Genomic DNA, 72,089 nt, shown 5'->3' with positions numbered 1-72,089 from the left:
AACAAGAAGTTACAATCAATGGCCGATCAAAAACTATCGCCCTAAGGGCATATAAATGGCCGATGGAGTGCTGACATCATCCTTAGAACCAACACGGTACAAGTTATTTTTCGGCACACTAGCTTTGCCGAAAACAGGAGGGGGCATGTGTTGACACTAAAAAATGGCATGATTGCAAAGAGTGACTTGAGGCTATAGCAAGATGAGGTCAAGTTTATGAGTGTCACCATTTGATGGCTCTCTTCAAGATGATCAAAATAAATATGAAGATAGGATCAAAACAGAGCTCAGGTGCAAAAGATATGACAATTTCGGAGATACTCGTGTTGACATCAGAATATAAAATGGCATGAAACCTAATTAAGATGGCCTCAGATGTAAAAATTTACTACATGAAAGTTCTTAGTCACTTCGAGACGGACGACTTTGATATAAAGATCGTCTTAATCCAAAATTGTATGCAAAAGTTACAGTCAAAACTGTGCGCTGTAGCACTCCATGGCCGGATCATCCGGGTCGGGGTCCTGATCATCCGGCCGGGGACCGAAAAATTGACCCCAAAAACAGAAGCTAAAAGTTGAAGCCGGGTGATCTGGGCCAAGACCCGGATGATCTGGGTAAAGGCGGGATAATCCGGGCAATCGTCCAGACGTTCGGACAAGTTTTTCTGCTGCAGACTTTAGAAAATGACCCGAAATACCATCAATATGGCCTCAGATCAAAGAGTGTTCAACATGAAAGTTGTGCATCTTGTCGAGGCGGTTGATTTTGATATTAAAAATCGTCCAAATCCGAGGTTTTATGTGGATTCTAGAGCCAAAACAGTAAGCTGCTGTAAGAAAGCTCGGCTAGACCGGATCATCCGGATCTAGAGCCGGATATCCGGGTCGGAGGTCGTGAGAAGTCCGAATTTGGCTAGATTTTAATGATTTCGACGACAAGGCAAGTCCTTTTCTTGTACGGGAAGTCCATCCATCTTAGATAGAAGATGACGGCCAATTGAACAACAACACACAATCGCAGAACCCATCTACTTTTTATCCTTGTTTTACATCCCTCCCTTGTTCTTTCTCTCTCGTTCTTCGTTCGTTCTTCGTGTTAAAGGGAAGCTATCCTCGAGGCTCTAGGGGCGGGCGAACCGACCTAGGGCAGCCATTGCCGCCGCGCGTCCAGACGGGGTCCCTCCCGGGCGCGTGGGGTTTCGGGTGCTCAAAAGCGCCCGCCGGATTGCTTACGTACCATGCTTCCGGATGGGTTTGCTTTGGCGTGAGCTGCGTTGCGTCACCCTCGGTGTTGGAGGTACACGGCGACGTGTTCGTTTGCGAACAACATGTTAAATCATATGTGCGTCCTTGACTGGATGTTTAGGTCCCATGCAAGAAATGAGAATTAATTTCAAATATCTGGGCCTCGTGGCTCAGCCGGAAACACTGAGAAACTTGATTTTTAAATTCATATAAATCCAATACTCACCTGAAAATCATGAAGCTTGGCATGGTTTCATGACATGGTGCCAACATGTTGTGGTAAAAAAATTGTCCAGTTTGGGACAAGTGTTGGTATAAGTGAAGCCATAGCTTCTCTCAAGAAGGCTCGTGCTTCCGAGAGGAAACCTGTCACCTCTGTGTGTGAAACAACACACGCTGCCTCTCCCCGCCTTGAATTTTTTATAGAGGCAACATAGACCAATTGGAGATAAATTTTGGAATTATTCAGAGTTTGTTTTGCCTTTTTTATACATTATTTGAGTTTCTAGACATTTAATGTGCATAATTCAAATTTGAGCTACATGCACATGCTCAAGTGTGCCAAAATGGGTTGAAAAATCATATATGTGTCCGTGGGTGAATGTTTAGATCCCATGCAAAAAATGAGAATGAATTTCAAGCATCTAGGCATCATGGCTAGGCCGGATACATTAAGAAATTTGGTTTTTAAATTTCTATAAATCCAAAACTCGCCTAAAAATCATGAAACTCAGGATGTTGCCTTCACATGGCACCAACATACTATGGTAAAAAATTGTCCGATTGCGAAGGCGCGCACATTAACAACCAACAAAGTCATTTTGGAACAAAAGTTGCCACGTTACAATCAGAAACACAAGTATTATTGACACCGTGGGCGTTCTACGAACCTATACGTGCCGCCACGCGTCCCCTTTTTTATTGGATAGGAGGCGCTGTGAGGGGTAGCTATTTGAGTATGGGAGGCATGAGAGCAGGCCCCTACGCATGCTTATCGGAAGGCTAACCCTTTGACCTCCATCCGTCAGTCTGTCACCCACCTCTCTCCCAACTTCTCTATTAATGCCGCCTGAGCCCCTATTTTATGGTATGGCTATATCTCACTCGACTGAGATTAAAGAGAGAAAAAAAGAAAATCCAAAAAGAAAGTTTTGCATGGATCTTGATGTAAGATCTGACGGACATATATAGCATTGACTGGGACTTAGCAAGACTGTTATAAATATAATGTTGATGGCAATGGATATTAATCATCTTGCATATTTAGGAAGATAATTAAAAATGCCATATGCAGCAACGCCCGAAATACAAAAGGGAAAAAGAAGAAGGAAGACATGGACAACAATCTTGGTCGATGCTCTCTACTTTCGTGATCTGTTGCTACAGGGTGCAGAGTTCCTCCAACACCTTTCTTCATCACCTCCATGACTAGTTTTCGCGGTGAGCGGTGATGATCTCTTTCATGTCCTCAATACGTTGCTTGGCAGCATCCATGGATTCCTCCACCAGCCTTTCACGCTCGCTGCGGAGCATGGCATTCTTGTCCATAAGTTTCTTGACAATGATGCCCGTCTTCTTCAACAAGGCAATGGTCTCCTCGTGTTGCTTTGCCCTTCCGGCGATCTTCGCCCTCCGTAGGTCGCGCTTGGTGCAGAGCTTCGCCTTGTCCTCGCTTAGCCCCCCTGATGATGCTGGTAGCATTATAAACGAGGCATTCATCTCCTCCTGCAGCTTCGCCCAGCCGGAGACCCGACCCATCAGGTTATCGAGCATAGCCCGCATGCACTGGTAAGAGTCCTCGCCTGCCTGCGAGAGATCTTCCCAGGCCATCGCGACGCGGGAGGACCACTTTGCTATATCTGCGGCACGGCGGGACATCTGTGCTGCATCTGTGGAGCGGCTGGACCAGTCTGCTCCTTCAACGGCGCGGCAGGACCTCTGTGCTGCTTCGGCATCACGACGGGACCCCTGTGCTGCCACAGTGGCGCGGTGGGACATGTCGGTTGCTTTCGCGGTGAGGAGGAACATCTCTCGTGCTTCTGCTTCCATGCTCGCCTCTCCTTGGTAATTTCTCGACCCAGAACTCATGTGGGCCATGGCAGACACAAGGAACGATGATGAAAGACTTTTTTTTATGATGAATTGAGGAGGAATGCACAGTCATCTTGGAGTAGATAGTATTTATAATCAGATAATACGCTGCTAAGTGGGAAACCGTTTAGGTTTTGATTGGTGTGAACATGTTTTGCAAGTAAATATAGCATGGTAATTTGGAATGTGATGGGAAGCAAGCTCAAATTATTAACGGTTCTCATTTTGGCGGCACGATTCCCAGATGGCGTAATGTGGGCACGCCTTCTTGGATGCTTACATGGCATTTGCACCATAGGATACACCGCCATCGGCGATGTCAGGACACGACTTATTCCATGAACCATGCATGCTCTTTATTACCATCGAGCACACTTCTTTTAATTAGAATGTGTGCCCGTCTAGCGCACACAGCTTGATCTGTCTGACCGTTTCTTTTTGTTGTGGCTAATCTCAAATAGTTCATCTGTGTGAACTGTATGCTGTGTATCGCACACACCTTGATCTGGCTGACCCTTTCTGTTGTTTTTGCTCATCGCAAACAGTTCATCTGAGTGAACTGTATGCCCTCCATCGCACACACCTTGATCTGGCTAACCAATTCTATTGTGTTGCCTAATCACAAACAGTTCATCCGAGTGAACTGTATGCCATATATCGCACACACACCTTCAGCTAGGCTGCCCGTTTCTGTTGTTATGCTCATAAAAAACAGTTCATTCTAGTGAACTATATGCCACGCATTGCACACGCGACTATAATCTGAATCGTGTTTGATGTCTCCGCTATCGCAAACGTTTTGTAACTTTTTTGACGGGTTTATTACATTATCGTTTATGATTAATGCATTGCACACTGTTTCAATGAAGGGTCTCTGATTATAGTGTCATGCTAGCAACATCCTACAATAGTGTTTTTTCTAGGTCAAATGGCATCATATAGGACAAGATGGGCCCAGGAGGCCTGCCAAGGGCGCCACAAGCTCGGGGGGCGCCTAGGGGGGTAGGGCACGCCACCCAAGCTTGTGGCTGCCTGGTGGGTCCCCCTTTGGTATTTCTTTCGCTGATAATTTTAATATATTCCAAAATAATTCTCTTTCAATTTTTGGCTCATTTGGAGTTGTTTAGAAAAAGTGCCTCCGCTATATCCCTTTCCGGTCTAGAATTCCAGCTGCCGGCAATCTCCCTCTTCATGTGAAACTTGCAAAATAACGGCGAACAAGCATAAGAATTGTATTATAAAGCAAAATAGCAGTCCATAATGCAATAATGTCACTATGAAAACATGAAGCAAAATGGACGTATCACTTCCTTGGAGTTTTAAGTAATCTATTTTCTTCATGCTCTAAAAGGTTAGCATTGATAATAACACGATATATCTTCTTTTCACCAGGATAAGCATATTTCAATGTGTCAGGTAATTTCTTAAGTTCAAACACAGGATCACCATTAGGTGGAGGAGGACCTCCAAGGGTTTCAACTGGCAAATTATGTTTAAGGATAGGTACTTGATCAAAGAATATCTTATCTATTTCACTTCTTTCATTCATATGCATATCATTTTCATGGTCTAGTAAATATTGTTTTAAAGGATTAGTAGGAGGTAAGGGAATAGATGATGGAAATATGCCCTCAAGGCAATAATAAAGTTGTTATTATTATATTTCCTTATTTATGATAATGTTTATTATTCATGCTAGAATTGTATTGATCGGAAACTTAAATATATGTGTGGATACATACACAAATACCGTGTCCCTGGTGAGCCTCTACTAGACTAGCTCGTTGATCAAAGATGGTTAAGGTTTCCTAACCATGGACATGTGTTGTCACTTGATAACGGGATCACATCATTAGGAGAATGATGTGATGGACAAGACCCATCCGTTAGCTTAGCATATGATCGTTCAGTTTATTGTACAACTTTCTTAAATCTCAAATACATGTTCCTTCGACCATGAGATCATGCAACGCTCGGATACCGGAGGAATACCTTGTGTGCTATCAAATGTCACAACGCAACTGGGTGATCATAAAGATGCTCTACAGGTATCTCCGAAGGTGTCTGTTGAGTTGGCATGAATCGAGATTGCGATTTGTCACTCCATGTATCAGAGAGGTATCTCTGGGCCCTCTCGATAATACAACATCACAAGAAGCTTGCAAGCAAAATGACCAAGGAGTTAGTTATGAGATGGTTACGGAACGAGTAAATAGACTTGCCGGTAATGAGATTGAACTAAGTATGAAGATACCGACGTTCGAATATCAGGCAAGTAACATACCAACAAACAAAGGGAATTACATATGTTGTCATAAGGTTCGACCGATAAAGATCTTCGTGGAATATGTAGGAACCAATATGGGCATCTAGGTCCCGCTATTGGTTATTGAGCGGAGAATCGTCTCGGTCAGGTCCACATCATTCTCAAACCCATAGGGTCCGCACGCTTAACATTCGTTGATGGTATAGTGTAATATGAGTTATGTGATTTGGTGACCGAATGTTGTTCGGAGTCTCGGATGAGATCACACACATGACGAGGAGCTCCGGAATGGTCTGGAGATAAATATTGATATATAGGGCAATACTATTTGGTCACCGGAAAGGTTTCCGGATGTACCGGGTATCGGGTCACCAGAAGGGGTTCCTGGAGACCTACGGGGATTATATGGGCCTAATGGGCCAAGTGGAGGCACACACTAACCCACAAGGGGCTGGCGCGCCCTCTCCGTGGCCGTCGGCCCTAGGGAAGGAAAGGGGGGAGGGCTAGCCCCTCCTGCCTTCCCCTCCTCATGGGAGAAAGGAAAGGGGGGCACCCCTCCAGCCTTTTCGCGTGCGCCTAAGAAGGCAAGTGGGGCAGCGGCTAGGGCAGGGGCTAAGGGTGGCCGCCGCCCCCCTTGGGGGAACCCTAGGAAACCTCCCCTCTGCTACTTCTTGAGCTTGCGCTGGTTTTCCCTTGAAGAGGAAAGGGTGATGTAGCAAATTAGAGACAAGTATTTCCCTCATTTAAGAACCAAGGTATCAATCCAGTAGGAGAAACACCCAAGTCCCCAATATGCACCTACACAAACAACCGAACACTTGCACCCAACGCGAAAAAGGGGTTGTCAATCCCTTCAGGTCACTTGCAAAGGTGAGATCTGATAGAGATAGATATAAAAGATTACTAAAACGTAAAAGTAAATAAATTACAACAAGGTATTTTTGGTATATAGATCTAAAAATACATGAAGGGAAATAGACCCAGGGGGCCATAGGTTTCACTAGAGGCTTCTCTCTTGAAGGCAAATAATACGGGGGGTGAACAAATTACTGTCAAGCAATTGATAGAAAAGCGCAAAGTTATGACGATATCCAAGGCAATGATTATGAATATAGGCATCATGTCCGTGTCAAGTATACTGACTCATGCCTGCATCTACTACTATTACTCCACACATCAACCGCTATCCAGCATGCATCTAGAGTATTATGTTCGTAAGAACGGCGTAACGCCTTAAGCAACATGACATGATGTAGAGGGATAAACTCAAGCAATAATGAAAACCCCATATTTTTACCCTTGATGGCAACAATACAAATACGTGGCTCGCTACCCCTACTTTGTCACTGGGTGAGGACACCGCAAGATTGAACCCAAAAGTAAGCACCTCTCCCATTGCAAGAAAAACCAATCTAGTTGGCCAAACCAAACCGATAATTCGAACAGAAATACAAAAATATCAAATCATGCATATAAGAATTCAGAGAAGATTCAAATAATATTCATAGATAAGCTGATTATAAATCCACAATTCATCGATCTCGACAAACACACTACAAAAGAAGATTACATTGGATAGATCTCCAAGTACATCGAGGAGAACATTGCATTGAGAATTAAAGAGAGAGAAGAAGCCATCTAGCTACTAGCTATGGACCCATAGGTCTGTGGTAAACTACTCATGCTTCATCATAGGGGCAATAGACTTGATGTAGATGTCCTCCGTGATCGAGTCCCCCTCCGGTAGGATGCCGGAAAAGGCCCCAAGATGGGATTTCATGGGAACAAAAGGTTATGGCAGCGGAGACATATTTTGGTGGACGTTTCTGGTCGTTTGGGAATACTATTTGGGAATTTGTAGGCAAAGAATTAGGGTTAGAAGACCTCCGAGGGGCCCACAAGATAGGGGTGCCCCCTAGGGCGTGCCCTGGTGGCTTGTGGCCTCCTCGGGACTCCTCTAACTTCTCCTCCTTGGGACTCCTCTAGTCCACTCAAATTCAAACAAGATTCACACAATCGATCTAAGCTACTATTAATAAAAAATCTCACGAACGATTTCTAACTACTTGGAAGCACTCTAATAGTAATATTGTGTTCGACTAGAAGTTTTGATCGGTGGAAGACTCCATTGGCTCATAATCCTCATCAGCAGCATCATCATCATTGTCTTCATCCTCATCACTGTCTTCATCTTCATCACTGTCTGTGTCATCTAGTATGATGTAGTCGTCCTCATGAATATGCACTTCATGTTCTGGTTTCACCTCGGGTACTCCTAGCGTCCTCTTCAGGTCTTCATTCTGCTCCAGTAGCACAACAATTTCCTATTCATATCCATCGCGGGTTGCCTTGAGTTCCTCCTCTAGCTCGATATTCCTGGTCATCACCTTCTTGGTCTTCTTCATGATAGCTGATGTCTACCACACAACCTTCTTCTTGTAGACGTTGTTGGGCCTGCAAGTGCACATGTTTGTAGGACAGTAGCAAATTTCCCTCAAGTGGATGACCTAAGGTTTATCAATCCGTGGGAGGCGTAGGATGAAGATGGTCTCTCTCAAACAACCATGCAACCAAATAACAAAGAGTCTCTTATGTCCCCAACACACCCAATACAATGGTAAATTGTATAGGTGCACTAGTTTGGCGAAGAGATGGTGATACAAGTGCAATATGGATAGTAGATAAAGGTATTTGTAATCTGAAATTATAAAAACAGCAAGGTAACTAACGATAAAAGTGAGCGTAAACGGTATTGCAATGGTAGGAAACAAGGCCTAAGGTTCATACTTTCACTAGTGCAAGTTCTCTTAACAATAATAACATAGATAGATCATATAACAATCCCTCAACATGCAACAAAGAGTCACTCCAAAGCCACTAATAGCGGAGAACAAACGAAGAGATTATGGTAGGGTACAAAACCACCTCAAAGTTATCCTTTCTGTTCTATCTATTCAAGAGTTCGTAGTAAAATAACATGAAGCTATTCTTTCCGCTCAATCTATCATAGAGTTCATACTAGAATAACACCTTAAGACACAAATCAACCAAAACCCTAATGTCACCTAGATACTCCATTGTCACCTCAAGTATCCGTGGGCATGATTATACAATATGCATCACACAATCTCAGATTCATCTATTCAACCAACAGAAAGTACTTCAAAGAGTGCCCCGAAGTTTCTACCAGAGAGTCAAGATGAAAACGTGTCCCAACCCCTATGCATAGGTTCATGGGCGGAACCCGAAAGTTGGTCACCAAAACTTACATCAAGTGGCACATGATATCCCATTGTCACCACAGATAAGCACGGCAAGACATACATCAAGTGTTCTCAAATCATTAAAGACTCAATCCAATAAGATAACTTCAAGAGGAAAACTCAATCCATTACAAGAGAGTAGAGGGGGGAGAAACATCATAAGATCCAACTATAATAGCAAAGCTCGCGATACATCAAGATCATGACATAGAGAGAACACGAGAGAGAGAGAGAGATCAAACACATAGCTACTGGTACATACCCTCAACCCCGAGGGTGAACTACTCCCTCCTCATCATGGAGAGCGCCGGGATGATGAAGATGGCCACCGGTGAGGGATCCCCCCTCCGGCAGGGTGCCGGAACAGGCTCCCGAGAGGTTTTTGGTGGCTACAGAGGCTTGCAGCGGCGGAACTCCCGATCTATCTTCTGTTTTGATGTTTTTAGGGTACGTAGGCTTATATAGGCAAAAAGAAGTCGGTCGGGGGAGCCTTGAGGGGCCCACGAGAGGGTAGGGCGCGCCTAGGGGGGATGGGCGCGCCCCCTATCTCGTGCCTTCCTCGATGCTCTTCTGACGTGAACTCCAAGTCTCCCGGATCATATTCTTCCTAAAAATCACGCTCCCGAAGGTTTCATTCCGCTTGGACTCCGTTTGATATTCCTTTTCTTCGAAATACTGAAACAAGCAATAAAATAGCAATATGGGCTGGGCCTCCGGTTAGTAGGTTAGTCCCAAAAGTAATATAAAAGTGTATAATAAAGCCCGTAATCATTCAAAATAGATAATAAAATAGCATGAATGCTTCATAAATTATAGATACGTTAGAGACGTATCAGCATCCCCAAGCTTAATTCCTACTCGTCCTCGAGTAGGTAAATGATAAAAGAAAGAATTTATGAAGTGTGAATGCTAGCAGGTGCACAAGTTTGCTCAATGATAATTTCAATCACCTTTCTAGCATGATTATAAGTCATAACAGTAGTTCATCTCATAAAACTTCTCACGAACAAGTAACAAGCAATTCTCATGTTAAAGCATAGACCATAAACTTTCTTAAAAACTAGCAGACTTCATTCTTAGTCATCAAACAATTGCAATTCATCTTATGCCAAAGGATAAAATGAAAAAGGGAAAGGTGAAGATCACCTTGACTCTTGCATAAAGTAAAAGACATAAGGTAAATGATAGGCCCTTCGCAGAGGGAAGCAAAGGTTGTCATGCGCTTTTAGGGTTGGATACACAAAATCTTAATGCGAAAGAACGTCACTTTATATTGCCCCTTGTATATGGACCTTTATTATGCAGTCCGTCACTTTTATTGCTTCCATAACAAGATCGTACAAAGCTTATTTTCTCCGCACTAATAAGTCATGCATATTTAAAGAGCAATTTTTATTGCTTGCACCGATGACAACTTACTTGAAGGATCTTACTCAATCCATAGGTAGGTATGGTGGACTCTCACGGAAAAACTGGGTTTAAGGATATTTGGAAGCACAAGTAATATCTCTACTTGGTGCAAGGAATTTGGCTAGCATGAGGGGGAAAGGCAAACTCAACATGTTTGAATGATCCATGACAATATACTTTAACTGAGATGTGAGAAAACATAACCCATTACGTTGTCTTCCTTGTCCAACATCAACTCTTTAACATGTCATACTTAATGAGTGCTCACAATTATAAAAGATGTCTAGGATAGTATATTTATATGTGAAATCTCTCTTCCTTCAACATTCTTTCATGAATTGTTCAAATGACTAATACAATGCTTGCTAACGTTCAATAAATTTACAACCTCTACTTCTTAGATGTGAAGTCATTACTCCCTGGGATAAGCAAATGATACATATATAATTTCAGATTTGTGACATTCAACTCATTCAACCATTTACTCATAGGATATAAGTGAAGCACACGAGTAAATGACAAACTACTCCAAAAAGATATAAGTGAAGATCAATGAGTAGTTAAATACTTATGTAACTATGTGAAGACTCCCTATCATTTAAGAATTTCAGATCTTGGTATTTTATTCAAACAGCAAGCAAAGCAAAATAAAATGACATTGCAAGGATAGCACAACTCATGTGAAGAAGCAAAAACTTAGGCTCAACCGATACTAACCGATAGTTGTTGAAGAAGAAAGGTGGGATGCCTAACGGGGCATCCTCAAGCTTAGATGCTTGATCTTGAAATATTATCTTGGGGTGCCTTGGGCATCCCCAAGCTTGAGCTTTTACGTCTCCTTAATTCCTCTCATATTATGGTTTCTCTTTTTATCAAAAGCTTCATCCACACCAAACTCAACAAGAACTCGTGAGATAGGTTAGTATAAACCAATGCAAAACCTTATCATTTTCTACTGTAACAAATCACTAAAATTATTATTCAACATTGCATACTAAATGACTCTGCATATTTAATACTCCTATTCTCAAATAGAATCATTAAACAAGCAAACATATGCAAACAATGCAACCATAACAGCAATCGGCCAAAACAGTACAGTCTGTAAAGAATGCAAGAGTATCAATACTTCCCTGACTCCAAACATTATGAGAAAAATACTACGCTGTATAAGATTTATCAGATCTCAATATGCAAAAAGTTTCAACATTATACCATTCTCTTACTTTTCTAGGGAATTTTTGCAACAGCGGTAAACTTTCTGTTTTCAGACAGCAACATGTATACTAGCAAAATAAGCATGGTAAAGGCTATCCTTGACATTTTTATTGAAAATATAGAAGCAAGAAATTATTCTAAATAACAGCAAGAAAATACTAACAAAAGGAAATGACGCTCCAAGCAAAACACATATCATGTGGCGAATAAAAATATAGCTCCAAGTAAGGTTACCGATGAACGAAGACGAAAGAGGGGATGCCTTCCGGGGCATCCCCAAGCTTAGGCTCTTGGTTGTCCTTGAATATTACCTTGGGTTGCCTTGGGAATCCCCAAGCTTAGGCTCTTTACACTCCTTATTCCATAGTCCATCGAATCTTTACCCAAAACTTGAAAACTTCAACCACACAAAACTCAACACAAAACTCGTAAGCTCCATTAGTATAAGAAAATAAAACCACCACTTAGGTACTGTAATGAACTCATTATAAATTCATATTGGTGTAATATCTACTGTATTCTAACTTCTCTATGGTTCATACCCTCCGATACTACTCATAGATTCATCAAAATAAGCAAACAACACAATGAAAACAGAATCTGTCAAAAACAGAACAGTCTATAGTAATCTGCATCAAACACATACTTCTGGAACTCAAAAAATTCTGAAATAAATTGGTGGACCTGAGGAATTTGTCTATTAATCATCTGCAAGAATAATCAAACTAAAACCACTCTCCAGTAAAACATGGCAGCTAATCTCGTGAGTGCAAAAGTTTCTGTTTTCTACAGCAAGATCACATAAACTTCACCCAAGTCTTCCCAAAGGTTCTACTTGGCACAAACACTAATTAAAACATGAAACCACATCTAACCAGAGGCTAGATGAATTATTTATTACTAAACAGTAACAAAAAGCAAGGAACAAAAATAAATTGGGTTGCCTCCCAACAAGCGCTATCGTTTAAAGCCCCTAGCTAGGCATGATGAAATGATGCTCACATAAAAGATAAGAATTGAAACATAAAGAGAGCATCATGAAGAATATGACTAGCACATTTAAGTCTAAACCACTTCCTATGCATAGGTATTTTGTGAGCAAACAACTTATGGGAACAATAATCAACTAGCATAGGAAGGTAAAACAAGCATAGCTTTAAAAAATTTAACACATAGAGAGGAAACTTGATATTATTGCAATTCCTACAAGCATATGTTCCTCCCTCATAATAATTTTCAGTAGCATCATGAATGAATTCAACAATATAACCAGCACCTAAAGCATTATTTTCATGATCCACAAGCATAGAAAATTTACTACTCTCCACATAAGCAAATTTCTTCTCATGAATAGTAGTGGGAGCAAACTCAACAAAATAATTATCATGTGAGGCATGATCCAATTGAAAACTAGAATAATGATAACAAGTTTCATGGTTATCTTTATTACTAATAGCATACAACTCATCACAATAATCATCATAGACAGCAACTTTGTTCTCATAATCAATTGGAACCTCTTCCGAAATAGTGGAATCGTCACTAAATAAAGTTGACACTCTTCCAAATCCAGTTTCATGTTCATCACAATAAGATTCAACATCCTCCAAAATAGTGGGATCACTACTTCCTAAAGTTGACACTCTTCCAAACCCACTTTCACCAATATAATCATCATAAATAGGAGGTATGCTTTCATCATAATAAATTTGCTCATCAAAACTTGGGGGACAAAAAATATCATCTTCATCAAACATATCATCCCCAAGCTTGTGGCTTTGCATATCATTAGCATCATGGATATTCAAGGAATTCATAATAACAACATTTCAATCATGATCATCATATATTCTAGTACCAAACATTTTATATACTTCTTCTTCTAGAACTTGAGCACAATTTTCCTATCCATCATACTCACAAAAGATATTAAAAAGATGAAGCGTATGAGGCAAACTCAAATCCATTTTTTGTAGTTTTTCTTTTATAAACTAAACTAGTGATAAAACAAGAAACAAAAAGATTCGATTGCAAGATCTAAAGATATACCTTCAAGCACTCACCAACCCGGCAACGGTGCCAAAAAAGAGCTTGATGTCTACTACACAAACTTCTTCTTGTAGACGTTGTTGGGCCTGCAAGTGCACATGTTTGTAGGACAGTAGCAAATTTCCCTGAAGTGGATGACCTAAGGTTTATCAATCCATGGGAGGCGTAGGATGAAGATGGTCTCTCTCAAACAACCCTGCAACCAAATAACAAAGAGTCTCTTGTGTCCCCAACACACCCAATACAATGGTAAATTGTATAGGTCCACTAGTTCGGCGAAGAGATGGTGATACAAGTGCAATATGGATAGTAGATAAAGGTATTTGTAATCTGAAATTATAAAAACAGCAAGGTAACTAACGATAAAAGTGAGCGTAAACGGTATTGCAATGGTAGGAAACAAGGCCTAAGGTTCATACTTTGACTAGTGCAAGTTCTCTCAACATTGTCACCACAGATAAGCACGACAAGACATACATCAAGTGTTCTCAAATCATTAAAGACTCAATCCGATAAGATAACTTCAAGAGGAAAACTCAATCCATTACAAGAGAGTAGTGGGGGGAGAAACATCATAAGATCCAACTATAATAGCAAAGCTCGCGATACATCAAGATCGTGCCATAGAGAGAACACGAGAGGGAGAGAGAGAGAGAGATCAAACACATAGCTACTGGTACATACCCTCAACCCCGAGGGTGAACTACTCCCTCCTCGTCATGGAGAGCGCCGGGATGATGAAGATGGCCACCGGTGAGGGATCCCCCCTCCGGCAGGGTGCCGGAACGGGCTCCCGAGAGGTTTTTGGTGGCTACATAGGCTTGCGGCGGGGGAACTCCTGATCTATCTTCTGTTTCGATGCTTTTAGGGTACGTAGGCCTATATAGGCGAAAGAAGTCGGTCAGGGTAGCCTCGAGGGGCCCACGAGAGGGTAGGGCGCGCCCAGGTGGGTGGGCACGCCCCCTATCTCATGCCTTCCTCGATGCTCTTCTGACGTGAACTCCAAGTCTCCCGGATCATATTCTTCCTAAAAATCACGCTCCCGAAGGTTTCATTCCGTTTGGACTCTGTTTGATATTCCTTTTCGTCGAAATACTGAAACATGCAATAAAACAACAATATGGGCTGGGCCTCCGGTTAGTAGGTTAGTCCCAAAAGTAATATAAAAGTGTATAATAAAGCCCATAATCATTCAAAACAGATAATAAAATAGCATGAATGCTTCATAAATTATAGATACGTTGGAGACGTATCAATAGCGCACATCTGATTCTCATATCGACGAATGTGTTGATCCATCTCCTGTATGTATGATGCAATTGATCCATCCTTCCTGTTACGAATCATCTCCCATTGCTCATCCCGGTGTCCACATATCTGGTAGACGGTGTCTTCAAGATCTTTGTTGTACACCTCGCAAATGCATCCAAAGGTGATGTGAGCTGCCATGCTCTTTGCTAAGCTCCAAGTTGGTGCATCCAAGGTAAACTCGATGTGCTCGGTAGTTGGTACAAAAGTCCTTCCAGGAACACAAACTTTGATCCTCCATCGCTCCTCTTCTGGTAAAATTGAAGTGAAAGTCCCGGTGAAGCTTGGTAGGCCAATGTTCAGGTATTTCGTGACTTCCTTCAAGTGTCGTCCGAAGGGGGTGTCATCGTCAGGCTGAGTGAATTTTCTCATGTGGTTCGACATCTATAGCGTAGAAATAGAGGAGGATTAGAAATGAATAGAGAAGAGTATCCTATGGCTTTTTCTAGTGGTCGCATCCTACAGTCAGCGTGTGCTCTGATACCATCTTGTAGCGACCCGATCCTAATGGATCAAAGTCTCTGTGCTTAAGTGTCATCCCTCGATCGGTATGCTGACACACATAGTACTCGAGGATTTATAACAGAGTTCAATCACACACTTATTACATTGAGGTCCTCATAAAGAGTATTTATTGCATAAATATGGCTGAAGGCCAACTAAAAAAATAACTATGGAAGCTTCGAAGATAAATGAGTCCAACTCCACGGCAAAACTGAGTGCATGACAACGACCTAGCACACCTTATTCTTCGTTGAAAAACTCTGCAACATGAGACGTTGCAGCCGTGCAGGTCAGCACATGGAATATGCTGGCAAAGTCACACTATAGAGCAATGAATGGAAAAGACTACATCTATATCATATTTGGTTGGTGGAGGCTCTAAGTTTAATTTTTGTATAAAGCTAGTTTTTCCCTACAACAAAGGAATAAATTTATTTACTACCAAGCTTATGCCATTATTGAGAAGGTTCCTCCAACTCAGTCCCAAAATTACCAAGTATAAAATAATAAACCCAATACATTAATTAAAGAGTGATGAGATCAACAAATAATTCACTTCTAGATACTCAAATTGTCCATAACCGGGGACATGACTAATCATGATTAGTTTGTACACTCTACAGAGGTTTGCGCACTTTTCCCCACAAGACTCGACCGCATCCATGATCAGAAGATCGAGAGATAACCTTTCTGAAGTATTCCCTCTAAACCCTAGGTAGACCGGTACACCTACTTTCCCACTACATCAACTAGTCTACCACGGAAAGAGGTCACACAAGTTACTCAACTATGCCAGAGCCCATAATGGCTTGTGGCTGGACATGGAAGTTTTTAGGCATGGAATATCATGTGATCCCTTCGAGCCTGGGTGGTGGACCTAGGGTAATCACACGGGTACTCCGGGATTCCCTTGGGCAAGCACTGGTTTCTCCAGGTACCCCAGACAATCCACCCAGATGTGTATTAAAGTTGCCACCTTAATTTTCCCTTCGTTGTTATTACTCCCGCAACTTTCATGATTCTCACATACCAATCCCCGTCTACGAGCATGGCTAAGAAATTTATGAGCATAACGTATATTTCTAGGGTGATAAAAGGTAATAGGTTCCTACCTCATGAACTACCTAGCAAAACCACATGTTCCCAATCCTACTCATGCAATCATTGGGGGTGAAACTAATGCATTGTAAAACTGGGTATAAAAGAGTATGATCAAAGTGTAACTTTCCTTGCTGATGATCGGTAAACCCTATAGATTCGTAGTATCAAGCTTTGCACTCCGTAAAACCTATCGTAGACAAACAATAGCATACATAATAACTCAAGCAGAAGATGCAAAGAAAATCGAAGAAAAAGATTCGAAAAGCTCAAAAATAATCAAATAACTCTTTTAAATAGAAAACAATTTTAAACAGTACCATAATTATGTGGATTAGATCTTAAAAGAAAGGTTAAGTCAATAGCTTCGATTTGCAAAAAGAATCAACTAAAACGGAGCTACGAAACTCAAGTTACGATCAAAAGAAGTTCAAATTCAAATCTGCTTGAATTCAAATTTTAAGACTTTCACAAATATATTTGAGTTGGTTTACTCGATAAATGAGATTGCTCTGAAGATTTTGGCATTGGTTTCAACGAATTTGGACAAACGAATAGAAAGTTGTGCTAGTTTGAAAAATAGGGGCTAAACTGTAAAAACAAATACTAGCGGATAGGTCCCTGGCAGAAAAGAAAAGAAAAAGAAATAAAACTAACGAACGAACATTCGCTACAGAAACTTAAAGAACGAAAAACTTTCGCTACAAAACTAAAACAGCGAACATCCACTACTTAGTGGATACCGTTTAAAAAAGAAAAAAAAACTAGATCTGATCCTAACCGTCGGATGAGGATCCGACGGATGAGATGGGCTGGGCGTTACGGCGGCGGCGGTCGTCGTCGGCGAGGCGGACGGCGGCGGCGGACGGCTTCGGTGGCTCTGGCAGCAGCGGTGTCTCGAGACGGCGGCGGCGGCGGCGGCTGCAACGAGTGCGGTGACGGCTTCGAGCGGGACAGCGTCGGCAGAGCGGTGGTGGAGTGAGGCGGCGGCTGCATTGGGATGCGGCGGTGGCGGCGGCTTTCGACGACGGCTGCTGCTTGGGAGGGCAGAAGAGGTCGAGGTGGCGGCTTATAAAGGCGCGGGGCAGGGCGGTGGCTTGGAGAAGGGGGCGAGGCGGAGCGGGAGTTCGGCTCGACCACGGCAGCGACGGCGGCTGCGGAGTCCGTCTCTAGGATGGGGATGGCGCGGAGCGGGCTGGGCAGCGGCTGGCCTGGCCCAGTTCAGCTGTTTTTTTTAACATTTTTTAAAGAAAGAAAAAGTACGAAAACTATAATAAATATATACCTAAAAATAAAAGAAAAATTCACATATTTATATGGCCTCATATATGACCTTGTGAACATTTTTCCAGCCTAAAAATGCAAGTTTTAAAAATACATTTTTAGTACTAACAAACTCCGCAATAAAATAAATAATCCTGCAAATAAAATCAAATAAAATATTCAAAAATTCAAAATTCAATTTCCAATATTTCTTTGCTATTTGTGAAGAAGCCCTTTTATCTTCTCTCTTTATTTTATTTTTTTGAAATAATTGGAAAAGAATTTTGAATAAAACAATTTGATCCAATATTTCCAAATTTTGAAAAATTCAAAAATGGATTTTTGGGAAACCTCCAACTCTCTCAATTGGTCCTTGAGTTGCTTAATTTTCTAGGATCAAAATTCAACTAAAACAAATGAGAGCAAAATGCATAAATCATGGATGCATATGAATGATCTAGAAATAACATCCAAATTGAAAATTGGGATGTTACAAACCTACCCCCCTTAAGATGAATCTCGCCCTCGAGATTCGGGTTGGCTAGCAAATAGGTGTGGGTGGTCCTTTCGGAGGTCTTCTTCTCGTTCGCATGTGGCTTCCTCCTCGGTATGGTGACTCCACTGAACATTGCAAAACTTGATGACTTTGCTGCAGGTAACTCGGTTGGCAAACTCGAGAATCTTGATGGGTTTCTCCTCATATGTCAGGTCACTCTCCAATTGAATTGCTTCCAGAGGCACTGTATCTCTCAGAGGAATGTCATCCATCTCTGCATGGCACTTCTTCAACTGGGAAACCTGAAACACATCATGAACTCCTGACAAACCTTTGAGTAATTCCAACTTGTAGGCAACTTCACCCACATGTTCCAAGACTCTGTATGGTCCCACAAATCGTGGTGCTAACTTGCTTTGACTCCAAATCATTTAACTCCTCGAAATGGCGACAAACAAAGATATGCTCTGTCTCCGAGTTCATAGGTTACCTCCTTGCGTTTAGTATCTGCATAACTCTTCTGCCTAGACTGGGCTATCTTGAGTCTATCACAGATCAACTTGACCTTCTCAAAATCTTTAATTAAATCCAGTCCGAACAACTTACGGTCTCAAACTTCATCCCACATCAATGGTGTCCTACACCTCCTTCCGTATAAAGCTTCGAAAGGGGCCATCTTCAAGCTAGCTTGATAACTTTTGTTATATGAAAACTCTGCGGAAGGTAAATTGTCATCCCAACTAGATCCATAATCTAGCGCACAAGCTCTCAACATGCCCTCCAGAATCTGGTTGACTCTCTCGGTCTGCCCATCTGTCTGCGGATGAAAGGTTGTACTAAACTCTAGCCTGGTACCCAAAGTTTCATATAACTGATTCCAAAACTTCAAAGTGAACTGTGTTCCTCTATCTGATACGATGGTCCTCGGAACTCCATGCAGTACGATCCTGGCCATGTATATCTTGGCCAACCTAGCGCTCGTATAAGTGGTTTTCACAGGGATGAAGTGGGCCACCTTGGTCAAGCGATCAACTACAACCCAGATGGAGTCATAACCTGAACGAGTCCTGGATAATCCGGTGATGAAATCCATGCCAAGTTTATCCCATTTGCATTTAGGTATCGGCAAAGGCTGAAGTAATCCTGCTGGTTTCTGATGTTCTGCCTTAACTCTCTAACATACGTCGCATACGGCTACTTACTTGGCAATATCCTTCTTCATACCTGTCCACCAGAAACTCTCCTTCAAGTCCAGATACATCTTGGTGTTTCCAGGGTGAATTGAGTAAGGCGAATAATGAGCCTCCTAAAGAATTAACTTCCTGATCTCGGGTTCATCAAGCACATAGATGCGATCCTCAAACCATAATGTTTCGTGCTCATCCTCATGAAAACCTTTAGCCTTTCCTTTACTCGTCCTTTCTTTTATCTCTGCAATCTCCTTGTCCGTCTTCTGGGCTTCTCGGATCTTTCCCAGGAAAGTGGACTGAATTTCCAGTGCCACAACAAAACCTCTCGGAAATATCTCCAAGCGAAGTTCTCAGAGATCATCGGCTAACTCCTGAGGTAATCCTTTGGTTATGAGAGTATCAACATGACTCTTGCGGCTCAAAGCCTCTGCCACAACATTGGCCTTTCCTGGGTGATAATGCAATCTCATGTCATAATGTTTTATGAGCTCCAACCATCTCCTCTGCCTGAGGTTCAACTCCTTCTGCGTGAAGATGTATTTCAAACTCTTATGATCCGTGTAAACATCGCAATGATTTCCGATAAGAAAGTTCCTCCAGGTCTTGAGCGCATGTACTACAGCTGCTAACTCCAAATCATGGGTGGCATAATTCAACTCATGAGGTCGAAGCTGATGTGAGGCATATGAAACAACTCTTCCTTCTTGCATAAGAACGCCTCCAAGTCCCTGGCAAGAAGCGTCGCAATATACTTGGAAATCCTTGCGTATGTCCGGGAGAATTAGCACTGGGTTGTAACCAAACGTTTCTTCGACTCCTAAAAACTGGCCTCACAATCCTCGGTCCAATTAAACTTGGTGTCCTTCTTCAATAATTACATCATGGGCTTCGCGATCTTGGAGAAATTCTCAATAAATCTCCGATAATAACGTGCGAGTCCAAGGAAACTGCGTATCTCTCCAACTGAGGTGGGTGCCATCCATTCAGTGACGGCTTCAACCTTGGTAGGGTCTACTGCTATACCTTCTCCTAATATAACATGTCCGAGAAATCCGACTTCCTTCAACCAAAACTCACATTTGCTGAACTTGGCATATAACTGATGTTCCCTGAGCTTCTCGAGAACCAAGCACAAATGTTCCTTGTGTTCTTCTTCATTCTTAAAATAGCCCAATATATCATCAATGAACACCACGACGAACTTGTCCAAGAACTCCATGAATACCTTGTTCATCATACACATAAAATAGGCAGGGGCATTAGTCAACCCAAATGGCATAACCATATACTCATAAAGCCCATACCTTGTGGTAAAAGCCGTCTTAGGTATATCCTGCTCTCAGATCTTCAGCTGGTGATATCTTGACCGAAGATCGATCTTGGAGAAAACTTTAGCTCCCTGCAACTGGTCAAACAAATCGTTGATCATCAGCAGAGGGTATTTGTTCTTGATCGTCACCTCATTCAATGCACAATAGTCAACAACCATCCTCAAGGATCCACCCTTCTTCTCAACTAGAAGTAGTGGGGCTCCCCAAGGTGATGAACTTGGTCGAATATAACCTTTCTCCAATAATTCCTTAATCTGCTTCTTAATTTCCTCCAAATCATTGGCGGGCATCTGATACGGTCTCTTGGATATTAGTCCAGTGCCTGGCAACAATTTGATCAGAAACTCTATGTCTCGGTCTGGTGGCATCCCTGGTAATTCCTCCAGCAATACATTGGGATAATCCTTCAAAACTGGTACTTCCTCCTGAACAACTCCTGAATTGGAATTCACTTGGGTCCTCCTTGGTGCATGCCTAGACACATACTTGATCTATTTTCCCTCTGGAGTTGTGAGAAGAATTCATTTACTGGCACAATCGATGTTTCCCTCGTACTTGGATAGCCAATCCATGCCTAGGATCACATCCAATCCTTGTGACTCCAGGATAATGAGGTCTGTGGGGAAAACGTGTCTACCTATGGTCAATGTCAATTGATAACATCCCCGACTAGCCATATACTCTGCTCCTAGGGAACTCACTAACATAGGTGACTTAAGGGCTACGGTTGGCAACTTAAGCTTGCCCAGAAATCCCCTTGATATGAATGAATGCGATGCACCAGTGTCAAAAGAACAAGGGTTGTTAATGCATTTATCAAAAGACTTACCAACAACTGCGTTGGGCTGCTCGTCAATTTCCTCCTCATTGACGTGATTCACCTAACCTCTGGTGAAGGGGTTGGGCTTATTTCTAGAGCTTCCATTGCCATTACCATTCTTTGCCTTAGGACATTCAGTGGCGTAGTGCCCGGTCTCCCCGCACTTGAAACATGTAATGTGACTCGGATCTTTCTTTGCAGGTGTCGCGGGGTTGGAACGGCTCTGACTATTGCTTCCTCCATTACCATTACCATTCTTAGGGCTACTATGGTTGTGTGAACTTCCTCCATTGTGCAAATGGCCCCCATGGTTATGTCCTTTGTGGGTATGATGAGTGTGTCCTCCTGAGTATGGGGAATAGTGGGGCTTCTGCTGAGCTCCAGAGTTGTACTTCCCCTATCCATACTCCCGCTTGCGGCTCTCTATCTGCTGCTGCTTGCCTTCAATCATGAGGGCCTTGTCTACCAGATCCTGGTAGTTGTTGAAAGTTGCCACCATCAAATGCATACTCAGCTCATCATTGAGTCCCTCAAGAAATTTCTCCTACTTTGCGGCATCTGTGGCCACATCATCTAGGGCATAGCGAGCTAACTTGCTGAACTCATCCACATACTGCCCCACCATACGATTTACCTGGCGTAGGTTGCGGAACTCACGCTTCTTCAAACTCATGGCTCCAGCTGAGAGATGTGCAGTGCGGAAGGTGTCGGTGTCAAAACCGGCGGATCTCGGGTAGGGGGTCCCGAACTATGCGTCTAGGCGGATGGTAACAGGAGATGAGGGACACGATGTTTTTACCCAGGTTCGGGCCCTCTTGATGGAGGTAAAACCCTACGTCCTGCTTGATTAATATTGATGATGTGGGTTACAAGAGTAGATCTACCACGAGATCAAGGAGGCTAAACCCTAGAAGCTAGCCTATGGTATGATTGTTGTTCGTCCTATGGACTAAAGCCATCCGGTTTATATAGACACCGGAGAGGGCTAGGGTTACACAGAGTCGGTTACAATGGTAGGAGATCTACATATCCGTATCGCCAAGCTTGCCTTCCACGCCAAGGAAAGTCCCATCCAGACACGGGACGAAGTCTTCAATCTTGTATCTTCATAGTCTTGGAGTCCGGCAGATGATGATAGTTCGGCTATCCGGACACCCCCTAGTCCGGGACTCCCTCAGTAGCCCCTGAACCAGGCTTCAATCACAACGAGTCTGGCGCGCATGTTGTCTTCGGCATTGCAAGGCGGGTTCCTCCTCCGAATAATTTATAGAAGATTGTGAACACCAGGATAGTGTCCGGCTCTGCAAAATAAATTCCACATACAACCGTAGAGAGAATAATATTACACAAGTTCAATCTGCTGACGTATTTTGTGGCGTAACGTCACACCACTACCAAGCCTTCAAATTGTTTTTATTGTTCCATCTCAGCGCGTTTAGCGAGGCGGTTTCCTTGGCACGTCTTGTCGAAGCAGAGATTGTGTTCCCCTTATTCCGGGATTCCCATCAATATGGACGTGGGTAACCCAACCGCGCCATTGATTGCGGCGCTTGGGAGATAAGAGAGTTTTATCAGGCTGGTGGGGACGCATGTTTCCGTCCGCCCATATAAGGGGATAAAGATCCAATCCTTTTACCTGCGCCTTCTTCCTCCTTGGCTTATCCATCTCCGCGAACTCGAGCTCCAGCGCCCAAGCCCGCACATCTCACCTCAACCTTCTCCAACTATGTCCGGAGCGGGAGGCAAGTGGATGGCCTCCTCCGTCATGGAGGGGCAGATCCAGAAGCTGCGCGACGCCGGATACTTGTCCAGCGACATCGTGCATCGGCTCCCCGACGAGGGAGAGCTCATCCCCACCCCCAGGCCCCATGAGAGGGTAGTATTCCTTCCCCATTTCCTCCGCGGACTGGGCTTCCCACTTCATCCCTTTGTCCGGGGGCTCATGTTCTACTATGGCCTAGATTTCCATGATCTGGCCCCGAATTTTATCTCAACATCTCGACGTTTATCATCGTGTGCGAGGCCTTCCTCTGCATCCAGCCCCACTTCGGCTTGTGGCTCAAGACCTTCAGTGTCAAGCCGAAGGTTGTGAAGGGCAGCCAAGCGGAGTGCGGAGGCGCCATGGTGGGCAGGATGTCCCATGTTACGTGGCTGGAGGGCACCTTTGTGGAAACCATCAAGGGGTGGCAATCGGGGTGGTTCTACATCACCGAGCCGCGTGATCCCGAATAGGCAGCGGCCCCCAAATTCAGATCCGGCATCCCCACACGGCTCACCTCCTGGAAAGAGAGCGGCCGGATTTGGGGCGATCCGGAGGAGCTGACCGGACTCCAAGCTTGCGTCCAAAAGCTGGTGGACAAGAAGCTCAAGCTTGTCAACGTAGTCCAGGTCATGCTCATCCGCCAGATTCTCCCGTGCCAACGACGGGGCTTCAACATGTGGGAGTTCGATCCGGCGCAGCACCAGACTTTGAGTGGGCTCTTCGACACTACGTACGAATATGTCTAGAAGGTGCTGTTCAAGGGCGCCGAGGCTCCCGCATCCGCTACCGAAGATCGCGGATTCAGCTCGCAGCATCCAGCTGACGAGGTAAGTGATATTGTCCTTTACGGGACGCTTGTTATTCATAGTTTGACTCTGTGCGGGATCTAAACTCCCTTTCCTTTGACAGGACTGGCTGAAGAAGGCCGCACAGACTATCTATCCGGCCCCATTGCCAGAGGACCCAGCTGACGCCCGCCTAACGGGGCTGCTGGCTCCGGCACCCCATGTGGTGCCGGAGAAGAAGGACAAGAAGAAGGCCACGGGGACTCGGAAGAGTTCCCGTTTTTATGTGCTATCAGACGATGAATCCGAGGCCGACTCCTCCCACCAAGGTGAGGAGGAGAAGAAGAAAGCCTCTCCCCCAGCGGGGGGAGGGAAGAAAAGGAAGGCCTGCCCAACAAGGGAGGCCGAAGGGTCCAAGAGGGGAAAAACTCTTCCCCCGGACTGTTCCGCCAACGCCAGTGATGATGACGTGGACTGGCCTCCAAGGGCCAAGCCTCTGGCGAGATTGTAAGTATCCGGACTCCCGAATAACTTCAAGGTTTTCGTTTTCCGCCACATTATGTCTTTCTAATGCCGCATAAAACCCTGCAGTCCGCCTAAGGATGATCTCCCCACTTTGTCGAGCGGGTCCTTAGGGGCGTCGGATATGGATTCTCTTCCGACTGCCTCCATCCCCCGTGATGCGGACGATGCCGAGGTGGGATCCCAGGAAGGGACCCACCAGGAGGAGAGGGCCCCGGAGGTGTCGCAGGACAACCTCCCGGACTTTGCACCGGACTCAGCCCCGGAACCCATAGTGGCTCCGGAGTCCGGCGGGCGACCCCTTCGGAAGAAGGGCAAGACCGCGATGCCGGCTACCTCCGTCCAACCGGAGGTGCCAGATAATTTGCTGGAGGCGCTCAACGGCGCCTCCATCGAAGAGGAACACCGCACTATTATGAGTGCGGTGATTTAGAAGGTTCAGCTCGCCAAGAGCGGGCTGACCGAAGCCTGCAGCAGCCTTCTAACAGGCTTTGAGGTAAGAATTTCAATATATGTAAAATGGTACCGCATAGACAGTAGCCCCTGATGCTCGGTTCGTTGTTCGGAAAGAAAAGCCGGACTGAGGATCTTTAGAAAGATAAACGCAGGAGTCATGAAAATATGTCAATATGGGATTGCAGGCTGTGCTGCTGACCTCTGCCACACTGACTGCGGAGGTCAAAACCTTGAAGGAAAACCTCGAGCGGTCCGAGAACGAGCTCGGCCATGCCAAGAAGCAGCTCGAGGAAAAAGAAGGTGAGTAATACCTTATGAAAATTGTACCTTACAGAAAAGGATTTGGTTGCAAGAAAAATGACAAGGATAACTGGGGTATTGCAGGGGCCACTAACGAGGTGGCGACCCTGAAGGAGGCGGTGGCCGCGGCCGAACGCAATGCAGCTGCGGAGCACACCAAGCGAGAGAAACAGGAGGCGCGGGTGGCGGAGGTACATCAAGAGCTCCAGGATCTCATGAGGAAACATGAGAGCCTGGAGCGTGACTCAAAGACTCGAGAGTCTGAGCTTGCAACGGCTCCTGAGAGTGCCAAAGCCGCTAAGGCCGAAGCCTACAAGGCCCTCCAGGAGATAGAGGCGGTGAAGAAAATAGCAGCGGGTAAGGCATTTTTCATGCAAAGTAAGCATGTAAGTGTTAATTACCTGTCGCTTACCCGAATTCGGAGTTCTCTAGGAGCGTTCGCAGATCTTCCTCGCAGCGTGTCCGATGCTGCCGCATTCTACCGGGCTGAGGAGGGGAGCTCAATGGAGAAGGTCTTCTGGTCTCAGTATGCTGAGGCCGGACATCCGGTGCCCCTTAGCGACCAGCTGAAGCAGCTGGTCGAGCTCCACAAGGCAGCCGAATAGGCCATGAAGGGCCTCATAGTTCGGCTGTGGCCTAAGGAGGCTATGCCTGGGAGCTACTTCGGCCTGGTGCGGCGGCTGGTGGATGCGTGCCCGTGGGTTGAAGTTATCAAGCACTCCGCCTATATCGAGGGTGCGCGTCGGGCCCTTGCCCGCGCAAAGGTGCACTGGGGCAAGATGGATGCCCAGAAGCTTGTGACGGACCCCCCACCAGAGGGCAAGGAGCATCGCACGCCCGAGATGTATTATAGGAGTGTGCTGAAGGGCGCCCGCACTATTGCGGGTGAGTGCTCCAAAGATGTAATATTTGAGTAGACTCGCATTTTGTTATCCTGTGCGCTGAAAACTTGGTTCATATGCGCTAAGCAACGCTTGTTAATTTAAAATATTACCTTCTGTGCAGCTGTTTATCAAATCCGAGAGATGGAAAGTCGTCGGCTTTAGCCCCCATGCCACGAGTGCTGGGGTGTTCGGGATAAACTCGAGCGCTCTTGTTCCCATTTTTGGGTCCATCTAGGGAGGCGCTCAACACAACGAACAAGGCAACCGAACTTATAATGCTTGAACACTCTCGCTTAGCCATAGAATTCTATAATTTTAAATTTCGGTGAAGCCCCTAGTTTTCGGAAGGCCGAATTTGGGGCGCTATCCACGCCTTGGCCGGACAGAATCCGGCTCCTCGCTCGAAGCGGCATAAGTCTTTAGGGACTCGCAAAGAACCTCTCAAACAACGACCAGCTCTCGCCTCATCATGACGGTCAGTTTTAGCTTTCTCCACTGAGGCGTTAACCTAGCTCAACTGGGGCGCAATCGCAGTGGTTCTCCCAGTGCTACCTTAGCCGATAAAACGGAACGTAAGGTACCAAAACATGGGAGCCGGGCAAACCCAACTATTGACCCAAGAACATGATTCGGAGCCGATGCATATAACGCTATAAGTTCGGGGTGCCGCACTTGTGAAAGTGTTCGGACTTATCACACCATAACGCGGGAAACATAAGCCCCTGGTGTACTTAGCCGTACCAAAACATACGGATGCAACATGTCATAGATGAACATATGTGTAAGAAAGAAATGCAATTGGAAGGAAAAATGTGCTGCATTGCTTTATTCAAATAAAAACTGCTGTAAGTGCAGGACGATACAAGTGGTGCGGTAAGCAAGGGATGGGACTGTTTAACATGTCCCCCTCCAGGGGTAGGCTACGGAATAATGCATAAAACAGATTTAATGCTCATAATGGAGACCACCTGGATTTTCGTTGTAGCCTTTCTCCTTCCCTGGCTGTTGTATCGTGGGTTCGGCATGTCTGCTGCCGGATAGGGCCTCTGACGAACGGAGTCCTGTAGGTAAAAAATAAAAGGAAAAGAAAAAGAAACGACACACTTAAGAGCCCCTGGTGCGGTTGAGCCGCAGTCTGGGCTTATCGTGGTTGAGCCCCTTGCCCCATGCCCATGGTATCTTTAGAGCGTAATGGAGTACGTGAAGGGTCTGTCTTAATGTTTTACAGGGGCTGGGGTTGGGGCCGCACTGCTACTCATGATTGGAATGTGCCAGGTGGTCGTGTTGTAGGTTACTCTAGGCACTCTTAGCTGTGTCCGGCCGCTTGGCAGCTGGACTCGAGAATTTCCTTAAAAGGCTGCTTTGTACTTCTGCCGCGAGAGCCGCTGTATGTTCCACCGTTCGGAGGGAGCGTTCAGTGTTTCTGTTGACCGTGATGACTCCTCTAGGGCCTGGCATCTTGATCTTGAGGTATGCGTAGTGCGGCACCACGTTGAACTTTGCGAACGCGGTACGTCCGAGCAAGGCATGATAGCCGCTGCGGAACGGGACTATGTCGAAGATTAACTCCTCGCTTCGGAAGTTATCCGGGGATCCGAAGACCACTTCCAGTGTAACTGAGCCTGTACAATTGGCTTCTACACCTGGTATGACGCCTTTAAAGGTCGTCTTGGTAGGTTTAATCCTTGAGGGGTCTATGCCCATTTTGCGCACCGTGTCCTGATAAAGCAGGTTTAGGCTGCTGCCGCCGTCCATCAGGACTGTGGTGAGATGAAATCCATCGACGATTGGGTCTAGAACCAATGCGGCGAACCCACCATGGCGAATGCTGGTGGGGTGATCCCTTCGGTCAAAGGTGATCGGGCAAGAGGACCATGGATTGAACTTCGGGGCAACTGGCTCCATCGCGTATACATCCCTGAGTGCACGCTTCCGCTCCCTTTTGGGTATGTGCGTGGCATATATCATGTTCACCGTCCGCACCTGTGGGGGAAACCCTTCTGTCCTCTATTGTTCGGCGGTCGGGTCTCGTCCTCGTCGTCGCTATGTAGCCCCTTGTCGTTGTTTTCGGCAATTAACTTGCCTGCCTGCTTGAACACCCAGCAGTCCCTATTGGTGTGGTTAGCTGGCTTTTCAGGGGTGTCGTGTATCTGGCACAAGCGGTCGAGAATTCGGTCCAAATTGGACGGACCCTGAGTTGTTTTTTTGAATGGCTTTTTCCGTTGACCGGGTTTAGAGCCTCTGAATCCGGCATTAACTGCCGTATCCTCACTGTTATCGCCGTTAATGCGGCGTTTGTTTTTGTTGCGACGCGCCCTGCCACTATGGTCCTTGATATCCGGACTGCCAGAATTTTTGTTGAGGTTGTTGCTGCGTGCTAGCCAGCTGTCCTCACCTGCACAGAAGCGGGTCATGAGTGATGTAAGGGCTGCCATGGATTTCGGCTTTTCCTGTCCCAGGTGCCGGGCAAGCCACTCGTCGCAGATGTTATGCTTGAAGGCCGCGAGGGCCTCGCATCCGGATAGTCGACGATTTGGTTTTTCTTGGTTAAGAACTGTGTCCAGAATTGTCTGGCCAATTCGTCTGGCTGCTGAATTATGTGGCTTAGGTCATCTGCATCTGGTGGTCGCACGTACGTGCCTTGGAAGTTATCGAGGAGAGCGGCTTCTAGGTCCTCCCAACTCCCAATTGACTCTGCTGGCAAGCTGTTGAGCCAATGCCGGGCTGGTCCTTTAAGCTTGAGGGGGAGGTATTTGATGGCGTGAAGATCGTCACCGTGGGCCATGTGGATGTGAAGGAGATAGTCTTCGATCCAAACCGCGGGGTCTGTTGTGCCATCATAAGATTCAATATTGACGGGTTTAAACCCTTCTGGGATTTGATGATCCATTACCTCATCTGTGAAGCACAGTGGGTGTGCGGCGCCTCTGTACTGGGCGATATCGTGACGGAGCTCAAAAGAGCTTTGTCTGTTGTGTTCGGCCCGACCGGACTTACTGTGTCCGGGGTGACGGTGATCGTCACGTATCATGGGGCGCCCATGTGATCCATAGATCGATCTTGATTGTCTTGCCTTATCCTCTAATATGTCTCACAGGTCCGGAGTGTTCCCCTGTGGCCTTGTGCTTTTCGAGCGATGCCCGGGTACGGGTCTAGTGAAGGGCCTTGAGGCCTCTCTGTCGCGACCACGGGGTGGTCGATCAGCCGTATTGTCTCCTGGTGAAGCGGGATCATATGCCTCCACCTCTAATCGGGGGAGCAACTTACGTTTGGGGTAGCTTTTGGAGGGGCGTTCGAGTTCATGCTCTTCGGCCGCGAGGACTTCGGTCCATCTGTCGGCTAGGAGATCTTGATCAGCTCTAAGCTGCTGCTGCTTTTTCTTGAGGCTGTTTGCCGTGGCCATAAGCCTGTGTTTGAAACGCTCCTGTTCGACGGGATCCTCAGGCACGACGAATTCGTCGTCGTCGAGGCTTGCCTCGTCTCCGGAGGGAGGCATATAGTCCTCTACCTCTTCTTCGGCCGCTCTCTCATGAGGGCTGGCGTCCCCCTCCTCCTGTGCTGGATCTTGCTGGAGTGGGTTGTCTTCGGCGCTATTCGGTGTATTATTGTCTCCGGTGCCGGAATCCTCATTCTTGCTATGGTGGGATTTAGAGCGGCGCCGCTGACGCCGGCGCTTGGGCTCTTTCTTGGAGGGGTCATCCTCCGCTATTCCTTCGCCGTTCCCATCCTTTGGGATATCCACCATGTATATGTCGTATGAAGAGGTGGCTTTCCAGTGCCCGGTGGGCGCTGGTTCTTGGTCGTCTCCGGCATCGTCGTCCATACCGTCAATGTCCTCGGAGTCGTAGTCTAGCATGTCGGTTAAATCATCGACAGCGGCTACCAAGTGGGTGGTGGGTGGGCTTTGAATTTCTTCGTCGTCCGCATCCCAACCGTCCTGACTGCAGTCCGGCCAGGGCTCTCCTGATAACGAGAGATACTTTAGCGAACTCAAGATGTCGCCAAAAGGTGAGCGTTGAAAGATGTCCGCTGCGGTGAACTCCATGATCGGCGCCCAATCGGATCCGACTGGAGGGGGCGCGGGAGGTCCGGAGTCCGACAAGGAGTCCGGCACCTCGGAGTCACGAGCTTCATGGGGGACAAGATCGGTGTTCGGCTCTATCGCCGTAGAGGTTGCAGCCCCCGAGGCGGTGTCTAGGCATCCATCCTCGATCTGCGGAGCTGGCTCCGAATTGAAGACCGGAGTGGTTTCGAGTGCGGCCTCCAGGGTACTGTCTGGCGGTAGAGCTAAATCATGCCCAACGTGACAGTGCGGCACGCTCGGCTGTGGCTTGAATCCGTCGAAGATCAAGTCCCCGCGGATGTCAGCCGTGAAGTCCAAACTTCCAAATCTGACCTGACGGCCCAGGGCGTAACTTTCGATCTGCTCTAGATGGCCAACCCGAATTGGCCCGCAGTGCAAAGCCGCCGAATACGAAGATCTGTCCGTGGAGGAAGGTCTCACCCTGGACTGCATCGTTGATGATGATCGAAAAAGCCATCGAGCCTATCGGTGACGACACAGAGGAACTCTCAATGAAAGCACCAATGTCGGTGTCAAAACCGGCGGATCTCGGGTAGGGGGTCCCGAACTGTGCGTCTAGGCGGATGGTAACAGGAGACGAGGGACACGATGTTTTTACCTAGGTTCGGGCCCTCTTGATGGAGGTAAAACCCTACGTCCTGCTTGATTAATATTGATGATGTGGGTTACAAGAGTAGGTCTACCACGAGATCAAGGAGGCTAAACCCTAGAAGCTAGCCTATGGTATGATTGTTGTTCGTCCTATGGACTAAAGCCATCCGGTTTATATAGACACCGGAGAGGGCTAGGGTTACACAGAGTCGGTTACAATGGTAGGAGATCTACATATCCGTATCGCCAAGCTTGCCTTCCACGCCAAGGAAAGTCCCATCCGGACACGGGACGAAGTCTTCAATCTTGTATCTTCATAGTCTTGGAGTCCGGCCGATGATGATAGTTCGGCTATCCGGACACCCCCTAGTCCGGGACTCCCTCAGAAGGCCTGCTGAAATTGATCCCATGTAACTTTAGCAATGGGGGAGGTGGCGGTGAAGTTCTCCCACCAAGAGGATGCGGGTCCATCAAGCTGATGTGTGGCAAAGTGCACTTTCTCCGCTTCCGTGCATCCAACAGTTGTTAGCTCCCTCCAGATCTTGCGGAGCCAATCATCAACAATAATCGGCTCGGTGCTGCGAGAGAACACCGACGGATTCAACCTTAGGAAATGGGCTAAGTCATCAACTGGGGGTGGTGGTGGTGGGTTGTTGTTGTTGTTGTTGTTGTTGTTGTTGTTTCCTTGGTTTTGGATGATCATCTGCATCAAGGCATTCTTCTGTTGGATCAACTGGGTGAGCTCCGGCGGAAAAGTGGATCAGGGGTCACGTCTCGGAGGCATCTGAGGGGTTAGAGGGGTGAGAAAACAGAATAGAATAAGGTCTAATGAGAGGTTTCACTACCCATATGCATATGATACAAACATATTCAAATCACACCACTCAAATTCAAACAAGATTCACACAATCGATCTAATCTATTGTTACAAAAAAAATCTCACGAACGATTTCTAACTACTTGGAAGCACTCTAATAGTAATATGGTGTTCGACTAGAAGTTTTGATCAGTGGAAGACTCCATTGGCTCATAATCATCATCACTAGCATCATCATTGATGTCTTCATCCTCATCACTGTCTTCATCTTCATCAGTGTCTGTGTCATCTAGTATGATGTAGTCATCCTCATGAATATGCACTTCATGTTCTGGTTTCACATCGGGTACTCCTAGCCTCCTCTTCAGGTCTTCATTCTGCTCCAGTAGCATAGCAATTTCCTCTTCATATCCATCATGGGTTGCCTTGAGTTCCTCCTCTAGCTCGATATTCATGGTCATCACCTTCTTGGTCTTCTTCATGATAGCACACATCTGATTGTCGTATCGACGAATGTGTTGATCCATCTCCTATATGTATGCTGCAATTGATCCATCTTTCCTGGTGCGAATCATATCCCATTGCTCATCCCGGCGCCCACATATCCGGTAGACGCTATCTTCAAGATCTTTGTTGTACACCTCGCAAATGCGTCCAAAGGTGATGTGAGCTGCCATGCTCTTTCCTAAGCTCCAAGTTGCTGCATCCAAGGTAAACTCGATGGGATCGGTAGTGGGTGCAAAGGTCCTTCCAGGAACACAAACTTTGATCCTCCATCGCTCCTCTTCTGGTAAAGTTGCAGTGAAAGTCCCGGTGAAGCTTGGTAGGCCGATGTTCAGGTATTTCGTAACTTCCTTCAAGTGTCGTCCGAAGGGGCTGTCGTCGTCAGGCTGAGTGAACTTGCTCCTGTTATCTGACATCTATAGCGTAGAAATAGAGGAGGATTAGAAATGAATAGAGAAGAGTATCCTGTGGCTTTTCCTAGTGGTCACGTCCTACAGTCGGTGTGTGCTATGATACCATCTTGTAGCAACCCAATCCCAATGGATCGAAGTCTCTGTGCTTAAGTGTCATCCCTGGATCGGTATGCTGACACACACAGTACTCGAGGACTTATAACAGAGTTCAATCGCACACTTATCACAGCGAGGTCCTCATAAAGAGTATTTGTTACATAAATATGGATGAAGGCCAACTAAAGTAAAATAAATGCGGAAGCTTCAAAGATAAATGAGTCCATCAACTCCACGGCAAAACTGAGTGCATGACAATGACCTAGCGCACCTTATTATTGGTCAGAAAACTCCGCAGCATGAGACGTTGCAGCTGTGTAGGCCAGCACATGGAATATGCTGGCAAAGTCACACTATAGAGCAAGGAATGAAAAAAAACTATATCTATATGCATATTTGGCTGGTGGAGGCTCTAAGTTTAATTTTTTCATAAAGCTAGTTTTTCCCTACAAGAAAGGAATAAATTTTATTTACTACCAAGCTTATACCATTATTGAGAAGGTTCCTCCAACTCATTCCCAATATTGCCAAGTATAAAATAATAAACCCAATACATTAATTAAAGAGTGATGAGATCAACAAATAACTCACTTCTAGATACTCAAATTGTCCATAACCGGGGACACGGGTAATCATGATTAGTTTGTACACTCTATAGAGGTTTGCGCACTTTTCTCCACAAGACTCGACCGCATCCATGATCGGAAGATCAAGACATAGCCTTTCTGAAGTGTTCCCTCTAAACCCTGGGTAGACCGGTACACCTACTTTTCCACTACATCAGCTAGTTTACCACGGAAAGAGGTCACACAACTTACTCAACTATGTCAGAGCCCATAAAGGCTTGTGGCTGCACAAAGAAGTTTCTAGGCATGAAATATCATATGATCCCTTTGAGCCTGGGTGGCAAACCTAGGGTAATCACATGGTTACTCCGGGATTCCCTTGGGCAAGCACTGGTTTCTCCAGGTGCCCCAGAAAATCCACCCAGATGTGTATTAAAGTTGCCACCTTAATTTTTTTCCCTTAGTTGTAAATCTCACAACTTTCATGATTCTCACATACCAATCCCCATCTACAAGCATGGCTAAGCAATTTATGAGCATAACGTATATTTCCAAGGTGATCAAAGGTAATAGGTTCCTACCTCATGAACTACCTAGCAAAACCGCATGTTCCCAATCCTACTCATGCAATCTTTGAGGGTGAAATTAATGCATTGTAAAACTGGGTAAGCTTAGAGATTCGTAAAACCAGTGTAACTTGCCTTGCTGATGATTGGTAAACCCTAGAGATTCGTAGTAGCAAGCTTCGCACTCTAGAAAATCTATCATAAACAAACAATAGCATACATAAGAAGTCAAGCAGAAGATGCAAAGAAAATCGAAGAAAAATATTCGGAAAGCTCAAAAACAATCAAATAAATCTTTTAAACAGATTTTTTTTACAGTACCATAATTATGTGGATTAGATTTTAACAGAAATATTAAGTCAAGAGCTTCGATTTGCAAAAAGAATCAACTAAAACGGAGCTACGAAACTCAAGTTACGATCAAAAGAAGTTCAAATTCAAATCTGCTTGAATTCAAAATTTAAAACTTTCAAAAATATATTTGAGTTGGTTTACTGGATAGATGAGATTGCTCTAAAGATTTTGGTGTTGGTTTCTACGAATTTGGACAAACGAGTAGAAAGTTGTGCTAGTTTGAAAAACAGGGGCTAAACTGTAAAAAAATACTAGCGGATAGGTCCCTAGGAGAAAAGAAAAGAAAAAGAACTAACGAACGAACGTTCGCTACAGAAACTTAAAGAATGAAAAACATTCGCTACAGAACAAAAACAATGAACGTCCACTACTTAGCGGATACCGGTTAGAAAAGAAAAAAAACCTAGATCTAATCCTAACTGTCAGATGAGGATCTGACGGATGGGATGGGCTGGGGCGTTACTACGGCGGCTGTCGGCGGCGGCAAGGCGGACGGCGGCGGCGGACATCTTTGGTGGCTACGAGGGCGGTGGACGACGGCTCCGGCGGCGGCGGCGACTCGAGATGGCAGCGGCGGTGACTCGGCGACTCAGTTGTGGGGCGGCGGCTGCGACAAGTGCGGCGGCGGCTTCGAGCGGGATGGCATCGGCGGAGCGGTGGCGGAGTGCAGCGGCGGTGGTGCAAACGGCGGCGGCGGCTGCGTTGGGATGCGGCGGCGGCTTTCGACAACGGCGACAACTACGGCTTGGGAGAGGTGAGGGGGTCGGGGTGGTGGCTTATAAAGGCGTGGGGCGGGGCGGTGGCTTGGAGAAGGGGGCGAGGCGGAGCGAGAGTCTGACTCGGCCACGACAGCAGTGGCGGAGTCCGTCTCCAGGACGGGGACGACACAGAGTGGGCTGGGCTGTGGCTGGCCTGGCCCGGTTGGCTGGGCCGGCCCAGTTCGGCGGTTTTTTTAAAACATTTTTCCAGAGAAAGAAAAAGTACAAAAAGTATAATAAATATATATCTAAAAATTATAGAAAAATTCACATATTTATACAGCTTCATATATGACCTTGTGAACATTTTTCTCGCTTAAAACGGAAGTTTTAAAAATACATTTTTAGCACTAATAAACTCCGCAATATAATAAATAGTCCTGCAAATAAAATCAAATAAAATATTCAAAAAATCAAAATTTAATTTCCAATATTTCATTGTTGTTTTTGACGAAGTCCTTTTATCTTCTATCTTTATTTTAATTTTTTGAAATAATTGGAAAAGATTTTTGAATAAAACAATTTGATCCAATATTTCCAAATTTTGAAAAATTCAAAAATGGATTTTTGGGAAACCTCCAAATCTCTCAATTGGTCCTTGAGTTTCTTAAGGTTTCTAGGATAAAAATTCAACTAAAACAAATGAGAGCAAAATGCATAAATCATGGATGCATATGAATGACCTATAAATAAGATCGAAATTGAAAATTGGGATGTTACAACAAGCCCGGGGCTCCCCCCTAGGGCGCGCCCTAGAGGCTTGTGGCCTCCTCGGGACTCCTCTGACTTCATCTCCAAGTCTTACGTGTGTCTTTTGGCCAAGAAAAATCATCACAAAAGTTTTATTCCGTTTGGACTCCGTTTGATATTCCTTTTCCGTAAAACTCCAAAACAAGGAAAAAAGAAACTTGCACTAGGCTCTACGTTAATAAGATGCATATAAAATATCCAAAACAGAGAATATAATAGCATGGAACAATAAAAAATTATAGATACGTTGGAGACGTATCACCCTCCTCCCCCACCTATATATGTGTGGAGGGTGAGGGGCAACACACACCATGATTCCCTAGCCGTGTGCAGCGCCCCTCTCCCCCTAGTTCATCCTCAGTCATATTTTCGTAGTGCTCGGCGAACCCTACGGAGATAGTTGCATCACCACCCATCACCATGCTGTCGTGCTGCTGGAACTCATCTACTACTTCACCCGTCTTGCTGGATCAAGAAGGCGAGGACGTCATCGAGCTAAACGTGTGCTGAACGCAGAGGTGTCGTACTTTCGGTACTTGATCGGGCGGATCATGAAGGTGTTCGACTACATCAACCGCATTGATAAACGCTTCCGCTTAACGGTCTACGAGGGTACATAGACACACTATCCCCACTTATTGAGACGCATCTCCTGTTGGGAAACATAGTAATTTCAAAAAAAAAATCCTACGCACACGCAAGATCATGGTGATGACATAGCAACGAGAGGGGAGAGTGTTGTCCACGTACCCTCGTAGACCGTAAGCGGAAGCGTTATGACAACGCGGTTGATGTAGTCGTACGTCTTCACGATCCGACCGATCCAAGTACCAAACGTACGGCACCTCCGAGTTCAGCACACGTTCAGCTCGATGACGATCCCCAGACTCCGATCCGGCAGGGTGTCGGGGATGAGTTCCGTCAGCACGACGGCGTGGTGACGATGATGATGTTCTACCAGCGCAGGGCTTCGCCTAAACTCCGCGACGATATGACCGAGGTGGAATATGGTGGATGGGGGCACCGCACACGGCTAAGGAACGATCCATAGATCAACTTGTGTGTTATGGGGTGCCCCCCTGGCCCCGTATATAAAGGAGGGAGGGGGAGGTGGGGCCGGCCCCCTTGGGGTGTGCCTGGAGGAGTCCTACTCCCATCGGGAGTAGGACTCCCCCCTCTTGCCTTGATGGAGAAGGAAAGGGGGGAGGGGAAAGAGGAAAGGGGGGCGCCGCCCCCCTTCTTTGTCCTATTCGGACTAGGGGGGGAGGGGGCGCGCGGCCTGCCCTGGCCGGCCCTCCTCTTCTCCCTCATGGCCCACTAAGGCCCATTAACCCCCGGGAGGGTTCCGGTAACCCCCCGGTGTTCCGGTAAAATCCTGATTTCACCCGGAACCTTTCTGATGTCCAAACATAAGCTTCCAATATATCAATCTTTATGTCTCGACCATTTTGAGACTCCTCATCATGTCCGTGATCACATCCGGGACTCCGAACAAACTTCGGTACATCAAAACTTATAAACTCATAATAAAACTGTCATCGTAACGTTAAGCGTGCGGACCCTACGGGTTCGAGAACTATGTAGACACAACTTAGAACTATTCTCGGTCAATAACCAATAGCGGAACCTGGATGCCCATATTGGTTCCTACATATTCTACGAAGATCTTTATCGGTCAAACCGCATAACAACATACGTTGTTCCTTTTGTCATCGGTATGTTACTTGCCCGAGATTTGATCGTCGGTATCCAATACCTAGTTCAATCTCGTTACCGGCAAGGCTCTTTACTCGTTACGTAATGCATCATCCCGTAACCAACTCATTTGGTCACATTGCTTGCAAGGCTTATAATGATGTGCACTACCGAGAGGGCCCAGAGATACCTCTCCGACAATCGGAGTGACAAAACCTAATCTCGAAATACGCCAACTCAACATGTACCTTCGGAGACACCTGTAGTACTCCTTTATAATCACCCAGTTACGTTGTGACGTTTGGTAGTACCCAAAGTGTTCCTCCGGTAAACGGGAGTTCCATAATTCTCATAGTTACAGGAACATGTATAAGTCATGAAGAAAGCAATAGCAATATACTAAACGATCAAGTGCTAGGCTAACGGAATGGGTCATGTCAATCACATCATTCTCCTAATGATGTGATCCCATTAATCAAATGACAACACATGTCTATGGTTAGGAAACATAACCATCTTTGATTAATGAGCTAGTCAAGTAGAGGCATACTAGTGACTATATGTTTGTCTATGTATTCACACATGTATCATGTTTCCGGTTAATACAATTCTAGCATGAATAATAAACATTTATCATGATATGAGGAAATAAATAATAACTTTATTATTGCGTCTAGGGCATATTTCCTTCAGTCTCCCACTTGCACTAGGGTCAATAATCTAGATTACATAGTAATGATTCTAACACCCATGGAGTCTTGGTGCTGATCATGTTTTGCTCGTGAGAGTGTCTTAGTCAACGGGTCTGCAACATTCAGATCCGTATGTATCTTGCAAATCTCTATGTCTCCCACTTGGACTTGGTCCCGAATGGAATTGAAGCGTCTCTTGATGTGCTTGGTCCTCTTGTGAAATCTGGATTCCTTTGCCAAGGCAATTGCACCAGTATTGTCACAGAAGATTTTCAATGGTCCCGATGCACTAGGTATGGCACCTAGATCAGAAATGAACTCCTTCATCCAGACTCCTTCATTTGCTGCTTCCGAAGCAGCTATGTACTCCGCTTCACATGTAGATCCCGCCACGACGCTTTGTTTAGAACTGCACCAACTTACAGCTCCACCGTTTAATAAAAACACGTATCCGGTTTGCGATTTAGAATCGTCCGGATCAGTGTCAAAGCTTGCATCGACGTAACCATTTACGACTAGCTCTTTGTCACCTCCATATACGAGAAACATATCCTTAGTCCTTTTCATGTATTTCAGGATGTTCTTGACCACTGTCCAGTGATCCACTCCTGGATTACTTTGGTACCTTCCTGCCAAGCTTATTGCTAAGCATACGTCATGTCTGGTACACAGCATTGCATACATGATAGAACCTATGGCTGAAGCATAGGGAACATCTTTCATTTTCTCTCTATCTTCTGCTGTGGTCGGGCATTGAGTTTGACTCAACTTCACACCTTGTAGTACGGGCAAGAACCCTTTCTTTGCCTGATCCGTTTTGAACCTTTTCAAAATTTTATCAAGGTATGTGCTTTGTGAAAGTCCTATTAAGCGTCTTGATCTATCTCTATAGATCTTGATGCCCAATATGTAAGCAGCTTCACCGAGGTCTTTCATTGAAAAACTTTTATTCAAGTATCCCTTTATACTATCCAGAAATTCTATATCATTTCCAATTAATAATATGCCATCTACATATAATATCAGAAATGCTACAGAGCTCCCACTCACTTTCTTGTAAATACAGGCTTCTCCAAAAGTCTGTATAAAACCATATGCTTTGATCACACTATCAAAGCGTTTATTCCAACTCCGAGATGCTTGCACCAGTCCATAAATGGAACGCTGGAGCTTGCACACTTTGTTAGCACCTTTTGGATCAACAAAACCTTCTGGCTGCATCATATACAACTCTTCTTCCAGAAATCCATTCAAGAATGCAGTTTTGACATCCATTTGCCAAATTTCATAATCATGAAATGCAGCAATAGCTAACATGATTCGGACAGACTTAAGCATCGCTACGGGTGAGAAAGTCTCATCATAGTCAACTCCTTGAACTTGTCGAAAACCTTTCGCAACAAGTCGAGCTTTATAGACAGTTACATTACCATCAGCGTCAGTCTTCTTCTTAAAGATCCATTTGTTCTCAATGGCCTGCCGATCATTGGGCAAGTCAACCAAAGTCCATACTTTGTTCTCATACATGGATCCCATCTCAGATTTCATGGCCTCTAGCCATTTTGCGGAATCTGGGCTCATCATCGCTTCCTCATAGTTCGTAGGTTCGTCATGGTCAAGTAACATGACTTCCAGAATAGGATTATCGTACCACTCTGGTGCGGACTTATTCTGGTAGACCTTCGAAGTTCAGTAGAAATTTGATCTGAAGTTTCATGATCAATATCATTAGCTTCCTCACTAATTGGTGTAGGTGTCACATGAACCGATTCATGTGATGAACTACTTTCCAATAAGGGAGCAGGTACAGTTACCTCATCAAGTTCTACTTTCCTCCCACTCACTTCTTTTGAGAGAAACTCCTTCTCTAGAAAGGATCCATTCTTAGCAACGAATGTCTTGCCTTCGGATCTGTGATAGAAGGTATACCCAACTGTTTCTTTTAGGTATCCTATGAAGACACATTTCTCCGATTTAGGTTCGAGCTTATCTGGTTGAAGTTTTTTCACATAAGCGTCGCAGCCCCAAACTTTAAGAAATGACAACTTTGGTTTCTTGCCAAACCACAGTTCATAAGGCGTCGTCTCTACGGATTTTGATGGTGCCCTATTTCACGTGAATGCGGCCGTCTCTAAAGCATAACCCCAAAACGATAGCGGTAAATCAGTAAGAGACATCATAGATCACACCATATCTAGTAAAGTACGATTACGACGTTCGGACACACCATTTCGTTGTGGTGTTCCAGGTGGCGTGAGTTGCGAAACTATTCCGCATTGTTTTAAATGTAAACCAAACTCGTAACTCAAATATTCTCCTCCACGATCAGATCGTAGAAATTTTATTTTCTTGTTACGATGATTTTCCACTTCACTCTGAAATTCTTTGAACTTTTCAAATGTTTCAGACTTGTGTTTCATCAAGTAGATATACCCATATCTGCTCAAATCATCTGTGAAGGTGAGAAAATAATGATACCCGCCGCGAGCCTCAACATTCATTGGACCACAAACATCAGTATGTATGATTTCCAACAAATCTGTTGCTCTCTCCTTAGTACCGGAGAACGGTGTTTTAGTCATCTTGCCCATGAGGCACGGTTCGCAAGTACCAAGTGATTCATAATCAAGTGATTCCAAAATTCCATCAGTATGGAGTTTCTTCATGCGCTTTACACCGATATGACCTAAACGGCAGTGCCACAAATAGGTTGCACTGTCATTATTAACTCTGCATTTTTTTGGTTTCAACACTATGAATATGTGTATCACTACTATCGAGATTCAATAAAAATAGACCTCTCTTCAAGGGTTCATGACCATAAAAGATATTACTCATATAAATAGAACAACCATTATTCTCTGATTTAAATGAATAGCCGTCTCGCATCAAACAAGATCCATATATAATGTTCATGCTCAACGCTGGCACCAAATAACAATTATTCAGGTCTAAAACTAATCCCGAAGGTAGATGTAGAGGTAGTGTGCCGACCGCGATCACATTGACTTTGGAACCGTTTCCCACGCGCATCGTCACCTCATCCTTGGCCAGTGCTCGCATATTCCGTAGTCCCCGTTTCGACTTGCAAATGTTAGCAACAGAACCAGTATCAAATACCCAGGTGCTACTGCGAGCTTTAGTAAGGTACACATCAATAACATGTATATCACATATACCTTTGTTCACCTTGCCATCCTTCTTATCCGCCAAATACTTGGGGCAGTTCCGCTTCCAGTGTCCAGTCTGCTTGCAGTAGAAGCACTCAGTTTCAGGCTTAGGTCCGGACTTGAGTTTCTTCTCTTGAGCAGCAACTTGCTTACTGTTCTTCTTGAAGTTCCCCTTCTTCTTCCCTTTGCCCTTTTTCTTGAAACTGGTGGTCTTATTAACCATCAACACTTGATGCTCCTTCTTGATTTCTACCTCCGCGGCTTTTAGCATTGCGAAGAGCTCAGGAATAGTCTTGTTCATCCCTTGCATATTATAGTTCATCACGAAGCTCTTGTAGCTTGGTGGCAGTGATTGAAGAATTTTGTCAATGACACTATCATCAGGAAGATTAACTCCCAGTTGAATCAAGTGATTATTATACCCAGACATTTTGAGTATATGTTCACTGACAGAAGTATTCTCCTCCATCTTGCAGCTATAGAACTTATTGGAGACTTCATATCTCTCAATCCGGGCATTTGCTTGAAATATTAACTTCAACTCCTGGAACATCTCATATGCTCCATGACGTTCAAAACGTCGTTGAAGACCCGGTTCTAAGCCGTAAAGCATGGCACACTGAACTATCGAGTAGTCATCAGCTTTGCTCTGCCAGACGTTCTTAATGTCATCCGTTGCATCAGCAGCAGGCCTGGCACCCAGCGGTGCTTTCAGGACGTAACTTTTCTGTGCAGCAATGAGGACAATCCTCAGGTTACGGACCCAGTCCGTGTAATTGCTACCATCATCTTTCAACTTTGCTTTCTCAAGGAACGCATTAAAATTCAACGGAACAACAGCACGAGCCATCTATCTACAACAAACATAGATAAGCAAAAAAACTATCAGGTACTAAGTTCATGATAAATTCAAGTTCAATTAATCATATTACTTAAGAACTCCCACTTAGACAGATATCTCTCTAGTCATCTAAGTGATCACGTGATCCAAATCAACTAAACCATAACCGACCATCACGTGAGATGGAGTAGTTTTCAATGGTGAACATCACTATGTGGATCATATCTACTATATGATTCACGCTCGACCTTTCGGTCTCCGTGTTCCGAGGCCATATCTGCATATGCTAGGCTCGTCAAGTTTAACCTGAGTATTCTGCGTGTGCAAAAACTGGCTTGCACCCGTTGTAGATGGACGTAGAGCTCACCACACCCGATCATCACGTGCTGTCTGGGCACGACGAACTTTGGCAACGGTGCATACTCAGGGAGAACACTTCTTGATAATTTTAGTGAGAGATCATCTTAAAATGCTACCGTCAATCAAAGCAAGATAAGATGCATAAAGGATTAACATCACATGCAATCAATATAAGTGATATGATATGGCCATCATCATCTTGTGCTTGTGATCTCCATCTCCGAAGCACCGTCGTGATTACCATCGTCACCGGCGTGACACCTTGATCTTCATCGTAGCATCTTTGTCGTTTACGCCATCTATTGCTTCTACGACTATCGCTACCGGTTAGTGATAAAGTAAAGCAATTACAGGGCGTTTGCATTTCATACAATAAAGCGACAACCATATGGCTCCTGCCAGTTGCCGATAACTTCGGTCACAAAACATGATCATCTCATACAATAAAATATAGCATCACGTCTTGACCATATCACATCAAACATTCCCTGCAAAAACAAGTTAGACGTCCTCTACTTTGTTGTTGCAAATTTTACGTGGCTGCTACGGGTTTAGCAAGAACCGTTCTTACCTACGCATCAAAACCACAATGATAGTTCGTCAAGTTAGTGATGTTTTAACCTTCGCAAGGACCGGGCGTAGCCACACTCGGTTCAGCTAAAGTGAGAGAGACAGACACCCGCCAGCCACCTTTAAGCACAAGTGCTCGCAATGGTGAAACCAGTCTCGCGTAAGCGTACGCGTAATGTCGGTCCGGGCCGCTTCATCTCACAATACCGTCGAACCAAAGTATGACATGCTGGTAAGCAGTATGACTTGTATCGCCCACAACTCACTTGTGTTCTACCCGTGCATATAACATCAACGCATAAAACCTGGCTTGGATGCCACTGTTGGGAAACATAGTAATTTCAAAAAAATTCCTACGCACACGCAAGATCATGGTGATGACATAGCAACGAGAGGGGAGAGTGTTGTCCATGTACCCTCGTAGACCGTAAGCGGAAGCGTTATGACAACGCGGTTGATGTAGTCGTACGTCTTCATGACCCGACCGATCCAAGTATCGAACGTACGACACCTCCGAGTTCAGCACACGTTCAGCTCGATGATGATCCCCGGACTCCGATCCAGCAGGGTGTCGGGGATGAGTTCCGTCAGCACGACGGCATGGTGACGATGATGATGTTCTACCGGCGCAGGGCTTCGCCTAAACTCCGCGGCGATATGACCGAGGTGGAATATGGTGGAGGGGGGCACCACACACGGCTAAGGAACGATCCGTAGATCAACTTGTGTGTTATGGGGTACCCCCCTGCCCCCGTATATAAAGGAGGGAGGGGGTGGTGCGGCCGGCCCCCTTGGGGTGTGCCTGGAGGAGTCCTACTCCCACCGGGAGTAGGACTCCCCCCTCTTGCCTTGGTGGAGAAGGAAAGGGGGGAGGGGAAAGAGGAAAGGGGGGCGCCGCCCCCCTTCTTTGTCCTATTCGGACTAGGGGGGGAGGGGGCGTGCGGCCTGCCCTGGCCGGCCCTCCTCTTCTCCCTCATGGCCCACTAAGGCCCATTAACCCCCGGGAGGGTTCCGGTAACCCCCCGGTGTTCCGGTAAAATCCCGATTTCACCCGGAACCTTTCCGATGTCCAAACATAGGCTTCCAATATATCAATCTTTATGTCTCGACCATTTCGAGACTCCTCGTCATGTCCGTGATCACATCCGGGACTCCGAACAAACTTCGGTACATCAAAACTTATAAACTCATAATAAAACTGTCATTGTAACGTTAAGCGTGCGGACCCTACGGGTTCGAGAACTATGTAGACATGACTTAGAACTATTCTCGGTCAATAACCAATAGTGGAACCTGTTGGGGATATTACCACTAGGCATAAACCGGCCTACTTGGGCCGGGTTAATTTCATTAGTGGTATAAGCAGATGAAGGCCCAAGGCCTATAGTCGGTTTAGAATCTGTAGCCGTAAACCGACCTGATGTGTAACTTGTATTGTAAGTTAGGAATAGAAAGATACCAACCGGGATACGAGTATGAACCGGTTGGGACTCTATGGACCGACGGGCATCACCCGTGTATATAAGGGGACGACCCGGCGCCGGTTCAGGGACGACCACAACTCGAGCCTAGGCGAAGCTTGTTTGCTCCCTAGCCATCGAGATCATATCAATTCCATCACAACTAGATGTAGGCTTTTACCTTCATCGAAGGGGCCGAACTAGTATAAAACCCTCGTGTCTTTGTGTCCGCTTTAACCCCTTCAAGTAAACCCGTGGCGATGGCTCCACGACTAAGTCCTTTCACTAGGACATCTGCCATGACAAATCCACGACAGTTGGCGCCCACTGTGGGGCTATCGCACGATGGTTTGATGATCTTGGAGGGCAAGCTCAAGGGACTCGAAGGCTATGTTGTGGGCCGGATGACCAAGAGTCGTCGGGGCAGGATCTACATCGACGACGCAGGATGGGGTCCCGAGGCCGATTCGATCGAGTACGGGTACCGGGTCCCCTTTGGTGGCATACACGTTTTCATTGGCAAAATCGGTGAGCCTGGGCCTGAGCCGGACATCTGCACCAACCTCATCGAGACGGCTTAGCGTGCGAGATCTACCTGGGCTAAACCGGCCGTGAAGCGTGTCTTCGTTGGAGTCGTCCACGAAGGAGAGCGTGAGGACGAATCAGAACACGGTAGCGAGACCGTCGTCTATTCCGATGACGAGTCCTCAACCGGAGAGACCGAATCGATGTACCAGTTGCAAGATGACCAGATTAGGGGCTGTTCCGATGGCGACAGTATTCCGGACCCCCCGGGCCAGGTCAACTGGGTTGGAATATTCATGGCCGGCACACAGGCGGCGAATCACTCTTCGACCGCCGCAGCAATGCTCTCCGGCTCAGTAGCGGCAGTAGCAGCAGGGTCAGGAGGCCTTATGCGCCCGCCGGTTCAAGTTCTATCTGAGTTGTTTGATGCACTAGCCGTGCTTATGGCAGAGGACAATCCGGCGGATCAGGAGGCCCATAATGCAGAAATTGCGAAGGTGAGAGAGCAGATCGTGGAAGCCAAAGCGGATCTGGCAGCAAAAAAAGATCGGATGGCTGCAGAGCGGGCCGCTTTGGACGCCCAGGCCTATAAACTCATCCTTGACCAGAACACATCACAGGAGGTTTTGAAGCGGAAGCACAGATCACGCCTGCCGTTAGGGTTTGACCCCCGAAATCTCTTTCACACTCCAGGAGCTGGACCCAGTAATCCGCCGCAGTACCCGGAGACAAACCTGATTGAGGCACCAGGACCAGGGGCGACGGTCCAACCTCGCCTGATGGAACCTCCTCACCAAAACATTGTGGTTCCTCCGCCGGTCCAGACGCCCCCGGGTCATTATTCGAATCCTATGGACAACCTTGTTGCGGCGGCTGCGCGGTTAGAGGCCATCCCAGTCGAAGGGGATTCTCCGCAAGCGATAGAGACGCGCCGGGTTAAGGAGCTTCTCCGGACTGCGCTGATTCAGCAGGAAGCATATTCATACAGCCGTGATCGGATCCACTCTACACCCCGTCCAAGCCGGAGTTATAGCAGGCGCTTGAATGAACCCGCTGTATCGATCAATGCACGAGGCCGTGAAGCAGCCTACGGCGATAGCCCGGCAGGCGGTGTCCGCGATGCGCAGGATGTGGTGGACCGGGCCCGAGCACAAAGGGAGGCCGAGTTAGCAGCCCAGGATAATGCGGGTCAACTTACGCCGGTTCGTTCTACCACCTTCGCCGGACTAGGAGTCACGTCCGCTTTGGGAGTGCCTTGCTTGATCCCTGCTTTACGTAATGTGCGCCTGCCCAAAGATTTCAAGGGTCCACGCAAGGTGCCGAATTACACCGCTGATTTACCCCCTGAAGCATGGGTAGAGAGTTATGAGATGGCCATGGAAATGCTGGACGTGGATGAGGCCGCATGTGCAAAATACTTCACCATGATGCTTGAGGGCACGGCTCGTACTTGGTTAAAGAGCCTACCACCCAATTCTATCAGCTCATGGGCCCAGTTGCGGGCCCGGTTTATACAGAATTTTAAGGATACATGTAAGCAGCCCAAGTCCATAGTAGACCTGGCGGCTTGTGTCCAGGAGGAAGGAGAATCAACGACCCGTTGGGTGCGCCGTGTTTTGGAAATTTTGCACTCGTCTGACAGGATTAATGCTGACTCTGCGATCTTAACTCTGGAAGGCAACTGCCGGTTTGAGCCTCTAAAATTGAAGTTGGGACGCATGAAGCGGTTCTGTAATGACATGGGAACCCTCATGGCCGCTTTAGTGAAGTATGCCGATTCGGACAGTACCAAGGATCCCGAGCCTAATGATGATGAAGCAGGGAAGGGAAAGAAGAATAGCAACTCCAAATAGCAGCAGTACAAACTAGCGGGTCATGGAAACGGAGGCAAGCGCAAGGCGGATGGCAGCGTGGACTTTGTGGCCAACACTAATGCATAGGACAGGGGGCAGCGGCGCAGAGGTAAAGCGACAAATCGTAATGGGGCTCCCAATCCTACCGCAAGCCGTTTGAACTATTTGTTGAATCAGCCTTGCCCGAAGCACGGGACGAAGGAGGCGCCGGCTAACCATCTTTGGAAAGATTGTTATATCATGCAGGAGTTCAAAAACTCTAATGCTTTCCGGTATGATCACGGATCAGGTGGCGGTTCAGGATCCGGTTTCCACGGGCCGGATCACGATGGAGCTTCCGGTTCAGGTCGCAATCAGGGCGGTCACAATCACCAGAATAATCAGAACAGCCAGCAGCAGCAGCAGCAGTCGGGTTATCAGAGCCAGCCAAAACAGTTGAACAATGGGCAATATCATGTTTTCACAACTAGTTTGGATAAACGCGACCGAAAACTCCACAGGCGAGCGGTGAATTATGTTGAACCGGCCTTACCACGTTACTTGCGCTGGTCGGAGCAGCCTATCGTGTGGAGCAGGGAGGATCACCCGCCCCGGGTTGATAATCCGGGCCAGCTAGCATTAGTGGTAGACCCTCAGGTGGGGGGTTATAAATTCACCAAGGTACTCATGGATGGAGGAAGCAGTATTAACATATTGTACTATGAGACATTCCGCCGCATGGGTTTAACAGACAAAGATCTCAGACCGTCGAATACGGTGTTCCATGGTGTGGTGCCTGGCAAATCTGCATATCCTGTTGGTAAGATAACCCTGGATGTGACCTTTGGGGACGAGCACGACTCCTGGTCGGAAAAACTAACATTTGAGGTGGTGAAGATCCAGAGCCCGTATCACGCCTTGTTTGTCTCGGCCTTGTTATATCTACTTGCAGCTCAAGATGCCGGGTTACAAGGGGACCATAACGGTTCATGGGAGCCGTAGGGTCGCTTTGGAATGTGAGGAAGGTGATGCGGCTTATGTAGAGTCAGTCTGTGCCACGGAGGAGTTGAAGTTTTATAAGGACAATGTTGATCCGGCGGATATGACCCCTTTAAAGAAGCCAACTATAGAGCATGATTCAGATCTGAAGTTCAAATCGGCAGCTGAGACCAAGCTTGTTGACTTCGTTCCCGGCGATTCGTCCAAGCAGTTCACTATCAGTGCCAACCTGGATCCCAAATAGGAAAGCGCGCTCATCGAGTTCATCCGTGAGAATCGGGACATTTTTGCATGGAAGCCGTCTGACATGCCAGGTGTACCGAGGGAACTCGCTGAGCACACTCTTAATGTGGATCCTAAGTATAAACCGGTGAAACAGTTCCTCCGCTGGTTTAACGAAGAAAGACGCAAAGACATTGGAGAGGAAGTGGCCAGGCTTTTAGCAGCTGGTTTTATTATTGAGGTGTTCCATCCAGAGTGGCTTGCTAATCCGGTGCTGGTTCTTAAGAAAAACGGCACTTGGCGTATGTGTGTGGATTACACAGATCTTAACAAAGCCTGTCCGGCAGATCCTTTTGCCCTCCCCCGTATTGACCAGATCATTGATGCCACGGTGGGTTGTGAGCGTTTGAGTTTTTTGGATGCATACTCTGGATATCATCAGATCAAGATGGCGGTTAAGGACCAGGAGAAAACATCATTTATTACTCCCTTTGGAGCCTTCTGCTATGTATCTACGCCCTTCGGGCTCAAGAGTGCCCAAGCCACTTATCAACGGTGTATACAGAATTGCCTGCATAAACATATCGGCCGCAATGTGCACGCCTATGTGGATGATATTGTAGTGAAGTCAAGACAGAAGGAGACGCTGGTGGATGATTTGAAGAAGACCTTTGACAACTTGTGAGTTTACAAGATGATGCTTAATCCGGCCAAGTGTGTCTTTGGTGTTCCGGCAGGCAAGTTACTGGGTTTCCTGGTGTCTAACAGAGGAATCGAGGCTAACCCGGAGAAGATTACGGCTATTACATCCCTAGCTAAACCAAAATGTATCAACGATGTTCAGCGTTTGGCGGGCCGGATCGCTGCACTAAGCCGGTTTATCAGCCGCCTCGGAGAGAAGGCCATTCCTTTGTACCAAATGCTGAGGAAGACAGACCATTTCATTTGGAGTCCGGCTGCTGATGAAGCATTTGAGGACCTGAAGCGGCAGTTAGCCAATCCGCCTGTTCTTGCAGCTCCGGTCGACAAGGAGCCACTATTATTATACGTAGCGGCCAATGCTCGGGCAGTTAGCGTGGCTATTGTGGTGGAACGCAAAGAGGCAGGCAAGGAATATCCGGTTCAGCGGCCGGTTTATTATATCAGCGAGGTGCTTATTGAATCCAAGCAAAGGTATCCGCATTGGCAGAAGCTGGTCTATGGTATTTTTATGGCCAGTCGGAAGTTGAAGCAGTATTTTCAAGGGCACCCCATCACAGTGGTCAGTTCAGCTCCCTTGGGTGATATTATACAGAACCAGGAGGCGACTGGCCGGATTGCCAAGTGGGCTATAGAGCTTGGGCCACACGTACTGAAGTACGTGCCTCGGACGGCAGTGAAGTCTCAAGCACTTGTTGATTTCATCAATGACTGGATGGAGTTACAAGCACCAGAGGAGAAACCGGATCACACATATTGGACTATTCATTTTGACGGATCCAGGCAATTGGAAGGCTCGGGGGCTGGAGTCGTATTAACTTCCCCACGAGGTGATAAGTTTTGTTATGTTCTCCGCTTAATGTTCCCTTGTACTAATAATGCAGCTGAGTACAAAGCCTTGCTCCATGGTCTCCGGATGGCTAAAGAGATGAATTTAAGCCGGGTTAAGTGCTTTGGTGACTCGGACCTAGTGGCTCAACAGGTGTCTGGCACTTGGGATTCTAAAGACCCGCTCATGGCTGCATATCGTCGGGAAGTGGATAATATTGCAGGTTGTTTCAAGGGTTATCAAGTGGATCATGTGGACCGTCGGAAGAATGAAGCGGCGGATGCTTTAAGCCGGTTGGGCTCTCAGCGTAAACCGGTCCCGCCTAACGTCTTTTTGGACGTGTTGCACAACCCGTCAGTCAAGCTCCCAGGTGAGGTGGATTTGGCTATCCCTGATCCGGAGGCTCAATTGGTGGCAGCCCTGCATGTTATTCCAGATTGGACAGTTCCTTAGCTTGCGTACATGAACCGGGGGGAGCTACCAGAGGATGAGATTCTGGCCAGGCAGATAGTCCGGCGGTCCAAGTCTATGCCGATTGTCAATGGTGAATTACATCATTGCAGTGTATCAGGGGCGTTTCAACGTTGTGTTTCTCCTTAGGAAGGCTGTGAAATCTTAAGAGAAATCCATGAAGGGGACTGTGGACACCACGCCGGTTCAAAGTCTCTGGTGGCAAAGGCGTTTCGTCACGGGTTCTACTGGTTGACAGCGCATGCTGACGCGGAGGACTTGGTTAAACGATGTGATGGATGTCAGAAATTTTCAAGGCGTGCTCATGTGCCGGCTCAAGAATTGAGGATGATCCCAATAACATGGTCGTTTGCAACTTGGGGGCTGGATATGGTTGGGCCTTTTAAAAGATCCAAGGATAAGAAAACCCACCTTTTGGTGGCAGTTGACAAATTTACCAAGTGGGTTGAAGCGGAGCCTGTCAGCAAGTGTGATGCAGTAACAGCGGTGCAGTTCATCAAGAAGGTGATTTTCCAGTTTGGTTTTCCACACATTACTGACAATGGTACCAATTTATCCAAGGGCGCTATGAAGGAGTTCTGTGAACGTGAGCACATCCGACTTGACGTGTCATCAGTGGCACACCCCCAGTCCAATGGACAGGCAGAACGAGCTCATCAGGAAATCTTGCGAGGCATCAAACCCCGGCTTATGGTCCCATTGCAAAGAACACCAGGATGTTGGGTTGAAGAGCTACCATCTGTATTATGGAGTATCAATACTATGCCAAACCGGTCCACAGGATACATGCCATTTTTCATGGTCTATGGAGCATAGGCAGTTCTCCCTAGTGACATCCGGCACGATTCGCCTCGTGTGGCAGCTTATGTTGAAGCAGACAATGAGACAGCACGGCAAGACGCTTTGGACCTATTGGACGAGGAGCGTGATATAGCGGCTGCCCGTTTGGCGATTTACCAGCAAGATCTGCGTCGCTATCACAGCCGCCGGGTTAGAACCAGAACTTTTCAAGAAGGAGATTTGGTACTTCGACTCATCCAAGATCAAACGGATATGCACAAGTTATCCCCACCTTGGGAGGGACCTTTCGTGGTCAGCAAGAATTTGCACAACGGGTCGTACTATCTGATTGATATTCAAGGGCATCAAGACTCACGTACATCAGAGGAGGAGACCAACAGGCCGTGGAATATAGCTCATCTTCGGCCTTACTATACTTGAGCCATCGGCTCTATCTATGTACATATCATGACAATGTATATATTATCTTTGATATATCAAACCGGAGCCTCAGCTAAAGCGGGGTCTCTGTCTTTCTCATCATGCGAGGTTACACGGAGTGGTTCTGTTTAAAAGCGGCCTCCGGTTTACCCCTTGACATTTGTTTTTTATATATCACTGGGGGCCTTGGTCGTGTCCGAACCAACGAACACCCTTTGATAGGCGACAGCCACCAGATCATTTGGGGACATGGTCAAGTCTGAACCAGTCACGCCTCTTGGTCGGCCTAAGGCCACAAAATCACTTGGGGGCATGGTCGAACCCGAACCATTGCCACGCCTCTTGATCTGGCATATATGCCACGAATCATTTGGGGACCTGGCTGACTTGAATCATTGTCACTCCTATTGGGGGCCTTGATCCTGTCCGACCATGGTAATACCATCTGATCAGCTCAGTATAGCATATTTTTGCAAATGGTTTTTTCTCATTGCCTTTGCTTCCATGTTGTTTTCATGGTTTGTTTTTTCTTTGTTTTTGTCGGATTTCTTTTATGTCGACAAACACCTTTTTTCCTATTCAGCCGATGGGTTTGATTCCCCTTTAATCCGGAGGAGTATGCCCGGTTTACCTTTTTCCTGTTAACATCATGGAGTAACAAGGGGGCTCGTATTGATTCAGTACGATTTATATGGGAGCTATTTTCTCCCACCTTTTTTCTTTCGACGGTAATGGTTTATAAAACCGCCGCTTCAGGCTTGGCTAAGCCAGCTTCATACCCAAACATGGCAGGTATTTATGTATCATATATTTGTTTTATTACTGATACACATATCAGGATCATAAACCGGCTGGCGGTATAACCGCCACCGAAGTTCAAATTTTTCTGATTGCGGGAAATATGAATTGGAGTTTTTCAAACAAAAGCTTCAGTACTTATGCACGAAGGCATATTCCAGTTAGAAGCATTAACTATCCTATTACAGGGCAGCACGGTACCCAAATAAGATCATTGTTCTTTTCGGAAGGTATTACAAATAGCTCTCCAAACCGGCTTCTGGTTCAAGCCTGCTCCTCATCCTCCGCCGCTTCAGCTTCCTCGTCTCTACCCATTGGCTGGAAATCAACAGTGGTCCAGTCGATTCCCATTAAAGCTTGGAAAACAGCCTCTTCATGGATCAGGGAAGACGGTTCAATATCAGGGGCATAAGTGTGCTTACGGATTGGAGGGATCAGATTCTCCGCTTCAACAGTTGGGGCAGGCACTCGCTTGTTTTGCTCGTTATATTGCGCTTGATAATACGTCAAATCTACCTCTTCAGCTAGTTGGCAAGCCAGAGGGTGCACTGCACGGTTTATTGCCCTTAAATCCTCTTCGTTGAATTCAGAGCCATCTTCTTTCAGGCTGGGATAGCCTTGAGCTGCTTCCGCAGGATCAAAATCTGGCACCCATGCCTTTGCCCGGATTAAGGCATTGATGGCTCCGGTTCGGGCAGCGGATTTTTTCAGCTCCTCAATCCGGGCTGGAAGCATTGACAACTTGCTAAGAGTGTCCTGGATTAACGAGGGTGCCGGGTTGTTGTGAGAAGCTGTGGTGATGATCCGTTGGGCTCCGGTATACAATTGTTCCACCAAGGTGTAGGCAGCTTTCAATTTCTTCCGCACATCATTTCCTAAGTGCCCAATACGTGTGCCTACAACAATATTGGAATGGTCTCAAACCGGATTTACGCTACAGCAGGTTCAAATTATCACAGAAGTTACAAGGAGCTTACCAAAGATTGCAGCAGTCATGGAGTGTATTTGCCGCTGTACGGCCGTCAGTTCATCCACCACCGGTTTAAGGGCAGCTTCAGCGTTTTCCGCTCTTTTGGTTAAACCAGCCTTCTCAGTGGCCCAGTCAGCCCGCTCTTTCTTGAAGCCTTCTTTCAGCCGTTCAGCAGTGCTCAAAGCACTAGTTAATTCTTGCTTGGCCTTATCTGTTTCAGCCTGCTGGGTTTTCAAGGCCTCCTGCAAATCGGCAACTCGGTCCTCTTTGATTTTCACCTCAGCCTGCAGACAGACAGCGTTTAAGCTCTGAACAGGCGATCCAAAGAGTTGAAGTATCAACCACACAACAAAGTTATATGCCTGACACTTGGGGGCTAATGCACCTTCAATTTTTGTATATTACTCGATTACAAAGTCCCAAGCTCAATACAAGTATTCAACTTGGCACTTGGGGGCTAATGGCTATTTGATCAAGTTATGTTCTACGGACAGTTCTCTATTGGAGCACCGGTTTACTTATGCTAAGTTAGACCAGTTCTTGCGGGCTATACCGATTGGTTTCAAGAATGTTCAGGATCAAGTCCCGGTTTGACCAACGTTACAAACCGGCCCTTGGGGGCTGGAAGGATGGAGGTAATGGCAGCAAGGAAAGAAGTAAGTTACCTCAAATTTATCCCTCATCATTTTGACCAGGCCAGCTTCATAGTCACGGCTAGTGTAAAGCCGGTTTAAATAGCCAGAGTGAAGATCTTGGGCACTCAGAGCAGCATATGTCTCTAGTTCAACATCCCATTTTCCTTTGTTCAAAGCGGAAAAATCCTCTTTGATGGTATGCTTGGTAAGGGTGACAGGATTCCCGGGTTCAGAGCGGCCCACACCGGTAATCACAACATCATCATCTTTGGACTCGCCAGTTTGTGTTGGTGCGGCCGTTTGGTCAGCAGGAGTGTGGGATTTCTCAATCTGGATGGAGCTGGCAGGCGGATCGGCAGAGGCTGGAGTATTAACAAGCCCTTCTTCGGGAATAACGTCGTCTTGCAAAGGAGGATCATTGGGGATATCTTCAGAAGTAAACATTTCACGATCCGGCGCTTGGTCATGTTCTGGGGCCACATCTTCTTCAGCCGCTTTATCCAGGCGGGCCTTCTTGCTTGGTTTCGGTTTAGCCCTGAAAGAAAAACAAAAAGTCAAGAAAAAGCATAAGCCATTATGCGGTATACTGGAAGAATATGTTCAGTTTAACTTACCCAGCAACTGTTTTCAAAGGTGGTAGCTAAGTGGCTGACGATTCACCAGACGATGAATGAGAAGTGACCTGATAATCGGAGTCGGATGGATTAAGAGGTTGACGGAAGAAACCCGCTTTACGATTTAAATCAATAAAAAGGTCGGAGACCTCGGGGCAGCGTTTTCGAACCGGACTGTTTGGTAAACCGGCAGAGGTAACTACCTGGCCACTGTGCGGGTTGTGCGGCGAACTTCGTGTTGCTGGGTCTTCATAAGAAATTGGGAATCCAGATAAGCAAGAGGATGAGAAAATTTAACTTTCCGGTTTGCCCGGCGAAATTTTGGCAAAGGCAGGATTTCTGAATCGGAAGAGAGAATGGTTACCTCAACGAAACCCGCATTGCTGGCTTCAGCGTCATCCTGACAAGCATTATCATCAATAAGGCGTGTAAAAAGCAAGCCAAGTGAATCAAGTTCTACCTCAAGATCCGGATTACCCACATCATCATCAATGGCTGGGTCAGATGAAGCGGTGGTTTTTCTCTTATGAGCTGGTTTCTTGATAAACTTGGTCTTGGGCCGGGTTGGCCGTCCTGCCTTCTCCGTTTTGTCTTGAGGAAGTTTCTTGCTCCAAAACGGATTATCACCCTGGATCAGCAGTAATTAAATGTTAAACATATAAAACAGTAACCAGTTCAACAATAGAGCAATTAAAATATTACCGCTGGCGGTTTGTTGGTGGTGCAGTAAGGAGGCAGACCGGTTTGAGCACAGAGGTGCTCCGGTTCATTCAGCATCTTTTTCACAGATTCTGTGACTTCGTCATCAGGGAGTTGGATTTTAGTGTGTCGGAGTGGGTCATCGACACTATCAGTATACTTGCACATCAAATTGGGGCGCCGGCTTAGAGGCAAAATGCTCCATGATATCAAGCAGCGTGCAAGGTCTATTCCTGTTAAACCATTGGCCATGAAGGCCCGGAGCTTGGACAGTTGAGGAGCATATTTAATTCTCTCCTTGGCGCTTAGCCTTTGTGGAAAAGGGTGAGTGTTGCTGAGCCATTCCGGACGGAAGCCAGGCAAGGGATTTTCATTGTCAGGGGAGGTATCCTTGCAATAAAACCAAGTTGCGTTCCACTCCTTGGGGTGAGTATGGAGTTTGACGTGGGGATAGGTGATTTCTTTCCTTTTCTGAATGGCCATACCGCCCAGTTCGGTATTAGGGCCGTCAGTGAATTCAGTACGGCGGTTCAGATGAAAGAGATCTCTAAATAACTCGACTGAAGGCTCCTCTTGAAGGTATGCCTCAGAAAGTACTTGAAAGTGACATAGATTGGTGACGGAGTTGGGGCCAATATCCTGTGGACGGAGTTGAAAGTTGGCTAACACATCCCGATAAAATTTAGAGCCGGGCGGTTTGAAGCCCCGGGCCATATGATCTGCGAAGACCACGACCTCTCCTTCCTGGGGCGTAGGAGGACATTCATCTCCAGGAACCCTCCAGTGGATCGTATCTTTACTATCCAAAGCGCCGATCAGGACTAGATCGTCCAACTGTGATTCTGTGACGCGAGAGGGAACCCAGTTGCACTCATACACTTGTTTTGCCATGACGAGATCTACAAGAAATAGGTAATCCAGTTCAAGGACATGCCGGATAAAAAAGGTGTTAATCTAACTACGATAAACCGGCGGCCGTACCTATAAACCGGTTTTCTACAAGGCGGCGTCAAATGGATTCTGGCAGGTTCAACCAGGGGACTAATGATAGATACCGGTTTAGCAGTTTTTTCTTTGGTAAAGTTTAACCGCCTGATCTAGGCGTTGGAAGCAATTGAAGCTATGGATAATTGTGTATGCAGAAACAAGTTTCACAAAATCCAGTTACAGCCGCGGATCTATAGCAAGCTCACAAAACAGGAAATATTTCGAAGAGTAAGGCGGAAACAGAAGTGAACCATTGAGCGGATATGTGCGGGAGATCTATGGGATTAGATGAGAAGTTGCAAGCGGATGCTTAGGGATCGCTACTGAACACAGCAAGAGTTCGCGGATTCATTCAATATCAGAGAACAGATATGAGCGCGTGATGAACACTGCACGAACACGGAACCCTAAGAACGGATCTAGGTTAAGAAGAGGAGAAAGCTTACCGGGAACGGAGAAGATGCGGGAAGGTGCCGCAATACTCTGGTACGTTCAGGTTGATGCAGCGGCCTGAGGCGAGGCAGAGGTCGACGGCGGTGGCGGAGCTCCAAAGCCGGTGAGGTGAGGAAGAAGAAGAAGAAGAGACGAAGGAGAAAGGAAAGAAGTGACCCTTCGGTCTTATTTATAAGACAACCGAGCTAGGTCAAGCGCGCGGATCCAGGAGCTGTTATTAAGAGGGCATTATAAATTTCATGATGACGTCATGCCAGTTTACAATAACCAAAACTGATGACGTCATGCCGGTTTACAACAACCAGAAATGATGACAACATGGCGGTTTACCAATTTCCAGAAGATGTCCAAGACACAAGATTTTGTGAAGGATTGACATGAACCAGTTCAAATCAATCTGGGGCCTAATGTTGGGGATATTACCACTAGGCATAAACCGGCCTACTTGGGCCGGGTTAATTTCATTAGTGGTATAAGCAGATGAAGGCCCAAGGCCTATAGTCGGTTTAGAATCTGTAGCCGTAAACCGACCTGATGTGTAACTTGTATTGTAAGTTAGGAATAGAAAGATACCAACCGGGATACGAGTATGAACCGGTTGGGACTCTATGGACCGACGGGCGTCACCCGTGTATAGAAGGGGACGACCCGGCGGCGGTTCAGGGACGACCACAACTCGAGCCTAGGCGAAGCTTGTTTGCTCCCTAGCCATCAAGATCATATCAATTCCATCACAACTAGACGTAGGCTTTTACCTTCATCGAAGGGGCCGAACTAGTATAAAACCCTCGTGTCTTTGTGTCCGCTTTAACCCCTTCAAGTAAACCCGTGGCGATGGCTCCACGACTAAGTCCTTTCACTAGGACATCTGCCGTGACAAATCCACGACAGAACCTGGATGCCCATATCGGTTCCTACATATTCTACGAAGATCTTTATCGGTCAAACCGCATAACAACATACGTTGTTCCTTTTGTCATCGGTATGTTACTTGCCCGAGATTTGATCGTCGGTATCCAATACCTAGTTCAATCTCGTTACCGGCAAGGCTCTTTACTCATTACGTAATGCATCATCCCGTAACCAACTCATTTGGTCACATTGCTTGCAAGGCTTATAATGATGTGCATTACCAAGAGGGCCCAGAGATACCTCTCCGACAATCGGGGTGACAAAACCTCATCTCGAAATACGCCAACTCAACATGTACCTTCGGAGACACCTGTAGTACTCCTTTATAATCACCCAGTTACGTTGTGACGTTTGGTAGTACCCAAAGTGTTCCTCCGGTAAACGGGAGTTGCATAATTCTCATAGTTACAGGAACATGTATAAGTCATGAAGAAAGCAATAGCAATATACTAAACGATCAAGTGCTAGGCTAACAGAATGGGTCATGTCAATCACATCATTCTCCTAATGATGTGATCCCATTAATCAAATGACAACACATGTCTATGGTTAGGAAACATAACCATCTTTGATTAATGAGCCAGTGAAGTAGAGGCATACTAGTGACTATATGTTTGTCTATGTATTCACACATGTATCATGTTTCCGGTTAATACAATTCTAGCATGAATAATAAACATTTATCATGATATGAGGAAATAAATAATAACTTTATTATTGCCTCTAGGGCATATTTCCTTCATCTCCATGGATAGATCTTGTGTGTGTTTAGAAATATTTTGTTTTCCATGCAACAGTTCCCATCAGTGGCATCATGAGCCAGGTCTAGCATAGATGATATGCACGAGTAGAACACAAAATAGTCGGCGGTGATGATCATACTACTTACCACCAACGTCTTATTTTGATTCGACGGTATTGTGGGATGAAGTGGCCCAGACTAACCTTACATGTCCACGCACACAAGACTGGTTCCACCGACTGACATCTAAATTGTTTTGCATAAAGGTGGCTCGCGGGTGTCTGTTTCTCCTACTTTAAATGAATCGAATTTGATTACGACCGATCCTTGAAGAAGGTTAAACAGCAAAATTGATAAATCACCATTGTGGTTTTGTATAGTTAAGAACGGTTCTTGCTATTTTCCCGTAGCAGCCACGTAAAACTTGCAATAACAAAGTAGAGGACGTCTAACTTGTTTTTGCAGGGTATGTTGTGATGTGATATGTTCAAGACGTGATGTGATATACGTTGTTGTATGAGATGATCAAGTTTTGTAATATTGACAACTGGCATGAGCCTTAGGGTTGTCACTTAATTATTGTATGAAATGCAAGTACCATGTAATTGTTTTACTTTATTGCTATGCGTTAGCAATAGTTGGCGAGACGACCCCGATGCAACAATGGTGATCAAGGTGTTGAGCCAGTAATGATGGATATCATGACGATGATTTGCAGATGGAGATCAAAAGCACAAGATGATGCTCTACTTCTTAAGCTTGTGTTGGTTTTTCCCTTAAAGAGGAAAGGGTGATGGAGTAAAGTAGAGATAAGTATTTCCCTTAGTTTGAGAAGCAAGGTATCAATTCATTAGGAGAAGAACACACAAATTACCAATACCTGCACAGACAATCAAACACTTGCACCCAACATGATAAAGGGGTTGTCAATCCCTTCACGGTCACTTGCAAAGGTGAGATCTAATAGAGATATATAAATAGAGCAAAACAAAAGATAAAATATTTTTGGGTTTTTTGGTTTATAGATCTGAAAGTAAAAGATTGCAAAATAGTAGATCGGAAACTAATATTATGGAAAATAGTAGATTGGAAACTAATATGATGGAGAATAGACTCGCAGGCCATAGGTTTCACTAGAGGCTTCTCTCATGAAGGCAAATAATACGGTGAGTGAACAAAGTACTGTCGAGCAATTGATAGAAAAGCGCAATGTTATGACAATACCCAAGGCAATGATTATGCAATATAGGCATCACATCCGTGTCAAGTAGACCAACTTCTGCCTGCATCTACTACTATTACTCCACACATTGATCGATTCCTGCATGCATCTAGAGTATTAAGTTCATATAGAATAGAGTAACACATTAAGTAAGATGACATGATGTAGAGGAATTAACTAAAGCAATATGATGAAAACCCCATATTTTTATCCTCGATGGCAACAATGCAATACGTGTCTCACTACCCCTACTTTGTCACTGGGTGAAATCACGCAAGATTAAACCCAAAGCTAAGCACCTCTCCCATTGCAAGAAAAACAAATCTAGTTGGCCAAACCAAACCGATAATTTGAATAGAAATACAAAGATACCAAATCATGCATATAAGAATTCAGAGGAGATTCAAATAATATTCATAGATAAACTGGTCATAAATCTACAATTCATCGGATCTCGACAAACACACCGCAAAAAATTATTACATCAGATAGATATCCAAGTACATCGAGGAGAACATGGTATTGAGAATCAAAGTGAGAGAAGAAGCCATGTAGCTACTAGCTATGGACCCGTAGGTCTAAAGTGGACTTCTCACGCTTCATCAGAAGGGTAATAGAGTTGATGTAGATGTCCTCCGTGATCGAATCCCCCTCCGGCAGGATGCCGGAAAAGGCCCCAAGATGGGATCTCATGGGAACAGAAGGTTGCGGCGGTCGAAAAGGGTTTTCGTGGATGCTTCTCGTGGTTTGGGAATATATGTGGATATATAGGAGGAAGATCTAGGTCAGGGGGTCACTAAGGGGCCCACAAGGTAGGGGGTGTGCCTCCAGCCTTGTTGCCACCTTGTGTCTCTTCTCACTTGAACTCCAAGTCTCCTGGGTGTCTTCTGGTCCAAGAAAAATCATCGTGAAGTTTTATTCCGTTTGGACTCCGTTTAGTATTAGTATTCCTTTTATGCGAAGCTCAAAAACAAGGAAAAAAGAAAAACTGGCACTAGGTTGGTTAGTCCCAAAAATAATATAAAATAGCATATTAATGCATATAAAACATCCAAAATAAATAATATAATAAGATGGAACAATAAAAAATTATAGATACATTGGAGACGTATCAAGCATCCCAAGCTTAATTCTTGCTCGTCCTTGAGTAAGTAAATGATAAAAACAAAAAAAATTATGTGGAATGCTACCTAACATATTTATCCATGTATTTTTCTTCATTGTGGCATGAATGTTCAGATCCATAAGGTTCAAAACAAAAGTTTAATATTGACATAGAAACGATAATACTTCAAGCATACTAATAAAGTAATCATGTCTTCTCAAAATAACATGGCCAAAGAAATCTATCCCTATAGTCGGGCTATGCTCCATCTTCATCGCACAAAATATTCAAATCATGCACAACCCCGATGACAAGCCAAACAATTATTTCATACTTTTGGTGTTCTTAAAGTTTTTCAACTTTCAGGCAATACATGAGCGTGAGCCATGGACATAACACTATGGTGGTTGTGGAGAAGAAAAAAGAAGGAGATAGTCTCACATCAACTAGGCATATCAACGGGCTATGGAGATGCCCATCAATAAATATCAATGTGGGTGAGTAGGGATTGCCATGCAACGGATGCACTAGAGCTATAAGTTTATGAAAGCTCAAAAAGAAACTAAGTGGGTGTGCATCCAACTTGCTTGCTCGTGAAGACCTAGGGCATTTGAGGAAGCCCATCATTGGAATATACAAGCCAAGTTCTATAATGAAAAATCCCTCTAGTATATGAAAGTGACAAAATAGGAGACTCTCTATCATGAAGATCATGGTGCTACTTTGAAGCACAAGTGTGGAAAAAGGATAGTAACATTGCCCCTTCTCTCTTTTCTCTCATTTTTTGTGGGCTTCTTTGGCCTCTTTTTTTTTTCTTTTTTTCTTTCGTCCGGAGTCTCATCCCAACTTGTGGGGGAATCATAGTCTCCATCATCCTTTCCTCACATGGGACAATGATCTAATAATGATGATCATCACACTTTTATTTACTTACAACTCAAGAATTACAACTCGATACTTAGAACAAAATATGACTCTATATGAATGCGTCCGACGGTGTACCGGGATGTGCAATGACTCAAGAGTGACATTGATACGTCTCCAACGTATCTATAATTTTTGATTGTTCCATGCTATTATATTACCCATTTTCAATGTTTATGGGCTTTACTTTACACTTTTATATCATTTTTGGGACTAACCTACTAACCGGAGGCCCATCCCGAATTGCTATTTTTTTTGCCTATTTCAGTGTTTCGAAGGAAAGGAATATCAAACGGAGTCCAAACGGAATGAAACCTTCGGGGGCGATCTTTTTGGAACAAACGCAATCCATGAGACTTGGAGTGGAGGTCAAGCAACGAACGAGGCAGCCACGAGGGTGCCCGGCGTGCCCCAGGGGGGTGGGCGCACCCCCCCACCCTCATGGGCCCCTCATGGCTCCCCTGACCTACCTCCTTCGCCTATATATATCCACGTACCCTGAAAACATCGAGAAGCACCACGAAAACCTAATTCCACCTAGATAATAGTAGATGTAGAATCGTTTCGATCTACTTGTTATGGACGTGATGCCTATATACATGATCATGCCTAGATAATCTCATAACTATGCGCTTTTCTATCAGTTGCTCGACATTAATTTGTTCACCCACCGTAATACTTATGCTATCTTGAGAGAAGCCACTAGTGAGACCTATGGCCCCCGGGTCTATCTTTTATCATATAAGTTTTCCATCTATCTTTTATTTGCATCTTTTACTTTCCAATCTATATAATAAAAATACCAAAAATATTTATCTTATCTTATTATCTCTATCAGATCTCACTTTTGCAAGTTTCCGTGAAGGAATTGACAACCCTTTATCGTGTTGGTTGCGTGGTTCTTATTTGTTTGTGTAGGTGCGTGGGACTTTTGAGGAGCCTCCTACTGGATTGATACCTTGGTTCTCAAAAACTGAGGGAAATACTTACTCTACTTTGCTTCATCACCCTTTCCTCTTCAAGGTAAAACCAACGCAGTTCTCAAAAACATTGTATTGAGATCCAAAGAGAGAGAAGAAGCCATCTAGCTAATAACTATGGACCCGAAGGTCTGTGGTAAACTACTCACAACTCATCGGAAGGGCTATAATGTTGATGTAGAAGCATTCTATGGTCGATTCCCCCTCCGGCGGAGCGCCGACGAAGGCTCCAAGATGGGATCTCGCGGATACATAAGGTTACGACGGTGGAAATTGTGTTTCGTTGGCTCCCTGGATGTTTTCGGGGTACGTAGGCTTATATAAGAGGAAGAAGTACGTCGATGGCCGCCCGAGGGGCGCGCCCAGAGGGGGTGGGCGCTCCCTCCTATCTCGTGGCCGCCTCGGTTGCTGCTTGGCTTGCACTCCAAGCCCTCTGGATCACGTTCGTTCCAAAAATCACGCTCCGATAGGTTTCATTCCGTTTGGACTTCGTTTGATATTCCTTTTCTTCGAAATACTGAAATAGGCAAAAAAACAGCAATACGGGCTGGGCCTCCGGTTAGTAGGTTAGTCCCAAAAATGATATAAATGTGTAAAATAAAGCCCATAAACATCCAAAAGGGGTAATATAATAGCATGGAACAATCAAAAACTATAGATACGTTGGAGACGTATCACTATTTTTTATTGTTCTTACTAAAAATACTCAATATCTACTATCATTATCACACTTTTATCATCATCTCTTCACTGAACTAGTGCACCTACAAATTACCATTGTATTTGGTGTGTTTGGGACACAAGAGACTTTTTATATTTGGTTGCAGGGTGTTTTGAGAGAGACCATCTTCATCCTACACCTCCCACTGATTGATAAACCTTAGGTCATCCACTTGAGGGAAAATTCCTACTGTCCTACAAAACTCTACGCTTGGAGGCCCAACACGTGTCTATAAGAATAAGGTTGCGTAGTAGACATCAAGATATTTTCTGGCGCCGTTGCCGGGGAACGAGTGCTTGAAGAAAGTACCAAGTAAAACCTTTGGGACAGCGTGGATGATAGTTGACTTGATTCTGTCCAAAAATAGAAACTTTTGCGCCCAGTCCAGGAATTTCTAAAATTCATAGGAACGTCATTTTGAACTGAATTTTTACAGGTGATAGATATATAAATTCCCTACGTTGTCCTAATTTTTCAAAAAAATTGGAGTTACAGAAGTATCGTTGGAGTACAGATTACTTCAAATTGTTTTGTTTTTGACAGATTCTGTTTTCAATGCATATTTTGCTTGTTTTCTAGTTTCTATGGCTTATATTGCTCAATATAAATTGTGGAAATGATATGATACAGTAGGAATTGTGTGGAAACAATTATGAATCTTGTCTTTAATAGTACCAAAGTCAAATGGTTTGCTCTTTATCATACTAACCTATCTCACGAAGTTCCGTTAAGTTTTGTGTGATTGAAGTTTTCAAGTTTTGGGTGAGATATCGATATGAGGAAAATAAGGAGTGACAGGACCCTAAGCTTGGGGATTCCCAAGGCACTCCCAAGGTAATATTCAAGGAAGATCCAAGCAACTAAGCTTGGGGATGCCCCGAAAGGCATCCCCTCTTTCCTCTCCAACATTATCGGTAACCTTACTTGAGGCTATATTTTTATTCGTCACATGATATGAGTTTTACTTGGAGCGTGATTTTATTTTGTTAGGATTTGCTTTATATTATTTAGAATAATGTTTTGCATCTTTCTTTTCAATAAAAATGTCAAGTATAGCCTTTCCCATGCTTATTTTGCAAGTATATGAGTTGCTGTTTCAAAACAGAAAGTTTATCGTTGTTGCAAAAATTCCCGAGAAAAGTCAGAATGTGATAAAATGTTGAAACCTTTTGAATAGTAAGCTATAATAATTTTTCTATAGTGTGGTAATTTTCAGAATTGTTGGAATTAGGGAAGTATGATGAATCTTGCATTCTTTACAGACTGTACTATTTTGGTAGATTGTTGTTATGTTTGCTTGTTTAATGATTCCATTTGAGGATAGGAGTATTAAATATGCAGAGGCATTTAGTATGCGATGTTGAACAATAATTTAGTAATTTTCTATATTAGAGAATGATAAGGTTTTTGCATTGGTTTATACTAACTTATCTCACGAGTTCTTGTTGAGTTTTGTGTGGATGAAGTTTTTAAGATTTAGGGAAACCGTGATATAAGAGGAATTAAGGAGACACAAAATCTCAAGCTTGGGGATGCCCAAGGAATACCAATCTAATATTCCAACAAGTCTCAAGCATCTAAGCTTGGGGATGCCCCGGTAGGCATCCCAACTTTCTTCTTCAACAATTACCGGTTAGTATCGGTTGAGCCTAAGTTTTTGCTTCTTCGCATGAGTTTTGCTATGCTTGGAATGTCATTTATTTTGTTTTGCTTGCTGTTTATATAAAATACTTAGGTTTGAAAGTTTTAAAAAAGAGAGAATCCACAATTGGCTACCCATTTTCTTAACTACTCGCTTGATCTTCACTTATATCTTTTTGGAGTAGCTTGTTATTTACTCTTGTGCTTCACTTATATCCTATGAGTAAATTGTTTAATGAATTGAATATCATGAAGTTGAAATTGTATGTTCATATCATGCCTAGTGGTAGCTTCACATTGGGTTTAGAAAGTGAAATCTTTTGAAGCTTGACAATCACAATATTGGTCATACAAGCAATTCATGAATGATTAGTTGAAGGAAGAGAACTTTCACATGAAAATACACTATCTTGGAAATCTTTTGTGATTGTGAGCTCCCATCAAAATATTATATGCCAAAATTGTTGACGTTGCACAAGGAAGACAACATAATGATTTATGTTTGTTCATATTCACATAGAAGTTATATGGTCATAGATCCTTCAACATGTGGTGCTTGCCTCCCATCTTTGCTAGCCAAAAATTCTGCACCAAGTAGAGATACTACTTGTGCATCCAAAAACCCTTAAACCCAAATCTTATTGTCAAGAGTCCACCATATCTACCTAAGGATTGAGTAAGATCCTTCAAGTAAGTTGTCATCGGTGCAATAAGTCAATAAAAATTGCTCTAAAGTGTTAGATCATTTAGTGTAAGGGAAAATTGAGCGTTGTATGAACTTGTGATGGCAAAGAATAAAAGCGACAGACTACATAATAAAGGTTGCTATCATTAGGGGCAATATAACATGATGTTCTTTTCCACTAAGTGATTGAGCATACAAACAAAAAGCGCATGGAAACCTCTGCTTCCCTCTGAGAAGGGCCTACCTTTTCCTTTTATGTATTTACTTTCATGCAAGTATCAAAGTTTTTCTCTCTATTCCTTTTTATTTTTCTATTTTGGCAAGCATCATGTGGTGAGGAAAGATCTAGGCACATATATCTAGTTGGATATGGGTAGCATGAGTAATTATTGTTGACATCACCCTTGAGGTGAATTTATTGGGAGGAGAAATTATAAGACCCTATCTTTCTATGTGTCTGGTTGAAACATTTTGCTCATGTGTATGGAGTGAGTGTTAGCAATCATAGAAGACTATATGATGGTTGAGTATGTGGAGATCTTACTTAGACTCTGTTGAATAAGTTGAATTGCAATTGTTTGGTGAGTAAGAATATAGGTTGTTGAGTTTCAAGAGAATTCATTGTTTGAACCTTAACATGTGAATCAGTTGCTACTTTGTCATGATGAGTTTTATGAGAAAGAGTTGCTATTATGATACTAGGGAAAGTGATTGAAATTATCATTGATCAAACTTATGCACTTTTCTAGCATTCACACTTCATAAATTATTTCTTTTATCATTTACCTACTCGAGGACGAGTAGGAATTAAGCTTGGGGATGCTGATGTGTCTCCAATGTATCTATAATTTAAGAAGTATTCATGCTGTTAGATTATCATTCTTGGATGTTTTACAATCATTTTATAGAAACTTTATATCATTTTTTGGGACTAAGCTATTGACTTCTTGCTTGTTTTTTACATCGCAGGAAATCAATATCAAACGGAGTCCAAACACCGTGAAACTTTTTGTGGAATTTTTATGGACCAGAAGACATCCAATGGGCCAGAGCAGCACCTGGGGGCGCCCCGAGGGGGGCACAACCCACCAAGGCGCCCCTGGGCCCCCAGGCGTGCCCGATGGGTTGTGCCCACCTCGGTGGCCTCCCGCACCCCTTCTTTGCACTATAAATCGTCAAATATTTCAAAAACCCTCACGGAGAACCTAGATCAGAAGTTCCGCCGCCGCAAGCCTCTGTAGCCATGAAAAACCAATCTAGACCCCATTCCAGGTCTCCGCGGGAGGGGGAGATCATCACCGGTGGCCATCTTCATCATCCCGGCGGCCACCATGATGAGGAGGGAGTAGTCCACCCTCGGGGCTGAGGGTTTGTACCAGTAGCTATGTGTTTATCTCTCTCTCTCATGTTCTTGAGATGTCACGATCTTGATGTATCGCGGGCTTTGTTAATATAGTCGGATCATATGGTGTTTTCCCCTCTCTATCTTGTTGTGAAGAATTGAGTTTTCCCTTTGAGATTTTGTTTTATCGGATTGAATACTTTTATGGATTTGAGAGCACTTGATATATGTCTTGCATATGGATACTCGTGGTGACAATGGGGTATTATGTTGATTCACTTGATATATGTTTTGGCACTCAACTCGCGGATTCCCGAGGTGACATTAGGGTAATCTATGCATAGGGGTTGATGCACGTTCTTGTCTTTGTTTCTCCGGTAGAAATATTGGGGCACTCCTTGAGGTTCTTTGTGTTGGATTGAGTATTATGAATCTGAATTTGCTTTCGTGTTATTTTAGTATGAACTCTTGGATAGATTGATCGTAAAGAATAGCTTTGAGGTGGTTTCGTACCCTACAAACATTTTCTTTTAATGTTCTCAGCTAGATAGGAACTTTGGAGTGATTCTTCATCGCACGTTGAGGGATGGTTATGTGATCCAATTATATTAGCATTGTTGAGAGATTGCACTAGAAAAAGTACGGACCCTAGGCCTCATTTTCAAGCATTGCAATACTGTTTGTGCTCCATTTTATCAATTTCTACCTTGCCGTTTCTATTGTTCTTACTACAAAAACTCAATATCTACTATCATTATTACACTTTTATCACCATCTCTTCACCGAACTAGTGCACCTATACAAATTACCATTGTATTTTGTGTGTAGGGGACACACGAGACTTTTTATTATTTGGTTGTAGGGTTATTTGAGAGATTCCATCTTCATCCTACACCTCCCATGGATTTATAAACCTTAGGTCATCCACTTGAGGGAAAATTGCTACTGTCTTACAAAACTCTGCACTTGGAGGCCCAACACGTGTCTACAAGAATAAAGTTGCATAGTAGGCATCAGACACTTATGTCAAAATGCTTCGGCCTGATAAGCTCGAACCCAAATCGAAGAAGTGTGTCTTCATATGATACCCTGAGGAAACTATTGGGTACACCTTCTACCACAGATCCGGAGGCAAAATCTTTGTTGCCAAGAATGGGTCCTTTCTAGAGAAAGGAGTTTCTCTCGAAAGAAGTGAGTGGGAGGAAAGTAGAACTTAATTATGTAAATGTACCTTTCTCAAATTGGAAAGTAGCATATCAGAGAAAACCGATCATGTGATGCATATACCAACTAGAGAGGAAGCTAATGATAATGATCATGAAACTTCGGATCAAGTTACTACAGAACCTTGTAGGTCGACCATAACACGTACCGCACCAAAGTGGTATGGTAATCCTATCCTGGAAGTCATGTTGTTAGACAACGGCGAACCTACAAACTATGGAGAAGCTACGATGAGCCCAGATTCTGACAAATGGCTTGAGGCCATGAAATCTGAGATAGGATCCATGTATGAGAACAAAGTATGGACTTTGGTGGACTTAACCGATGATCGGCAAGCCATTGAGAATTAATGGATCTTCAAGAAGAATACGGACGATGATGGTAATATCACTATCTACAAAGCTTGACTTGTCACGAAAGGTTTTTGACAAGTTCAAGGGGTTGACTACGATGAGACTTTCTCACCCGTAGTGATGCTTAAGTCTGTCTGAATCATGTTAGCAATTGCCGCATTTTATGATTATGAAATCTGGCAAATGGATGTCAAAATTGCATTCCTTAAAGGTTTTCTTAAAGAAGAGTTGTATATGATGCAACCAGAAGGTTTTGTCGATCCTAAAGGTACTATTAAAGTGCGCAAACTCCAGCGATCCATCTATGAACTGGTGCAAGCATTTCGGAGTTGGAATATATGCCTTGATGATGTGATCAAAGCATATGGTTTTATATAGACTTATCGTGAAGCCTGTATTTACAAGAAAGTGAGTGGGAGCTCTATAGAATTTATGATATTATATGTGGATGACATATTACTGATTGGAAATGATATAGAATTTCTGGATAGCATAAAAAGATACTAGAATATGATTTTTTTTCAATGAAAGACCTCGGTGAAGCTACTTACATATTGGGCATCAAGATCTATAGGGATAGATCGAGACGCTTAATAGGACTTTCATAAAGCACATACCTTGGTAAAGTTTTGAAGATGAAAGTGCTAGTATTCAACTAGAGGGGGGTGAATAGGCAATTTATATGAAAGTCTTCGAAATAGGGGTGCTTTGAATACAAACGATAGAAATGAACCTATTGATATGCAGACTACACCAGACAAGCCATAGTCAAGTAAGCAATGTAGTGAAAGCACGAAGACTATCAGCAACTAGGTAGTATGGATCAGGATGGAAGATAGTATGAAGCCAAACAGTAAACAATCTTCACACAATGAAGTCAATCAGATCAGGCAAGTGGGCAAAGACTTCACGAAGACAAACTGTAAGTAAGGTGAGAGAGGAAGGATAGAACTAGTTGATCGGAGAGGACAAGGGATTTGTTGGACCAGTTCCATTTGTTGTGACAACTGTACGTCTGGTTAGGCAGGCTGAGATTCAACTCAGAAGACCGTGTCTTCACCTTATTCCCCTTGAGCTAAGAACACTTAGTCCTCGCCAAATCACTCTGGTAAGTCTTCAAGGGAGACTTCCAAACCTTCACAGACTTTGTTCATCGACAATCCACAATGACTCTTGGATCCTCAGAACGCGACACCTAACCGGCTGGAGGATTCACAGTCCTCAAGTGTAATAAGTCTTTAGATCACGTGGACAAGAAGACTTTAGTGATGCCTAACACTCTTTGGATCTGGGTGTTTTGGGATTTGTCCTCGCAAGGATTTCTCTCGCAAAGGCTTTGGAGGTGGGTTGCTCTCAAACGACAAACACCGTGCACTAACTCTGAGCAGCCACCAACTTATGATGTAGGGGTGGGCTATTTATAGCTAGGAGGCAACCCGACCTGATTTGTCCAAAATGACCCTGGGTCACTAAGGAACTGACACATGTCTAACGGTCAGATTTCAAACACACGCGACAGCTTAGCTTGGGCTACAAGCAAAGCTGACTCATCCAGCTCTAGATAAGATTTGCTCTCATTGTCTTCGCTCGAAGACATAGGATTTGGTTGAGCATCACATCAGTCACTCTGACTTTCTTCACTTGGACCCCACTTAAAAGCACGGTGGTTCCTATGACTCAACAAATAAGAAAGGGAAACTACGAAACAACTATGTCTTCGCACTCCAAAGTCTTCATGCGATGTCTTCTCCTGTCATAGTCTTCAATGTGAATATCTTCACAGACCACCATTGTCTTCAATGTCTTCACACATTTTTAGGGGTCATCTCTGGTAGGTAAACCGAATCAATATGGGACTAATACCTGTGTTATCCTACAATTCTCACAAACACATTAGTCCCTCAACCAAGTTTGTCGTCAATACTCCAAAACCAACTAGGGGTGGCACTAGATGCACTTACAATCTCCCCCTTTTTGGTGATTGATGACAAACTGGTTGAAGTTTTCAACGGGGATAAAAGTATGTGAAAGTTTAGTGTTGTGAGTATTGTCTTCAAAGATATGACGAGGATCCCCCTGAAGATGTGCATATAAATGATTTGCTTTTGAATGCAAATGCACATGGCAGGTTTTGCTTTGTGGAGGCCATCTTCAAAGTGTGAAGACAATACATTATGCATATAAATAAATAACAAAGATAATGATATGCATAATGGAAAAATGACGTCTGCAGAATGACTTCATGCGAAATTTATCATCGTATCACAGAATAGCAGAAAAAGTAGCATACGACCATCAAGTTTAAGTGTTACAACTCAGAGAACCAAATGTTTCAAAAGACGAGAGTTGTAAAATCTTGGCAAAATAATGCAGCCACCCATAAGGACCCGCTTGAAGACGATCAACTCATATACTTCTTCCCCTTTTGTTAGTTATGACCAAAAAGGTTTGAAGATATTGAGCATCTACTCATTCCCAGAAGGAGCAGATGGTGGAGCAGGGTCGACGTTGGAGTTTGGTGGTGCAGAAGGGCTCGGTGCATAGTCGATATGCAGTGCAGACATGGTCGGTGAAGTGGCGTCATCTTCTTCATCGACGACATTGGCAACAACAGTTGCAGCTGAAGATGAGTACTCAGAATCTTCTAGTGAGGGAGTACGGCGCCAACTTGCCTTAGGTGGAGGCCTGGAGTTAAACTTGAAGCTTTTGGTGAAGCCATCTGCTCGAAGATCATCTTCAGGACACAACAAAGTTAGGCTCTTCCAGGACCGCCGCGCATTTTCATGGGCAACAAATGAGTTTTTGGTGGCCAAATTGTGAATGCGATTGACATCCACCAAGAACTATGCATTTGACGCTTCAGCCAGTCGTGGTGCTTGCCCTACTTCTGATGAAAGGCCACAAGTAGCTCTCGGTCGTTGAGTACATGAGAACGCTTCCGAGGCCTTTGAGCAATTGTACTAGCAGTGGCTTCAGTATTTGCACGATGAGGCAGACGCACATTGCCAGCAAGAGGATATGCAGGAACAACAACATTTGGAACATGAACCCCTTCTATGGGCTGTGTGAAGCTTTGATGATCAGCATTGTGAAGATATATCGGCTCCTTTGCAGGCTCAGGGTAGATGGCTTCAACTAATAGATCAACCTCGGGAAAAAAGATAAGATGTTTCCGTGCTGAAGGCTGATAGTTGACAGTAGAATGAAACTTGGTTAGGCGCATCACCCATGGAGCATAAAACTTCAGGCCAAACAAATAAATCCCAAATGTAGCAAGTTGTCTGATGAAGAAATCCTGGGATTTGAATCTGATGCCATTGGCAATGTAGAATACCAAAGTCTTCATAGCGCCTTCAAGTTTGGCTTCAGAAGAGTGTCCCTTGATTGGCCATAGAGTACGCGTTAGTACATGATAAACTATGTGGGGCAAGTACTCGAGGTCCTGGACAAAGAATTCCTTGGGATATTCTACATCTTGAGGCAATGGCTGCATCATGCTGAGCATCTAACTCATATTGGGTTCAGGCCACTGGAAAATGCTCTGCAGCCCTTCTGTGTGGCACTGACAGTCAGACTCGTACAATTCACCTAGAGTGGGCAGGGAGGTAAGCTCAATTATGTCCTGAGCTTTGGCTTCATGGTGCACATCACCTGTCATCCACTCGAGGATCCATGTCTTCGGATCCCGGTAGTAGCCACGATGTGAAGAGTAGCATAGAGCTGTAGCAGAAGCT

The sequence above is a fragment of the Triticum dicoccoides genome, chromosome 3B, assembly GCF_002162155.2.
Source record: "Triticum dicoccoides isolate Atlit2015 ecotype Zavitan chromosome 3B, WEW_v2.0, whole genome shotgun sequence".
In the NCBI taxonomy this organism is placed as follows: Eukaryota; Viridiplantae; Streptophyta; class Magnoliopsida; order Poales; family Poaceae; genus Triticum; species Triticum dicoccoides.
Note: the sequence above shows the minus strand (reverse complement) of the source record.